Source organism: Phoenix dactylifera, chromosome 13 (assembly GCF_009389715.1).
Source record: "Phoenix dactylifera cultivar Barhee BC4 chromosome 13, palm_55x_up_171113_PBpolish2nd_filt_p, whole genome shotgun sequence".
Lineage (NCBI taxonomy): Eukaryota > Viridiplantae > Streptophyta > Magnoliopsida > Arecales > Arecaceae > Phoenix > Phoenix dactylifera.
Window position 1 is genome coordinate 11847382 of NC_052404.1, and position 71029 is coordinate 11918410.

General features: G+C 41.6%; 4 protein-coding genes across 4 annotated transcripts; 3 read left to right on the forward strand and 1 right to left on the reverse strand.

The window, feature by feature from the left end:
• Positions 1 to 14198: 14198 nt before the first annotated feature.
• On the forward strand, positions 14199 to 19016 carry LOC103721990 (receptor-like cytoplasmic kinase 176). The gene is made up of 6 exons (XM_039133112.1): positions 14199 to 14793; positions 15860 to 16182; positions 16409 to 16544; positions 16718 to 16860; positions 16944 to 17067; positions 18223 to 19016. The coding sequence occupies exons 1-6, from the start codon at positions 14730 to 14732 to the stop codon at positions 18678 to 18680; spliced, it is 1248 nt and encodes a 415-aa protein (XP_038989040.1). The 5' UTR covers positions 14199 to 14729; the 3' UTR covers positions 18681 to 19016.
• A 775-nt stretch (positions 19017 to 19791) lies between these two features.
• On the forward strand, positions 19792 to 25116 carry LOC103721994 (probable dual-specificity RNA methyltransferase RlmN). Its single transcript, XM_039133113.1, has 10 exons — positions 19792 to 20042; positions 20169 to 20244; positions 20467 to 20564; positions 21738 to 21839; positions 22041 to 22127; positions 22253 to 22369; positions 23112 to 23215; positions 23927 to 24066; positions 24168 to 24304; positions 24525 to 25116. The coding sequence occupies exons 1-10, from the start codon at positions 19869 to 19871 to the stop codon at positions 24687 to 24689; spliced, it is 1200 nt and encodes a 399-aa protein (XP_038989041.1). The 5' UTR covers positions 19792 to 19868; the 3' UTR covers positions 24690 to 25116.
• Positions 25117 to 27129: 2013 nt separating this feature from the next.
• Positions 27130 to 41737, reverse strand: LOC103721991 (AP3-complex subunit beta-A). The gene is made up of 11 exons (XM_039133111.1): positions 41354 to 41737; positions 41142 to 41218; positions 37482 to 37731; positions 36763 to 37386; positions 35201 to 35374; positions 34166 to 34292; positions 33974 to 34083; positions 32589 to 32789; positions 30153 to 31165; positions 29737 to 30003; positions 27130 to 27679 (listed from the first exon to the last, which is right to left on the reverse strand). The coding sequence occupies exons 1-11, from the start codon at positions 41567 to 41569 to the stop codon at positions 27331 to 27333; spliced, it is 3408 nt and encodes a 1135-aa protein (XP_038989039.1). The 5' UTR covers positions 41570 to 41737; the 3' UTR covers positions 27130 to 27330.
• Positions 41738 to 47293: 5556 nt separating this feature from the next.
• On the forward strand, positions 47294 to 58132 carry LOC103714399 (factor of DNA methylation 1-like). The gene is made up of 8 exons (XM_008801640.3): positions 47294 to 47430; positions 50604 to 51516; positions 52148 to 52329; positions 53450 to 53539; positions 53637 to 53924; positions 54068 to 54280; positions 56644 to 56898; positions 57816 to 58132. The coding sequence occupies exons 2-7, from the start codon at positions 50619 to 50621 to the stop codon at positions 56869 to 56871; spliced, it is 1899 nt and encodes a 632-aa protein (XP_008799862.2). The 5' UTR covers positions 47294 to 47430; positions 50604 to 50618; the 3' UTR covers positions 56872 to 56898; positions 57816 to 58132.
• Positions 58133 to 71029: the final 12897 nt, after the last annotated feature.

The following is a 71029-nucleotide window of genomic DNA, read 5'->3' on the forward strand; positions in this document are numbered from 1 at the left end:
ACAACGTTTTACCGAAATTATTAATGGTCTAAAAAAGCTTGGGCAAATCTTACACTAACCCCGAACTTGTGAGTAAAATTCTCAGGTCACTGCCAAAAGCATGGGAAGCAAAGGTCACGGCGATTGTAGAAGCCAAAGACCTCAACACCTTGGGGCTAGAACAACTCTTGGGCTCATTGATGACGCATGAGCTCACGATGAAGCAGCATGAAGAAGAGTTGCCAAAGAAAAAGACAATCGCACTCAAGGCTACCTCAAGTGTATGTGAAGAAGAGAGCAGTGAGAGTGAAGAAGAAAGTCAAGATGAGGACTTGGGTTTGATAGTAAGGAAATTTAAAAGTTCATGAGAAGAAAGAAACCATTCCCAAGAAAGAAATTTGGAGGGAGAAATGATTGGGAAAAAGAAAAAGAAAAAGAAAGAGACCCAATCGTATGCTATGACTGCAAGAGACCGGGACATATTCGTTCCGAATGCCCACAACAAAAGAGCATTTTGGAAAGAAGAAGAAAAAGGCATTGAAGGCAACATGGGATGACAGTGACACATCATCCTCCGAGGAAGAGAAGGAAGAGACCGCCAATCTATGCTTCATGGCGCTCGAAGATGACGAGGTATGTCAAAACCCAACTATAAATTTTACTTTAGAAGAATTATATGATGCTTTTTCAAGAACTTATGGGTGATTGTAGTATGTTAGGAGCAAAGAATAAAGAATTAAAAGCCTCAAATCAAAAACTAAAGAAAAATATTGAAAACCTATTAATTGAAAAGGAGAGCGTTAAAAATATGAACACTACTAACCTAAAAATCGAAAATTCAAGACTTAGCACTGAAAATGAAAAGGCAAAAACACTAATCAAGGAATTAAATCTAAAAGTAAATTCCCTACTCAATAGTAATACCTCACTTGCGCAAACTGTTGAATCTCTTAAAAAAGATATGAAAGAACTAGTTAAAGAAAATTTGAATCTTAAGAATGAGGTACATAAGTACAAGCCAATTGTTGAAAATTCACACAAAGCTCTGAAAAATTAATCTTATTCTTTCAAATCAAAGAGCTGTTTTTCAATAAAGCTGGATTAGGATATAAAACTAATAAGCAACAAAAGTATCTAAAGAATTTCTTTGTAAAAGCAAAAGACGTAAAAACTGAAAAACCAACATGCTTTCTTTGTGGAAAGAACGGACATAAAGCCTACTCTTGTATTCAAGAAAAATCCAAACTAACAAGGGTACATTTGTAAAAGCTAAAAACATAACTAAAGTATGGGTGCCTAAGGGAGTCAACTACACTAACCACGAAGGACCCAAGAAAACTTGGGTACCTAAGAGCTTCACATGATCATTTTGCAGATATGCCTTGCAGCCGGAAATAAAAAGAGAATGTGGTAATCTTGATAGTGGTTGCTCAAGGGCATATGACCGTGACAAGAGTCTTTTCGTCACCTTGGAATCAAAAGAAGGAGGAGTAGTACACATTTGGAGGACAATGGCTAAAGGTCGAATTATTGGTGTTGGTAAAAATCTCCATATCACCCCTCCTCATTTATAGATAATGTATTGTTAGTTAATGGACTAAAAACATAATTTATTAAGTATAAGTCAATTTGTGACAAGGGCTTTAAAGTGTCATTTGAATCATCACTATGCATAATTAATAGTCCAATTGATAATGAGATCATACTCACAGGACATAGGCATGGAAACGTTTACATGGGTAGATCTTGATGATCTCACCATGAGGGATGGCCAATGTCTTGTAGCCATGAATCCCAAAGTCCAATGAGACTAGTTGGTTATGGCATCGTAGGTTAGGGCATGCTAGCATGGATTTAAATCTCTAAATTGATCACAAAGGATCTAGTCAAAGGACTACCAAAAATAGACTTGAAAAGAATAAAATTTGTGCGGCATGTCCAATTAGGGAAACAAACAAGAAGTCTTTCAAGTCTAAGAACATAGTCTCAACATCAAAACCCTTAGAACTAATTCACATGGATTTGTTTGGACCCACTAGAACTGCTAGTCTAGGGGGTAAGAAATTTGGTCTTGTCATTGTTGATGATTTTCACGTTTTACATGGGTTTCATTTCTTGCACACAAAGATGAGTCCTTTCTCGCTTTTGTCAAGTTTCATAATAAGGTTTCGAATGAACTCAATCTTAAACTAAAAGCAATTAGGAGTGATATGGTACCGAGTTTGAAAATCAACACTTTGAAAAGTTTTGTGACGAAAATGGTATCAATCACAATTTCTCGGCACCTAGGACACCCAACAAAATGGGGTGGTAGAAAGGAAGAATCGCACACTAGCAGATATGGCTCGTACCATGTTGTGCGAATCGGATCTACCAAAGTACTCTGGCTGAAGCAATAAATACCTCATGTGTATATCTTAAATCGTGCTTTAGTTAGATCCATCTTAAAGAAAACACCGTATGAATTGATAAAAGGTAAGAAACCAAAATATAAGTTATTTTCATGTTTTTCGGTTGTCGATGCTTTATTTTGAATAATGGAAAGGACAATCTCAGTAAATTTAGTGCTAAATCAGATGAGGGGATCTTTCTTAGGTTATCCTCATCTAGTAGAGCATACAGGGTCTTCCAACAAGAGAACTCTTGTTGTTGAAGAATCCCATTCAATGTTGTTTTTGATGAAACTAATGGAGATTCTTCTAGAAAAGAAGAAGATGGTGATGCAGGTATACTTGAAGACCGAATAAAGGAATTCTCCATACAAGACAAGACAACGATGGAGGATGAGGTCAATGGAAGATACAAATCAGCAAGATGAAGAAGGTCAACCTCCATCAAAAATTCAAGATTTTCCTAAAGAATGGAGGTATGCACATGGTCATCCAAAGGGATCTAATCCTTGGTGATCCTTCACAAGGTATAAGAACTAGATCCTCTTTAAGAAACACTAGTAATTACCTTGCTTTTCGTATCACAAATAGAGCCTAAATCACTAGAAGAAGCTGAAAAAGATGATAATTGGATGAATGCTATGCAAGAGGAATTAAATCAATTCGAAAGAAATGAAGTTTGGACTCTAATGAAAAGACCCCCTAATGTTTCAATTATAGGTACCAAGTGGGTGTATAGAAATAAACTAGATGAAGGTGGAATAGTAATAAGAAACAAAGCTAGGCTAGTGGCCAAAGGATATAATCAGGAGGAAGGAATAGATTTTGACGAAACTTTTGCTCCTGTTGCTAGATTAGAGGCTATTAGACTACTTTTAGCATATGCATGCTTCATGGATTTTAAACTTTATCAAATGGATGTAAAAAGTGCATTTTTAAATGGCTATATAATGGAGGAAGTTTATGTAGGACAACCTCCAGGTTTTGAAAATCACTTACATCCAGATTATATTTATAAATTGCATAAAGCATTGTATGGACTTAAGCAAGCCCCTAGGGCATGGTATGAAAGGTTAAGTAATTTCCTAATTGAGAACAAATTCAAGAGAGGAAATGTAGACAAAACCCTCTTTATTAAAAGAAAAGGAAATGACTTATTGCTTGTACAAATTTATGTGGATGATATAATTTTTGGTGCTACTAATGATAGTCTGTGTCAAGAGTTTGCCAAGCTTATGCAGGGAGAATTTGAAATGAGCATGATGGGTGAGCTCAACTTCTTCCTTGGGTTACAAATAAAACAATCAGAGGAAGGCATCTTCATCAGTCAGTCCAAATACATCAAGGAAATGCTGGAAAAATTCAAGATGAAGGATGCAAAGGAAATCAGCACACCCATGGGCTCAAGTTGCAAGCTAGACAAAGATGAAAAAGGTAAAAGTATAGACTGCAAATTATACAGAGGTATGATAGGCTCTCTACTTTATCTTACTGCTAGTAGACCAGATATATTATTCAGTGTTTGTATGTGTGCTAGATACCAAGCATGTCCTAAGGAATCACACTTGCAAGCTGTTAAGAGAATTTTTAGATATCTAGTAGGGACATCTAATGTAGGCTTATGGTATTCTAAACAATCTGACATAAACTTAATTGCTTATTCCGATGCTGATTTTGCCGGGTGCAAACTCGACAGAAAAAGCACAAGTGGCACATGTCAATTCTTGGGTGCCAATTTGGTTTCTTGGTTTAGCAAGAAACAAAATTCAGTTGCTTTGTCCACAGCTGAGGCTGAGTACATTGCAGCTGGAAGCTGTTGTGCCCAAGTTCTTTGGATTAAGCAACAACTTGAAGACTTCGGTATCAAAATGGATAATATATCAATTAAATGTGATAATACAAGTGCAATTAATTTAACAAAAAATCCTGTCCAACACTCTAAGTCAAAGCATATAGAGATTAGGCATCATTTTATTAGGGATCATGTGCTGAAAAATGATGTGATGATTGAATATGTATGTACAGAGAATCAATTAGCTGATATCTTTACAAAGCCCCTTTGTAAAGAAAGATTCAATTTCTTAAGGAATGCCTTGAGCTTGTATGATCCTAGCAAATGAGTTGAATTTGTATTGGATTACTTTGCTACTCAAACTAGTAATCAACCTCAAGGTAGACATAAGTGAAAACATGAATTCATCTGAGCTAAATGACGAACTGTTTGACTTTCCGGAGGATGGTTACCCTCCCTTGGACTCTTCATGGAGATATTTTCAGAACCTATTTCATAGGTATTCGAAATTTGATCAAACATTCCTCATTTCAATATTAATAATTCAAAAAAATTATCAAATTATTATAGGTTGTATCATTAAGGGGGAGGATCACAAACAAATTCACTCTAAGTTTATCAAAAGAGATCATATTGATTAGGGTAATTAAACAAAATTGGGAGAAGATAGAATACAGTCTGAAATTTTTTCAGTGCCGGAGACGTCTCTGGCAAATCGCAGAGACGTCCCCCCAAGGGGAGACGTCTCGCCTTAGTCGCGGAGACGTCTCGGGGACCGAATGAGGGCTTTTTAAATAGGTCGAAATCGCTCGAGCCGACTCGAGCTTTCTCCCTCATTCCCGACCAAAACGGAAAACCCTAGCCTCCATTCGCTCTCCACCTCAAATCCCAGCCTCCGTTTGCTCTAAATCACAAACCCTAGCATCCATGGCACCAAAGAAAGCTAGGACAACCCGTGGGAGGCGACCTAGAGTAGCGGCCGACGGTGAGGAACGGCGGGAAGAACCCTCCGCGCCTTCTCCTCCGGTTGCTCCGCCGACCACGACGATTTCCTGTGCAAATCGCACAGTCACGACTGGTAGGTACATCGATTTCTCCTTTTTAGATCATGAGGAGTTTCTCTATTGGAGAGAGACTCCGAGCTCAAGGGTGGGAGCACCTTTGCACACTAAATACCTCGACCTATCCCGGCCTAGTTAGAGAGTTTTTTAGCAATATGGCATTAGGGGACCAAGGGTACACTGGATGTGTCCGGGGGACATTAGTGGAAGTAAATGAAGATGTCCTATCCACTGTCCTACAAATCCCTAAGGACGGTGAGGCTCCAACATCACTTCCCCAAAGGGAATTAGCCCTAAATCTGCTGTTAGGACAAGAGGACTGCGGCCCTCTTGATGTTATCAACTCCCAAGACCTAAACGCCGAAATGAGATTACTTTTAAGTATTGTCAACCGGGTCTTGTTTCCCAAAACCGGTCGCTTCGATTTTGTTTCGGAGCGAGACTTAGCTATTATGCATCATATCCTACAAGGGATCCCTCTAAACCTTCCTAGACTCATGCTAAATTACATTGCCCTATGTCATAGGTATTCTAGGTTTAGTATACCCTATGGCATGATCTTTACCTTAATCTTTAAACACTTCAAGGTTCCCATTCCAACAAATGAACCTGCAAAGGCCTTGAGAAACACCGACTACTATAATGAGGGCACAATGAGAAGAATGGAGTTTCATAAGATAGATGGGTCGTGGGTCAAGGTTCCAAAAAGAAAAGCACAAACCATAGAGCCTGAAATCCCACATCATGAGTCTGACCATCACTCTCCTCCACCTAGCCACATGAACATCCCTGATATTCCCTCCAGCTCAGCTGGACCTTCCACGTCCATGCCACCACCTCCTCCAGTCAGTGGGCCCTCCTTCCTATCAGAGGATCAGATGCACACCTTAGCATCTGCCATTTGCCAGCAGATAAGGGAGGAGATGAGATCCATGATCTCCACAGAGTTGGCCCCCATCAGAGCTTCACATGAAGGGCTTCTACAAGAGATGAAGGATATTAGAAGTCAAATTGAAGCTACAACACAAGAAATAATTGGTATGGGTGCCACCCAAACCATCAGATCATTAGAGCTCAAGGACAGCTTGAAGAGCATTTCCAAGAGTCTTAAAGAGCTAACAAAGCCAGATGGCAATGTGAGCACCTTAGTTGCCCAACTCAGAGGAAGAATTGAAATGGCAACTATAGAGTTTGAGGCACTTGTGGCAGGTTTCCACAAGTCACAGGGAGATCAATTTAAGACCCTCATGGATTCTATCAATGCATTCATAGATGCAGCTTGTAAGGCTTATGCACAAAGTACAACTAGTAGGCCCCATGAGCAACGTCGCCGATGATGGATATCTTGTAGGATCTTCTTTTTGTAAATCCTAGGCTATTTTTGAAACACCTTTTTGTATTAGAAATCAATACTTGTAATGATTTCTTCTTTTGACTATGTACTGACTTCAAAGGTTTATGATGACATATGAATGAATACAATCTCTTTTGAACACTTTGTGTACATTGCCAATTCTGCGTATGTGTTTCTGTGATTGTGTATGTGATTGTATGATATGCCATAAAAATCTTACCACATACCTTGAGTGTTCAAATTTGATACAAAGAAACAATGCACATAAAACAGGGGGAGCACATCTTGTGATAACTATGTTAAACTAAAAGATAAGTCTGAAATGAATTCCAAAACAAAGGGGGAGTGGATATGAATACATTAATAGAAATGACTTGGACAGGGGGAGCACAACTTGAATATCCTTGAGTAAAATGAATGCTGAATTCCCACTATAAATTGAGTCTTAAGCACCTAAGGATAATTTGTCCCCTTCATGTTGCTGACAAAAAGGGGGAGTAGATAGTATATGGAATGCAAAATTTATAATAGATATTGAATATGGAGATATTGAAAGGGGGAGTATGAAAGGGGGAGTAGACATGGATATTGAATATGGAATGCAAAATTTTTTAATCATACTCCAAAGTTGAATTAGGAAAGATAAAATTGAAGAATATTGATTTTAAGATAATTGCCCTTCTGGAAAAGAAAAGGGGAGTCAAAAAGAATCTAGCTTTCAATTATCTTCAGCATCAATATTTCATTTTAACTTGATTCAAACTCAGTTCATATGCCAAAATCATTTAAGAACTATAAAGATCAATCTTATGCACAAGGAAAGAACTGAATTGAGTGATGCACATTGTATCTAGGCCAAAATATTATACTTGTACATCCGATCAAATACTGTGTATATGTTTAAATTTCAAATTTTGCATATACTCAGTGTTTTGTCATCATCAAAAAGGGGGAGATTGTTGACCCCCTAATGGATTTTGATGAATACAAAACACTAGAGCATAATTCCATTATATCTTAACAATTTAATTAAGGAATTCATGTGTTTTATCTAGAATATTGTTGAGAAATGTCTAGGCAAGTTCCCATAATTTTTATGAATTCATTGAAGAACATTTTGAGTTAATGAAAAAGTTCAGGGACAGCCGAGACGTCTCCTGATAGTTTCAGAGACGTCTCTGGCACAAACAGGAAGAACTGGCACACTTGGAGACGTCCCCGGCACCTGCCAAGTCGTCCCCGCGTTAGCGGAGTCGACTCTCTCAGTAGCGGAGTCGACTCTCTCAGTGGCGGCAGAAAGGCAGTTTTCAAGAGATATGCGCGAGACGTCCCCTGAAAGAGCGGAGTCGACTCTCTCAGGGAATTCCAGAGGACATGTCTTTCGGAGATAAAGAAGCGGAGTCGTCCCCAAGGCAGCGGAGTCGTCCCCACTCAAAAAGTGCAGACAAGCCGAGACGTCCCCGTAAAGTGCCGAGTCGACCCCAGACAACATAAAAAGTAAGATCCTGTAGGCGAGACGTCCCTCGTTGTAGCGGAGACGTCCCCGGAGCGCCTGGGACGCGACTGACAGCTTTTCAGGTTTGGTTTGAATTTCAAATCCTTCTCTTTTTGTTTCTAACGGCTATATTTGCTTTTTGGGCTATAAAAAGGGACCTCTTAAGTGGTTCTCAACAACTCTTCACCAACCAAAAAGCTAGATCATTCAAGAGAGAAGTTAGAAAGAAAAGCTCAAGGGAGTGAGTGCATTCAAGGAAGGAAATCAAGAATTCTCAAGTCTCCCAAGCGATTTCAAGCTCAACCACTCTTGTGCGCTCGGGATTCGAAGCTCACACTCAACCCTACGCGCTCCACCTCGGAAGAATCAACATTTCCCACGCTTCCAACGGCAAAAGGATTCTTCCGGGTTACATTATTCATAATTGTTATATTTGCTTCTTAGAGCTTTTATTTCCTTTTGTAAACTCTTTTATTGTGGTGCTTGTTCCAGTCAAGGGACTTGGAACAAGGGAAAGGCGTCCCAAGCCTAAGAGAAATTGGGGGTTTTAGGGTTTGTTGTGAGCCCGGTGTAAAACAACGAGTTGGGTAGTGAACTCGCAAAACTACCGTACTGTAATCTTGGATTATAGTGGAAATTCCCAAAGGCGCTTTGGGGAGTGGATGTAGGAGCGGTGAAGGCTCCGAACCACTATAAAACCGTGTGTTTGTGGTTGTCTCTTCTTATCTCTTTATCTTTATTTTAGTTCATATATTTGTGTGTTTTATTTTTAATTAGGCAAAAAGTTTTTAAAACACCCAATTCACCCCCCTCTTGGGTGACCATCTCTGGGCAACATCCTTTATGATAATTTTGTCATACAAAAGTTCTTTCTCAGTTTGTTTACCAAACACATGTTAAAGTGCCCACTTTAGAAATATAGTTACCAAACAGCAAACAAGTTTTTATAAAAACTCTACTTCCAACTAGAGGTGCAAATGAGTCGGGTCGAGTCTTAAGTGTCTCCGACCTAATCCGGTTTTTTATTCGGGTTCTAATTTTGAATCCAAGTCCGATCTGGTTGGAGATCGGATTGAGTTCGAGTCGGATCGGGTTCGGGTCGGAATCGGTCTATTTTTTTTTTTGCGCTTTTGGGAAAGAATTTGGGCAAATCTAATTTGGTCATATCATAATTATGAGGTGCTGGGTGACCCATGGACTTGAAAGACTTGCAATTGACCTCCAGTCATAACAATGACCCATGACTTACTAACGGTCTACAAGCCAAATTTCATATCATACTATTTTTTATCTATATGACTTGATTGGACGGAACTTGGTGTCTCCCCGCTCCCCTCCCACGAGGACAAAAAAATTCCAGACCCTCCAAAATCCAATTCCATTGCAGAAAACTGGCACATGACCCATACTCAGTTCAGTGTTCCCTCACTTTCTCCCTTCAAAAGTTAAAAGAAACAAAAACCAAAAAACAGAAGGAAAAAGAAAACCCAGCTACCGAGACACCAGAGGTATCAACAGTGTAATAGATCGAGAGAGAATCCTGACGAGCCGAGGTTCTTTTGGATCCTGTGAACCTATGCTTGTTGCTATCCTTCCACGCTTGAATCCTACTCCTCTTAGGGTTTTTTCTATTTCTTCTTCTTCTTCTTCTTCTTTTTTGGTACAAAGCTTTTCCTCCATTTTCCATCCCTTAGGGAGCAAGCTAACAAGCTCCTAAGAAACCCATATATATCTCCTTATGTCTGCCTTGAAAACCCGCCATAAATTCACTTAAAAATGACCAATCGTACCACGACCCACACAAAAAAAAAAAAGAAAAGACTCTCTTTTGATTTTCCCCTCTCTCTCTCTCTCTTCGGATCCATTCAAATCGGATCGGCTCCGTTCGGTAAATTCAGATCCGACCATAAAATAATTCGAGTCCAATTTTAGGATTCGACCCGAACCCGCGGATTCTAAAATTTGGATCGGATCGGATCTACGTGGGTCAGATCGGATCGGGCCGTAATCCGACCCATTTGAAACTTCACTCGCAATAACTCTACTTCTAAAAGTTTTATTGCCAACAGGCAACAGTTCTCCCAAACACGGCCATAGTGTCCAAAGAATATTAAGATTGAATTGCCTTATTTAGTAGTTAATGATACCTGGTTTTTTAATAGAATAATGCTAGAGAGCAAGTCCTCAAGATATTGGCGTTTACTTTAATAACTACATTGTGAAGCAAGTTTCTACATTAGCGGACAACCACATTTGAAATGTTCACAAGTCTGCTTTCAGATTTTGGCATCATTCTAGGACTGGTATTTAAAAATCATTGTAGTTTTTTTCCCCTATTTTTGAAGGAGAGAATAAATAGCATCGTACATATAGTAACAAGACGGGCTTAACTAAGTTTCCCAATCAATTGTATTTTTGTGATACTAGAATGGGTTGTTAGTGTGTTTACCTCCCTGTAACGTTCATCTCAGAATCAAATCCCTGCGTGGCAGCTGAGAGGATCCAACTGCTCGTAGTCTGTAATGTAATTCATCAAAAGTATGAGGAGCTGATGATCAACCTTTCTTAGCAGAACTTTTTGGCTATGTTTTCTTTTCTTTAAAGTGGTGTTTTTCTGATCCATGGAATTCTCCAGGCACTTTATTTAATTACCTCTGAATCCTCTTCTTTTACCACCATTTTTTAGTTGTTCCGATGCTTATGCGATGTCACTGGGACTTTATCCCTAGCGTATAGGGCAGGCTATGCTGACTATAGTGTTGATTGATGCATCAGAGCAATTGCGACATTTAACTATTTAAACTTTTGGCTTATATAGCTCGTTTATAAGCGAGAATTATAAATGAGCAATGCTGCGACACGAAACTGGAGGAAGACCGTTGATGAAATTTTATCCATACCAGGGCCATCTCCTACGGACATGGTCCTTCTTGCTTGATGTGGATTATTTAGCTGTTAATGCAGTTCTATCACAGGGATTCACTAAATTAAGCTTGCTTGTGTTAGTACTATTTTAAAAAGTCGACCATCTCAAATCCAATGACAGCATCGCCGTGTGGTTGGGTGTATGAAACCATTTCATATTAGCAGTTTACACTGGGAGTCAAAACACATTATTCTAGCTGCACAGACAAATTTCATAAAAGTAATAAACAGCGCCATGATGAGCATCTGATGTCAAATGGTGATCTTTTTCTGAGCTGTGGATTGCAATGAGGAACTTCTGGCTTGGGTTTTGATTATATTACATCATGATGACTCAATCGGTGAGCAAGTGGCTGTTTTCTTGTGCTTTGGTTTATCATCTCCACCAACTTCCAGTATTTTTCTTAGATTCTTCTATTCAGTAGGTATAACAAAAATCGTGGTGATAAATTTTTATAATGTTCTTTAGCACATGCAAGAACCTATAATAATGTCATGCGGCAGACCAATATACTAGAATGCAATTCTGCATGGGTCTACGGTAGTTTGACATATGCCTCGCTCCATGCATCACCACTTTGATATATTAGTCAGTCGTTGGCCATTTTATTGTCAACGGAAAGACCGTGTCAGATAGCATAAAAAACAATCGACGACTGTTCCTTGCATCACACAGTACGACCTTCCCCATGGACCCAAGTACATCTGGATCCCCTCTCTATTTTCCAATCTAACCTTCCCAATGAAGTAATCCAATGGAGAGAGAGAGAGATGAGGAGGGGGAGGAGAAGGAGGGCAGAGTCAAAATGGAGTTACCTGCCTCAACCTAACGTAAAAAGATGGAGTCAAAGCATGTCATCTTGGTATGGAGCTCAGTATTAAAGTCATTTTATTACTACGTCGGTATATCCGATAAGGAAGCAGTTTGACATATCGAGTGTCGATACATCTCCATAATATATATGAACATCGAATAGATACAGTATGATATTATCTTGTACCGGCCGGTCGGATAAAGGCCGAGTGATTTCGCATGGGCAAAGAGCCAGCCAATTACAAGCTCCAAGCTCATCATTAAGCTGTGCACGCCAATACCATCCTATTATCACACTCCCTGTCCGATTGGGCCCCTTCAGCCACCCAATCTTCAGACAAAGGAATGAATGAATAAAGAGATGAAATTAAGATAGTCAAAAAAGAGAACATCAGAGGGCCAGCACCAATGAGGCTGCGGAAGAGGGCCACTGGTGTTCAGACGGTATTGGCATCTGACATGCGCACCACTGATCCACACAGTTTGAAAGATATCTTCAGGTCGAAAGCCCACAAGATCTGTTCAAAATTAAGCCCTTTGATCCACTCTGTGTAAGTAGGAAGTTTGTTTTCATACCAACCAACAAGAAGTTTCTGGTCGACTTGCATGCAGCTGTGAATATATTTCGGTCTAGTGAAACAAACAATGAATATTATGTGAAGATTTATATAGTTGGAATTAATTATGCAGCTGTGATGATTTATAGTGCTTTTGCCTCTTCTTTATAACTTATAGTGTGTTTGATTATGTAAAGATTTAGCCACAAAGTCGGAGCAATTATATATCTTAGCCTCAGTTCGTCTTCCAGACATGTAGCGTGAATCAGCACATATACTCTTATTTTATAAGGTATGTATTTTGGGGGCCATAGACTGGGTGGCTTTCTTCTTGGCAGACACTCAAGAGAAGCCCCATAGGTTTGAGGAGAGAGAGTTACCTTAAGCTCTTCATGATGTATTATTTTTTAATTTTTTTGGATGTAACCGTACTAGATTTGTATGAATTGTTCGTCTTAGCAGCAAAAAAAAAAAAAAAAAAAAAAAACCTTTCATGCACATTGGTAGAATATAAGAACTAGAAAATGATCATCCATACAAGAGTATTTGTGCCTACTAAACTTTTAGCTAATCTCAATTGTTTAAGTGTAAACCAGCATGTGCTTTATCTTCATTATAAATAATTTACTCTCTTGAGTAAGTCAACCAAAATTCCTACTTGTTCTTTTATATATCGAGGCTCTCAGGCAGTAAACTATGAAAAAAAAAAAAAACAAGAAGAAGGGATCAAGTCTTTTGTCCAATAATGCCAATTCACTCTCTTTGCCCAAATTGTCATTTTATACCATCACAATAATAACTTGGCCAGCTATTAACCATCATCAGCACATTTGTAATTAAAAAAAAATGATAGAAACCAACAAGCAGCTTATTAATGTCCCAAACTTACAGACATTACTGCTCACGGAACCATATCATCCATTTCAAGTGGACCAAGTACAACTGAGGCAAAAGCATTAAAGCAATGTATATAGCTATTTTGCTTTTCTTGGATAATATTGGGTTTCCTTTACCTTTTTTTTTTTTTTTGCCAAATTTCGTTTTAGAAATTCTGTGCTTGGTGCAAAGATCCCTCCCGGATCAGTCATTTCCCGTGAGTAAGCCTCCACTAGCGTGCACCTAAACTATTAATCCCACCAAACATTAGGCCACCCGCCAACTCCCGTGCCTCTCCCCCAAGTAGTACCTCTCTTTTTCTCCATCCCTCATGGTTACGTGAACCAACAAAAGTCCGAAGCCTAACCCTGTGTTCAAGCTTTCACCAACTGCTGCGGGCACGCGAGTACCCCTTTCCCACCGGAAGCTACGAGATAGACGTATTGCGTCACTGCTGCACGAATATTAACTCACGTTCCCGAGTACGGTTGTTGACGTCCACGTGGACGGTGCAGGTGTTGGCTAATCTGGAGTCAAATTAAGGCATGAGGCGGTCAGTGGGCCTTCCGGTACGCCGCCCGCCAGGGGGTCCCGGTCCATCCGATGCACATCCGACGGCCACGGCTTCACCGACCTGCTTCCCGGAAAGCCAGATACGGAGAGAAAACGCCCAGATGTGCACGCTACCAATAATCAAATGAGGAAAGACAAGAAAAAAAAGAAGGAAAATCCCAAGAAACAGTGGGGCGATCTTGTTTTATCTCTACATAACATGATGCTCCCCAAGTTGCATCCCCGATGGACAAAAACCGGCCTAAAAGCCTAAAATCCGGTGGTTCGATCTCCGTCGAACCGGTTTTGAGTGGTTCGGGGAACGAGATTTGAGGAGCGTTTTGAAGTATAATAAAGTATTATTAAGGTGATGAGCTTAGTCCCCAGCTGGGGACCGTCGCCCGCCATTAATGCTTCCCACCCTCCAACGTCTGTCTCGCCTTCTCTCTCTCTTTCTCGTTTTGGCTGCGGACAGAGACGCACAGAAAGAGAGAAAGAGAGAGAGGTGAGCCAGGTCAACCTTCGGGAAGGTGTCAAAGGGGAGCTCCAAGGGGGGAAAAAACGAGAGAGGGGAAAAAAAAGGGAACCACCTTTTAGGAGGCTTGGCTCTCCGCTCTTCTCATCTCCTCCATTCTCTCTCCCTCTTCGTGATTTCGATCATTTATTTGGTCGCCCAAACCTTTTTCTCGTGGAATCCGAGCCATCCTCTCGAATTCGGCAGCTGGAGACCTCCCCTGTGAGGTGGGTTTCGCGTGGTGGTCCTGCTTTCTCGCACGATCGGGGGGTTGCTTTCGTTCATTAAAAAGAACGTTTTTTGGCCCGATTCGCTGGTTTCCCCTCACGGATCTGGCCAAGGCTTTTGCTCGTCCTCTTGGTGTTGGTGGGGCTTATTACGGTCGGGCGAGGAGGGAGCTGGTATCGGGAGTTGTTCTTGATGGGGAATTGCTGCAGCGCGCAGGTCAAGGCGGAGAGCACCTCCTACAGTGCCTTTGCTTCAGGTACCACCAAAATTTATTGCTTTGCCGGTTTTCATGTTTTGTTAGAGCTCAGAGATCAACTACGACGACTGGCTTTTCCTGGAATGAAGTTTGGGATTCTTTCGGCCTCCACGGTGCACTGGCATAAGTTTTTTGGTGATGCCGATCGAGTTTTAGGTGGTCTAAATTGTAGTTATTGTTTTACGGTCACTCCAGACTCATCGGGCTACTGCTGAAAAGAATTCATTTTCTAGGCTTCTAAAAGGATAGTATTTTTGTTTCTTTTCTGAGTTGCGGGTTGCGATGAGGAACCTCTGGCCTGGGTTGTGATTACATCTCTCTGTTAGTAACTTTAGAAGCTGCCAGCCATTAGGATTAGGTGTGCCTCCTGTCTCTAGCAGTAGTTGGAAGTTCTGTGTGTGGATATATTTGTGGTGTTGCCCATAGGTTATGAGTGATTTAATGACATCTTTACTTTTTATCTTAACTTAGCATCCCCAACAATATTGTCGACATCTTTTTGAAATTTAATTGCTATTATTGTGATTTGCTTTACAATTTGTTGAGATTATTGTTAGGAAAGTGGACCCCATTACCTTTTCTTTAAATTCCATGAATTTGATTCACTGAATGTTTGTCGTGATCGAATCTGTGCCAGCCTAAATACGTTGGGAAAGATGGATTTGATTTGCTGAAATTTTGTTGTGATAGGAGTCTGTGTCAGTCTAAATACATCTGGAAAGATGCATTTGTTTTGCTGAAAATTTGTTGTGGTTGGAGTATGTCAGTCTAAATACATTTGGAAAGATGGATTTGATTTACTAAAAGTTTGTCATGGTTGGAGCCTCGTCAGTCTAAGTACATTTGAAAAGATGGAATTGTTTTAACTGAAGCTTTGCTGCAATTTGTCTAAACTTGAATGCCTTTCCAGTTAGTTGTATTCTGAGATTTTTAATACAGTCATTTGAGACTTCATTCGGAGTAGTGGACTTTGTTTTCTGAGTCAGTTTGCTGCAATGATATTTTTCTAAAATATACTTTTCACTTGAATCTGAATTAGTAGTTGATATCGTGTTTGGATGCATAGGCGTGAACTCTAAATACAGTAATAGAGATGGAAAGGGGAGTGGTTCTAGCAGCCGGGTTTCCGCAGCATCCGTGCCTCCAACCCCTCGGAGTGAGGGTGAGATCTTGCAGGCATCAAATGTGAAGAGCTTTGCATTCAACGAACTGAAAAGTGCCACCAGGAATTTCCGACCAGACAGTGTGTTGGGAGAGGGAGGATTTGGTTCAGTCTTCAAGGGATGGATTGATGAGCACTCATTTGCAGCAACCAAGCCTGGGACTGGAATTGTTATTGCCGTGAAGAAGCTCAACCAGGAAGGCTTTCAGGGTCACAGAGAATGGTTGGTGAGTATCCTGTTCTTGATAATTTAATCTTTTTTATAATTATTTTTCTGAAAGAAGTTTGCATAACCCTGTAGAATTGCTCTGTTTAGTTTCATGCATGCCTGCTGAAACATGGTATATTTGCTCTTATCAGTTGGCAAGTGTGGAGGTGTTCTGTGGTAAATCAGGTATTTTTTTTCTCGGTTCCTGTTAACTCTGACAAACAATTCCTTTTGGAATATTGCAGGCAGAAGTTAACTACCTGGGCCAGTTGTCTCATCCTAATCTTGTAAAGCTTATTGGGTACTGCTTAGAGGATGAACAGCGACTTCTTGTCTATGAGTTTATGCCTCGGGGGAGCTTGGAAAATCATCTTTTCAGGAGTAAGTTCTTTCTGGGCTATGTACTTGCCTTTTGATATGCACTCATAGTGGTTGTATGAAGCTCCATGGTTTACTGGATGCTATGTTATTCTCCTTGAGGAATTGTATGGTTTGCCGATATTTCCTTCATATGTTTTATGAATGCTAATTATTGTACTTGCCCGGGATGTAGGGGGTTTCATACTTTCAACCCCTCTCTTGGAACCTCCGGATGAAGGTTGCCCTTGGAGCTGCAAAAGGGCTTGCTTTTCTGCACAGTGACAAGGCAAAAGTTATTTATCGCGATTTTAAGACATCGAATGTCCTTCTTGATTCGGTACGTAACGTTCTGGATTTTCTCTTCTTTCAAATTCAACAATAATATCACCCTCAAAATTAATCTTTTTGGTGTATGTACAGAACTACAATGCAAAGCTTTCTGATTTTGGGCTGGCAAAAGATGGTCCAACTGGTGATAAAAGCCATGTCTCTACCAGGGTCATGGGAACATTTGGATATGCTGCTCCTGAATATCTTGCAACAGGTATATTTCTTGTATGTGGTGATTTAAGTGCCCTCAAGCTGTTTCTATCTGATGCTTTGGAGAACCTGTTCTTGTCATTTGGCTTGTATACATATCTGAATTCTTGTGATGCTTTTATCAAATTCTCAGTTCTCCAAATTAATGAAAATCATTTTAATTACTCAGCAATGTTTCATTGACCAAATGACTCAGCAAATCGTAATTGAACAAGTGAATATTTAGATCATGGACTTTATAAATTTTGGGCAGCTAACTCACAAAATAGTCAAATTATTGAGGACTATATTTGTGCTGCTGCTGTTTCTTGTGTCAGTTCCCCCGCTTTCTTCTTCATACAGGCACTTGTATGTGGATTTATTTATGCACTTTTATTTTTCCAAGACTTTTATGCGTACCAAAGTTATACCAAACTTTCGGTGAAATTTCCTTTTCCCTGAACTTGAATATTTTCCCTTGCTGAATTATTCCTGAAAGCCAGACCTATGACTTTGTACTTGTATAGATGCAGATATTTGGGGCCCTTTGCTTTGTAGTTGTTAGGTTTCTGAGTCAATGTGAAAGTCTGCATAACTTTGCGGTACCTTTGGAAAGAAAGGTATATGGCTGCTGGGTTGATTTCTACTCAATTCAGTTAATGCGCAGCCCTTATGAAAGGATACCATTATGGAAGCTGTAACTAGCATAAGTTATGCAGGCATCATGTGAGAATATTTGTTTATAAAAACCAGCAAGTTTATAAGTTTAAGCATCTAGATGTAAATAATGTTTTCAGATGCCAGAATGCAAGGCACTGTTGGACAGTTATGTAGTTCGACTTATGTAGGTTGTGCATCTTCAATAATTTCAGGTATCGGCATTGCTTATGGTTGGATTAAATATTAAATAGTACAGAATCTGAAGTATAGAATTGTTTTTTAGTTATCTGGTAATGAATCTGGTGGGTAAGTGAAGTTCCATAGCTATTATTATGGTTTCTGAGTGGTCAATGACTCAATGTGCATGGACTGGGCTGCTTCGGATATCCATTTCTTGCTCATATGAATTGGTGCCTTCTAATTACATAAGTGGCTAGTTATACTAGATTAAATGTGAAAGCATTCTCTATGACATTGAAGCATGAGGATATTTGTGAGTCTAACACTTGCATTTTCAAAGGTCATTTGACTGCCAAGAGCGATGTGTATAGCTTCGGGGTTGTTCTGCTAGAAATGTTATCTGGACGGCGAGCTGTGGACAAGAACCGCCCGGCCGGGGAACACAATTTGGTGGAGTGGGCAAGGCCTCATCTCGCAAACAAGAAAAGGATCTTCCGCATCTTGGATGCACGGCTGGGAGGGCAGTACTCACTAGGAGGAGCCCAGAAGGCTGCCGCCCTTGCACTGCAGTGCTTATCCATAGAAGCCAAATACAGGCCAAACATGGATGAAGTGGTACCGGAATTAGAACAGCTGCAGGATACCAAAGACACTGGGAGAAACCCTCAGAATGAACGGAAGGTGAGCAGCCAATATGTCGGCAGCAATCTGCAAAGGTATCGCCGCAGAAGCGTAGAAGAACCTGGAAGAGGAAAGGGTGCTTATGCTAGGCCCTCAGCTTCCCCTCTTTATGCTTAGCAGCCCAAGTTGAGGGGAAACTGTAATTTGATCTTCAGAGAAGGGTTGGGGGGGACAGAGAGAATAGAAGGGATCGATCTTGTATGTAACATGCTATGTGTGTCCCCTTCTGTTGCTGCTGTACAGCTTTTCTTGTTCTTGCTCGAGTATGGTGTGTGCATTTTGGCCTTTCCCAAAGTCATGGATGAGTGCTTTGGGTGTTCTTTTTGTAGCTTCTCATTTGCCGGAATTTGGAAGAGGCAATGGCGAGAGTAAATTTTTCGCCTCCTTTATTCCATGGGTAATGGACTTTACATTCCTTAATTTTTATCAGCTTCTGAGATCGCTCTCCTCCAATATTCATGGTTTTTGTAATGGCTTGTGGGGATGCGTCCATTCTTAGCGGCTTTCCTTTTCGGTATCGTTGGCGCAAAGCAGAACAACAGAGGTGCATTACTCGCATGTATCAAGCTACAAGCTTCAAGAAGCATCATCCCTCGGATGACTGTGAGACCACTGGCTCGGTTGGCAGCCGCATTTGGCCCGCCGAGGGGAAAGGTTGGCATATTGCGTGATGCTCTGTCTTTTGACTGCCTTTCATACTGGATGACATAGTTTTGTTGTCAATGTGCTTTTAGGAGAAAAAGGTGCTGTAATCATACCATACAATTAATTGGCTTACCAATCTTCGGGTGTTTGTTTTTGAATGATAGTAAAGTATCGCTAGTTTTTTTTAAAGCGCGATTCAATAGAGAAATTATATCTTACACAGCATGCACGGTGTGGCTGCGTATGCCGCCAATCACATCTGTTCATTTCTACAGGCTCCATTTATTAAGCACTCGTCTTGGTGCACCGCTGTGTAGGATATAAATTTCTCGATTGGATATTATAAACTATGCAGAAAGACTGCTCCTGCAGCAATTAGGCATGTGTGAGGGGGAAAAGCCAGGGTTCTTAGTTTGGAGTTTTCCCCCTGATGGGTCGAGTTCATTAAACAAATGTTGTGCTACGCTCGTCCTAAGGCCCGGCCCATTAGAAGCTCTCGATTTTGTGAGCTCCGCCTGCAAGAGAGCGTGGGCCGCGTGGCTGGGCCGCATTGCGGAGAGGCGAAGAAACAAAGGCATACTCGTTATCCCCTTGCTGCCGCCTCCTCGCTCCTCGCCGCTCGCCCGTTCTGGCCCTATCAAGAAGCCGCGGGGGTCTCCAATGGCGACGTTGCAGCACGTTTGCTCTGCCCCACTCGCACGTGCACTACGCTCCCGCGCCGCCTCCCTCGCCCCCTCGAGTCCCCCGGCTCGCTTGCCCCAACCGGACTCCTCTCGCGTGCTCCTCGGCTTGTCCGAGCCGGAGCTCCGGCAGCTCGCCCTCGACTTCGGACAGGTATCTAATCGAGGGGAAGTCCTACCCTAGCGTTTCTAAAAAGATTTCCCCTTTTTTTTTTTCCTTTGCCCGTAATTAGTTCACGGTGATGTACTTTTCTTGTTCTTGTTCATGTTCATGGGTCAGCAAAGCTATAGGGGGAAACAGCTCCACCATCTTTTATACAAGACCAAGGCTAAAGAAATCCCAGATTTCAGCCACTGTAAGTTCAATTAATTTTCATTCCGAAATTTAATGCTTGCGGTAGAGAAAAACGGATCGAATTCTCAAATAACTACTTTGTTTTTTTTTCTTCAAAAAACTGTTGTCTCTGTCTCAATTTCCTTTGCTTTCTCCCCTTCCTCTCCTTTTGATGGACGTGATTTTTGGTTGGGCTAGTATGTGTTGTGTGCTACATGGTCTCTTTTGGTAATTGGTAGGGCAGTGCCTCAGGCGTTCCGGAATGGTCTTCGCGAAGCTGGTTGGAGGGTAGGAAGATCCCCTGTTCATCGTGCTGTCTCTGCTGCAGATGGCACCGTAAAGGTAAAAAAGTATCACCCTTTTGGGAATGACCATTACATGCTCACCACATGCCGTATATGTTCTCGATGGAAGTTGTTCATGTAATAATTAGTTTACTAAGAGCCGGGAATCATATAACTAAGCTACAGGGGAAGGTGATAAAATAAAGATGGAAGCAGCTAGCATGGATTTGAACAATTAATATGGCTTTATAACAAGAAGGTCACTTATTAAGGAATTGATGTAAGACTGTAAAATGAAGAAGATGAGATTATCCATCACTTTTGCTGTTCCCAAACTGTGAAAACAACAAGAAAAGGGGATACAGCTAGTTTGCTGGGTGAGGTCAAGATGTATTGCCTACCTTAGAAGGAGGTTATGAGTGGCACTGATCGAGTACTGAAGGAAAGCTTTTTGATATAGATGTGTAATGTTGCTTGGGGGGGGGGGGGGCCTTTACTTTAGACTCGGGAGGTTCCTCAGATGTATATTGGAGGGTCAAGCAAGGGGGGTGGGGGCTTTACTTTAGAAGAAACCATTTTGAGGATGCTTATGGCATCTGAGGTTTTGACTCTGAAAACAGACCGATGGTAAAGGAAATTCCTGTAAAGCTGACTGCAAAATGACAGGATTGTCTTGTATGTTGCTAAAGGCAAACTTTCCTTGCATTTGCCATTAGTTATAAGTGCGTAGTGCTTCTGGATAATTGGTCGTATAAGGTTTGAATGTGGAGCATGTATGTGGAATTCTTCTTTCTTTCATATTTATGTACGAAATAAATATTGATACCAAATCGACAACCTAATGATTCTCGCTGTTTGTGATTTCTCATGTCTGATGTAGTGCTGTAAGCAAGGTACGCGGTACCGACTGTACCGACGTACCGGTGGGCATCAGTATCGGTACAGTACCGAACCAAACCGAGCCGAACCGGTATTGTACCGATGGGGCTAAAAGCCAAAAAAAAAATTGGAGCCGGTACAGACTGGTTCGGTACGGGCCGGTACGGGTCGGTACGATTAGGTACCGAAATATGTAGCTGTACCGTACCGGTAGGGTCCGGTACCGGTATGTACCGGCCGGTACCCGGCCCATTACAGCTTTAATCACATTACTCTAATATAGGATTTTTCTATTTATTGTATGTTGCAGTATATATTCTGCTCAATTGCCTCATTGAATCCAATCTTGCAGATACTTATAAAGTTGGAAGATAACAGATTAATCGAAACTGTAGGGATACCTGTTGAGGAAGATAAAGGTTCATTTCGCCTTACTGCATGCGTATCATCACAGGTATAATTGTAAGACTTGGATCACTATTGTTGACATGAGTTTCTCTATTGCTGCTGCTGCTGTTGTTATTTCCCATGGAAAATACTGCTTCTGCTTGCATACATATCATGTGCATTTTTCAGAATGTTCTTTTGAAAATTGACCCTCCTATATAAAAAAAAAAACCTTTTTTGATTCTCTAATCTTTGGTAAGATATGCAGGTAGGGTGTCCCTTGCGATGCTCATTTTGTGCTACTGGAAAGGGTGGTTACTCAAGGAACCTCAAACGACATGAGATTGTTGAGCAGGTTTTCTGTGGAACATTTAGAATTTTGCTTCTAATAATTTGTAAATTATAATTTTTGATATGAAAGTGTCTGTAAAATGTTGTTTATAATTTTTAGTTGCTTGTGTCGGTGCTTTGTGAATGTAGGTATTGGCTATAGAGGAGCTCTTCAGACATAGGGTGACAAATGTTGTCTTCATGGGCATGGGTGAACCAATGTTGAATCTGAAGTCAGTTTTGGAAGCACATAGGTGCTTGAATAAGGTTCTAAATTATTTTCCATTAAATATATCTCTGGTGAAAATACGATGTAATTAGAACCTGGATCTTGAATTAAAAGTATGATTTAGATTCTTTATCTGTTTGACAGATTTAGATTCTTTATCTGTTTGACATTGCTACAAAAAAATAATCTGATATATGTGTGATTATTGCTTGGTTTTACAAACGGTATCCCAGTTGCCAACAAAAAAAGATGCTAATAAAAATTTTTTTCCTGATAACTTTGCTAGAGAAAATAATGACCTATAGTGTTGCATTTGCAATATATATTATTCTTATGCATTTTTATATTTTCTATTATTTTTGTATAGCAATATACACTGTAATGCATCCCTTGACGTCCTTTTTTTAATGACTAAACTTGAATCATGCCTTATTTAAATTTTCATATCATAGCGGCATGACTTTCCCAGTGCATATAGTGGAATTTTCATATTATACTGGTGCTTACAGTATCCAGGACAGTTGCATTCGATTCTCTTCTCTTGTCTTCACAATAACTCTTCTCTCGATAGGATGTAGATTATGCTTGCAAAAATAATAAACATGCATTAAGTTTTAGGTACATGTTGAAACCTAGATTCTAACAAATACTTGGTGCATAAAATGGTCACAGTAGCTGAAGACACTCTTGGAATTTGGGTTCTGGAGTTTGTAAGTTTATTGTCATTATTATAATCAGTAAGGGCATTACACCATTTTTCTTTATGTATTTTGTTTTTAGGATGTGCAAATTGGGCAAAGGATGATGACAATATCCACAGTGGGTGTGCCCAACACAATCAAGTTGCTGGCGTCACACAAGCTTCAGTCAACATTGGCTGTCAGGTATCTAGCCTTTGCTAGTGCTCCTAAAGGTGCATCATATATCATTTTTCTGGTTCCTGCAAGTACCACTGGTTTCTGGAGTTATTATACTAGATTTAGAGCACCAATTATACTATACAATTTGAGGAAAGATGCTGCTTCGTGGTAGTTGTATATGCTTTCTTGATCATCTAATCACAGAAATTACTGATGGAACAAATATCAAACATTTGCTTGCACATGCTAACACATTTGTGTTGGTGGCCATCCACAGCTGCCCCATTCATAAGCATGGATGTATACTTTACTATCATAGTTTCTTGCTTGCTTTTATTAACAGTTGAAAATATTCCAATCTGATTTGCTAAAACCCAAATTATACATGCATGCTGCAAATGTAACCATGCACTGTCATGCACACTTCAATGTGCAGTAACAGTTAAACACTGAACTACTATTGCTTTGTGAGGAATTCTAGATCTGCAAGGCTGTGTGGATGATAACCATCTGCATGGGCCATGCGAACAACTCTTAGCTATCACATGAGGCCATTATCAAGTGCCATTAGGTAACTCTGTCTGTCAGGCAGGGCCTGCACCAATCTAAGTTACCTCAGTCTAGCATTCTCTTGCCCAGTGAGCTTTATCTGGATTTCAGCTCTATCTTCACGAATTTAAGTTTTTGTGTTCCTCCTGCTGATCTGTAGTTTTTTTGGCTTTTATGGGGCTCAAGCATACATGCTCCAAACCAGGAACTTCGACAAATGTTTGTTCCCAGTGCAAAGTCTTACCCCTTAGATGCGTTAATGGATGACTGCAAGGACTATTTCCTCCAAACTGGACGCAGAGTAACCTTTGAGTATACACTTTTAGGTAGTTGACCAGAATTTAACTTGTACCCTGTTTGATATTTTGTTTAGTAGTATGAATTTTGATGTGCTAACCATTTCTTTTCAAATCATGGATATGGGCAGCTGGTCTCAATGATAGAATAGAGCATGCAGTAGAACTTGCAGAAATGCTTCATTCGTGCGGTCGTGGTTATCATGTGAACCTGATACCTTTCAATCCTATAGAAGGTTCTGAATACCGAAGGCCATATAAGAAAGCGGTATCAACTTGATGGATTACACATTCAATTCTGTTTTTTGGTTCCTCTTAGTTGATTTTAATTAGTATCATTAGCCATTTTGCTGGTAAATTGGGGGTGACAGCTGCCATATTCTGTACCAAGTAGCAATATTTCTATGCAATCCACCTTTAGCATGTGGAAATGGTAATTACCTGAACGACAGAATTGACTTCTTCAGTTTGCTTTGCAAAATTGGCAGGTTTTAGCTTTTGCAGCAGCCTTGGAGTCTAAAAAGATAACTGTCAGTGTTAGACAAACACGCGGGCTTGATGCTAGTGCTGCCTGCGGGCAGCTCAGGAACAACTTCCAGAAAAGTCCGTTGCTTGAGTCAGCAGCAGCTGAACCTCAACCCTTGCCCATCTAATCGTGATGGTCCCTGGGACTGGTACCTGTCGGAATCTTAGTTGAGGATTTAAACGGGAAATAGCCATCTTTTAAATCTGAAGAGATAGAAGTAAGATTGCCATGCAATTCTGTTTACTCGCAACAAATGGCTTGAAGCCAAACTAATGGGAGACACAACTGAATTCTGCCAATAAATGAACATTGGCTTGTCTGGAGACTTGGTGGAAATGATGAAGCTAAGATTGGTCCAAGCAAAAGCTACTTAGGAGATTCTCAGAATTAGTGGGGCATGTTGCTTTGTTATCGAAGTTTTCTCACTAGCACATCCCTATTTCTGTAAGGTTCTTGTGTGACTTGAACGCTATATATCCAATAGAACCCAAAATTTGAGAATTGTAGTCTTTAACGTTTTAGTTTCTCCAAGCAATCATCTTAGTTTCATCAAATCATGAGCTTTTGCTAAATTTGTTGAACTTTGTTGTTGCAAAGTTTTATACAGGAAAATGCGACAACTGAGCTGGAACTAGATGACACTATTTTATAGCTTACCTATGAATTTAATTTATTGCTGTTAATGCTCCAGCCCCTCGAGCTGTAGTGCTCGTCTTTACAGCAAGCCCCTTCTCTTATTTGAACAAATAATATTCAAACATGTATAAGTTCAGCACGATTGCCAGGTCACTGCAGCGGCCATTATTTTGCTCTGGTGCTGTTACTTCTCTTGCACGAGAAAATAATACTCTATGGGGGCATTGGCAATGCAGAAAAACCTTGGTGGCATGTAAGGGCAGTCCCTGGATCGGAGAATTTATACGGTGTTAAATCTGCACAGCTTATTTTCATGATCTTACTTTCTATACGCATTTAATTTGTACCATTTTATAATTAAATAATACCTGCTTTAACCCCACTTCACTCGAGTGGAACCATGCCATATTGTTCATGGCTATGCATTTTTGACGTGAACCGATCTAGTGTTGATGTAGTGGTACTGAATGCTCTCGTTATTGAACATTCCATTCTCAGGCACTCTTCAGACACCAAAGCTTTAAATGAACCAAGCAGAGGACCCACGCGTGATTTTGTGCTATTTATCAGGTACTGATCCTCTTTCAATAATCCTCTCCTGCAAATAAATTGTTTTGTCGATGCATGAGGGAGTCATGGAAAAGAAGCAGAACTTCTGCGACATTCTTGTAGCCTTGGCTGCCCAGAACCAAATGCCACGTTCGCACTTTGGAGACTGCACCATGTCTTCAACTGTAGCAAGCAAGTCTCTCGTCTACTATCCACTATCCAGATCCATCTCACAAATTATTGTCAACGTAATTCCTAAATTGGCTTTTCTAAATGTACGAAACTGCCAGCGGATATAGCGCCTTTACATGACCCATTGGAAATCAAAATACTTTGCTTGATATTCAGAATTTTAAATACAACGGCTCCGGTTCATTTTTGAAAGGCAGGGTGCAGTTTGGTGCTTGTGTTGGGTCTTGCAGCTCCTTTCGTGTGGGTTTTTTTTATTGTTTGACATGTTCTGGTTGTTCGTACAGAAAAATGCTCTCTCTCGAAAGATTTGGCGACGTTTATTATACATAAGAATTCACCTCCAACTCAAAAGGACTCGATCGCTTCCTCAAGGCAGGTGGGTTATAAATTTTCCAAGTTTTATAGGCGTTGGACAATACTGAATTTCTTTCCAATCACATGGGGTATGCTTACAGTTGAGAGCCTACACCTGCAGAGAATGTGGTGAATGAACTGGAAAGAGCAAAAATAGAGTGCGCCTGGAAGGATAAGTGAGCGTTAACGGCAAAAAAATTCATCTTGCTCAGACCTCCAGATGATGTGGAGCCACCAGTCCTAGAGTGCATCTAAAGTTAACCGTCGAGATCTAGATCGCTAAAGAGAATGATCAAGGAATGCATGAGTGGAGATACCAGGATACCCAAAACAAAAAAAAATGGTGGAAATGGAGCCTTGTGAAGTGTTTGTCCGTTACTTGTTGCATTTTTATGAATTTTTTGTTATAATTTCACGTCATCCTCTGCAAAGCTAGAATGTAAAACAAATTTTGATGTTCAACATGATTCACAATCCAGATCCCAAATAAAAAACTATTGCACAAGAAGCCTTTTCACTCCAAAGCAAAAGCAAAAGCAAAAGCAGCAGCAGCAGACAAAAATGCCCTTAATAATCTGAGGAATGATAACTTTTCTCATTCTTAGGATAAAAACTTAATTTTTAAATCACAAGACACCCTATTAATGTTTAGAAAATTGACTGCAATGAGCGTGCACGACAGCATGAATATCAGAAAACTACCTTGACAAAATCTACTGCAAGAATTTTATCCGAGTCAAACAGTATCATACAGGTAATACATAGTCGAATTATGCAATGACAAACTAACTGAATTACAGCACAATTCAGGTTCCAACTAAAAGATTTGATCAGAATACTCCCAAAGTGAAAAGGTAATTCTTTAAGACCAACGAAATGATCAATAATCCTTTTCAACATTTACAAGCCAAAGTAGATATTCCTTTCATAAATTATAATATTGTCGTGAAGAGTTAATACAGCACTCTACACCTTCTAACACAGAACTAGTTGGATCCTTGATTCAGAAAGGGAAAAAATACAAAAAAAAAAAAAAATCAAAGTAGAAATGCCACTGCTCTGTTTAACAAATTAAGGCCAAATATCGTATCTTCACAATTTACTTTCACAGTGCCATTTAATGATTCTGAAAGTTTTCCTTCAGCAGTTATAGAAATCAGGCATGGTTTTGAGCTGTTCAATATTTCACCACTGAATCGCAAGCACAAACCCGATGCATCATCTGCATTGAAAGAAACTGGAATATCCACCGATACAAGGTGAACATTAGCATTACTGAGCACTTTTGATGCTAGACTCCGAGAGACTAAAAGAATAGTATCGGTGTGCAATGGCCTTTGGTCCTTCTCGTGGTCAATCTCTTTGACATGGTCCTTAAAGATACATCTGTTGCAAATGATTCCAGTATTGGAGTACATGTGAGTTTGTATCTATATCTTCATTCATCAGAAATAATTTCTGTGATACTTAGTAATGCAAATAAATGCTCGTTTTATACTCCTAAATATTCAATCATCACTTCCTCATTGGCAACCACGCTTCACAAAATTACCATTTTTTAAAATCATGCCAACACAGGTCATGTTCAAGAAATTAGGAGATGCTAAGCTATCACTAAGCTAGGATCAGCAGTCAAACAGGGCCATATATATTAGTCTAGAGTTTGAACAATTGATAAGCTATGATCATGATAAGAGGTCAGCAGGGGTTAAACATGAGTTACAATCAAAATGTATTAGGAATTTAGGACCAATTCAGGAATAAGTGTTAGGAACTAGTGACACCTGGAAAAGGCAAATTTAAGAAATTTTGCTGTCCCCACCTCAACACGACATGCATGTCTCACATATCCTTCCTGCTAGACACGTCGTGGCCCCCATCAAGTGACCCACAGACCAGGAGCTTGGCTCCGTCTCATCCTCTCTTTTTATTGCCTCGTCCTCTCTTTCTTACTTTCAAATTAAGGAACAATGCCCAATGCCCACAGGAGCTGGAGCGGCAACCTCTCCCTCCTCTCGGCATATCAGCCTCAACGGCCTCTTAGGGTGAGATCGGAATAGTTTAAAACCTTAGCAATGGGGCACAGAGAGAGAGAGGGAGGGAGGGAGGGGGTTTGCTAGGTGGGGCAAGGAGTGTGGGTTTAGTGGCTAGGAATCCAAAGGCCAACAGCTTTTTGTTTGATTATAAGGGGGCCTGCCACCGAAAGATGTGGCCCTTCGCATATTTAAGAGCCACAAGGTCCACCCGAAGAAACAGCCACATAACTCCTATTTTCAATATTATTGTTCTACTTTCATCTCAGCTTCACATTTTAAAGATCCTCCCAAATACATACATACAAATATAGAATATAAATCTTATATGCATAAGACTAGTTATATATATAAATATACTATTATATATGTTGCCATGTCTGCATTGTCCAAGTTTTGTAAGATTGTCACGTCAAATACTCTCAGGATACTTGGACACTTGACACCCATGTCTGATGTCCAGGTAGCATGGTTAGGAACTCCCTAGACAAATTTTATTAAATGATCATTGTAGGGAAGCAGGTTTATCTTCATGGTAAAACATAGAGTAGATGTAGAAGTGATTGTTAGAGCTTATTCAGTCATGATCCAAGTAGTGTTTTTAGTATGACATACTACCAATATCATTTAAAAAGCCACTTTCCATGTGATCTTGCTTCCTAAACTTTGTGAACATAGTAAATAATCTGCTTTAGCACATAGTTCATGCCATTGAGAGGCATTTGGTTCAAGGATTCAAGTCCTAATGGGACGTCATGTGGGATGTTGGGACAGGGCACCATCCCACCGACATCCTAGCATCCTATTTGGCACATCCCAGGATATCCCTTCCAAAGTCTCGAGATGGCGGTGCATCCTTTCCACAAAACTCAAGACAGCCCCATCCCATAGGATTTGGATCATTGATTTGGTTCAAGGTACAATTTTTCAGGATCAGGTGTTAATGGCCAATTTTCATTTATTATATATCAAATAAATCAAGCTTATTGACTATAATTACAAAACAAAAATATGCAATATGAACTCCAAAACAAAAATTTTGGAGTTCCTACTAATCTAGAGCTCAGGCTAATTTTTGTTTTAGTTGGCAAATAGTTAATTTTGTACTATTTTTTGAGGGTTGATGAAGTGAGGTAATTCTCAGGACACTTAATGGGGATGGCTATAATGACTATAAATTTCAAAAGAAGGAAAAATTGGATTGATAAAAGAAAGATTTCTTCACCATGCCCTACCAAAAAGGAAGTATGGTTACTTCCATTGTACATAATTAAAAAATATTAGATATTCTTGCTTTTTATTGTGCTTGATGCATATTGTACACTATGTTTTCTTACATAAATATACTCAATGATCAAATTCTTTTATCATAAATGAATAGATAAGCAATAAAGCCATTGATTTACTGACCTCTTAGAATACTCGAACATCCCTGGTAACTCGCGTTCCTTGGTAGTAAATACCTTCATATCCATGGGCAATGGTCTCATGAAATAACCAATATCAGGCCACAACTTTGTTATTTTCTTTTTCCCATTGCAGAACACAGCCAACTTGAGAGGTAACAAGTGATGATGAAAATGGACTTGGAGAACTTTCTTCACTGTCTGACCTGGATCTAGAGAAGCAAGCTCTTCCATAGGAAGTATAGTTGGCACATCATTAGCAGAAATCAGGCTGCACAAGCAACAAAAAATATGTGAATATAAGAAGAGACGCAGCATGGAATTAACAAGCTTAACATACTGTAACCTCTGCTTGATTACAAGATTAGAACAGCATAAACTTTTTTCACATTTGTGGACAAAAAAGGAACATGAAAGCACCTTTTAGGTTCTTCAAACACTTGGTCTGCAGATTCCAGACTTCCACTAGACTCTCCATCTTCCACAGTTATATTCATTAATGGTTCGGTAGAAAGGTTCTCAAAAAACATGTCCACACATACCAGCAATGGGGATATAGTTGAAACCTCAGATGAAAAGGAATATTCCACCCTCAAGCCATTTCCATTTGCAGGATCTAGAAGTGTGTGAAGTTTAGGCTTAACAGTAAAATCAAGATCATTGATAGAAATTTTGGCACCGGATGGTGGTTCAGATTTTTGCAAAGATGGCAAACTAGGTTGCTCATCCAACCATGACTCCAACGCTGACTTAGACAGCACCTCTGCCAAATCTTTAGAGAAAAATGTAGATATATTTTCCTTGGCACTTTGACTTGTTTGACCATAATCAACACTAGCATCAGAAAGATGAACTAGAGGGATTTCTTTGCCATCTTCAGCACCATGGCTAACCACTAAAGTATGGCCATTGTCATTTGAATCACTTGCAAATCCAGTCCCAACGCTGTCAGCTGAACTAATGATAGAATGCTGAGAATCATAAGCAGAGCCACTTTCCTCCGTAGAAGATCCAGAAGATATGTCAGGATCATTCATTTCAAATGAATTGCTCCTACCACTTATTTCAGCTGGCTCTTCTGGCTCATGAACCACCCCAAAGCCGAGATTGAAGTCACCGTCAAGTAAACTGCAAGGCTTAGGAAGAGGTCTGTAACCAGGAGCTGCATGAACAACAATCTGTGAGAGAGATCCAGGAAGATAAATTCGGAAGTTCTTGGCCATATATGCTTTTGATGGTGTATTTCCACTAAATATGCTTTCCACAAATTCATGATATATGCCTCCATTCTGCATTGTGCAGGAAGTGATCTCCCCCATAACACGAGAACGATCACGGACATCATAATTCATGTCATATCTTGCCAATTCAATAATATAGCTTAGGATCTTTCTGAATGTGTATAACTCTTCTCCTTGGGCACGCAATACAATCTGGGAGAGAAATTTAACGAGAGTAATATGCAAATAGCTTTCCAAACGATGGCTAGAGATGGCATGTGTAGCATTAAAAAATTTTCGAGCATAGGCGCCCAATCTTATTGTAGCCAACTCATCAGAAAGATTATAATTTGTATGCTTTTCAGCATCTCTGCTGTAATAAGTGCTAGTAAGTTGACTGTAACTAGCATTTATATAAAGAATGAGTTCAGTGTTGCTATAAAACAACTAATACAGCAGTGACTCAAAGTTGTTGCATTAGTTTCACTAAAGCAGTCCATGAGATATATCTTTGCAACTATGTTACACGGCATCACAAGAGAAATGAATGATTTTTAAAGTATAAAACTGCTGATAGAAAATATTCTAATAACAAGATATTTAATTGTTTGCTTACCCAAAAAGTTCTAATGGAAAAGCTGGTACGTTCTGTGATGTATAACGAAAAAGGTTTGGTTCATCAATTTTCTTAAGAAAGTTAGTAATGACATGTCTCTTATATTACCACTCTTATCTAAAATGTTGCAATCTTCTGTCATGGTACATATACCGCCACTCTAAATCTTGCACACCATGCCATGCCTGGGGAAGCAACGATCAACAGGCATCCAGCTAGGTAATCTTGGATAAAACCTTACAAACATACTAAACTAAGAAACATCATCTCAGCAACTAAATTATATTTATATGCCAATTAAAAACAATGATTAAAAAGCTAAAGTTGGCTACAGACGAAAAGCTGTATGCCAGATCTCAAAGCTCGTAATGTATGTTTGACCCTTGAAAGGAAGGATTCAAATGTTGATCACCAACATGTGAACAAGGTTTGTCAAAAATGTTCACAATACTTGCCTTATGATTAACATATTAACAAGATAGAGATGATTTCGCATGCATCTTTCTTAATGCTGATTATAAAGAACAGCAAATATAGTATCAGATAGCATGACATAACATGCAGCAGTCATAATAAAGCGATGGCTATTGTATCTTTTATGGGGAAGGACTGTGATGTGTATTTCAGTCAGATAAAATATGGATCAAACTCTGGATCAGACAGTAAATATACCAGACGCATACTATCAGCATGGGACTAGTCATGCTATGTTAAGATTTGAGGGATGCTATAGTGTTACAATGGAAGCTTGTCTCATTCACAAGACAATTCCTGCTCTAAGAAAATGATATCCTTGCTGAGCCACTGATGGTTCAACATGGTGAAAAGTTTTGAGAACTCAACTTCAAATTCTCAAGCCAAGAAGCGCATGATAGTTAGGAATTCAATTCTTTATTGGTACATATTTATTTTATTGAGCATCAGAGCAGCAAATGCACATAATTTTCAACAAAAAGCAATGTAGCTAAGTAAAAGCCAAATCATTTAGGAAGAAAACAACCATCCTGATAATAAAAATACCTTGCAGGTAGAATTTAAAATCTGAAGTTTTGTCTCGAGCTCTTCTGAAGTAAAGGACCATGCAAGATACTTCAAAACAGTTGGTACTATTTTAGGAATAAGCTGTCCAACAGAGCTATACTCTCCGATAATCCAAATAATCAATGCACGTGCTGCAGGCTCCTTAACTATATCCAAATTGCGAGCCAAATGGACAATAACCTTTAGAAAATACACATTAAGAGTAAGAAATTGCAATTGTGACTAATATATGCAACACACAGTGCCAGACATTACAAAGACTTTATTTCCATCAAAAAAATATATTAAAAAGAAAGTAAAAAATATAGCACTCAAGATAAAAAAGATTAAAAATATCCAGAACGAGGAAAGAAGAAACCCAGTCATCTGTTAAAAGCTGATTAATAGAAATATATAAACAGAAAGATTTGATTAATACATTTTCATACCACGATCATTATCTAATCAGAAAAAACAATTATCAAATAATACATGCTGCTTTTAAAGGTAAGAACTGGGGAACATACAGAATGAGCAAAGAAGACGTTTGATTATTTTAGAAAGCCAAAAGCTTTCTAAGTTACCCAAAGCTTTTAATAAGTTATATCCAAATAATACAGATACATGTCTAACTGGAACCACCAAATCAAAATAATTGGGTGGCCAAGTCAAGGATGCTTGCTATAATGGAGTTTTGATAGAATCAGTATATCATCTTTCAACGAAACAAACTGATTATGACAGAGAAAACCGCTTGATTATAGGAATAGTTTTTTAGAAAGCCAAATTGAATAGATCACAAAATGCTGTACACGCCTGGATTTGAAGGCAGTCTTGTGCAATTTGAGCCTAATGTCGCTACTATTAACCTATTCGATGTCACAATTTCAGGCATGTCCAGTCACTCTACAGCTTTCCAACAGCATAGAACTGAGTATCCTCTTTCTCATGGTGACTGATTATTAGGTTTCCAGTAACAAATCTGGAAAAATTTATATAAACTTATACTTTTCTATGACAAAATCTGTGTATATGACTGCACAGGCATGTGCAATTATTTGTGAGTGAATCATGCCTAAAGTCTTTGATCAAGGTTTTAAAAGAAAAAGTACAGTTAAGCCCAGAACAAATTAGCCCCAATTGATTTGGACCATTCATAAAGATAAGCATTTCTTCACTTTGAAATTTAGAACATAAAACCAAGAAATAAACCTTTATTTGATTTGACTTGTTTCTTAGCTATTCTCCCCAGTCTCTCAGCAAATAAGGTTGTTATATTGCAAATTTTAGAAATTCAATTCATAAAGCAATAATCAGAGAAAGCAGAATCATGTGAAGCAATGGATTATGGTTATGGGTCCATACATGTGCCAAAGAAGAGATACCTTCTCATGATTAGCTGGGTTTTCCTTTATTATTGCTTTAATCGACATGATTGCTTGAACCAAAACATTTGCTTCACCATTAATGTTGCCTGATATGCTAATAGACGATTCTGCAATATAATATTTGTTACCATAAACAAAATCCATAATAAAATAAGAGAAAGGTGCCACATACATGAACTGGTAATTTACCATGTATTATAAGTGCCAAAAGCCCTTTTAGGCAAGTAGCAGCCACAGTAGGCAGTCTTTGAGCACATAACCCAATTGCAGCAACTGTATCAGCAACAAATCTCCTATCTGGATCTTTAATGTAATCCTAGCAGCACGGCTAGAAAGATAAGCATCAGCCAATTGTTCATCATAACAAACTTAGTAAATCACAACAGCATTGTCACTATTCTGATAATCAACACGCATAAACACATCCACTCGCATGTCCACTTCAGGAACTGAAACTAGTCCAGAAAAATAGAGGGGAATTTCTGCCACGAGACTAACAGGAAAATGAGATGCCATAATGATTTGGAGGGAAAAACAACGTTTGGAAATAGAAGGTGCACAAAACACTGGATTGAATTCTATGGTATGAGCAGTAAAGCTTCTTCATACTGTTTTGTTATTAAGAAAATTCTCCTCAAAAAACATATGACAATAGTTATTTTAAATTAATCATGATCATTCAAATATTTCTTAGCTAGAATTCCTAACATAGGCAAGTCTGAAATTTCTAAGGGCAGTTGATTACCCCAAGGCAACCAGCAAGGTACGAAACTTATGATCTTCAAATATTTTCAAGCAAACCTCACATACTACATTTCCAGATTGCATTGAAAAGAACAAGAAATCAAACCAATGCTTAAAGCCATTCAAAGAGATGGTTTTGCTTCTGCCTGTGAACAAATTATTTAATTCAAATAAAAGCAATATATCTAGTCCATAAAAAGCCAAGTCAGTTTGAAGATCACCCATACAAAACACAACAAACTAACAGTCAGGAAATAGGGAACATCTCAATGGCCAATATATTTCTCATGCCACTAAGTCGATTTCAGCTTCACCTTCTAATGATTATTTGTTTCAAATTGAGTACATATCAATAATAAATTAAATACACCACAAGAATAGCCCATTTCTGTTTCTTGTGGTCTATTGACGCAACCAACAGAAATGGGCTATATTGTTTCTATTGACACAAAACATCTGACCGTGCAACTAAGTAAATACCTGGAACTCCTCAAAAATTATTGGGGCAGATGACTCTGTGGCAATGGTGGATAAAATTTCAAGCTTCAAAGCTCTGATATGGTATGGATCTGAGCTACATATGAAAAAATCTTCAAAGTAAGGTGCAAAAAGTGAAGGAACTGTTTTGGCAAACACCAGTATGTTACAGAGCATCTGAAATAAAAACATAAAAAAAGGTCAGCTGTAGTCAAATTTTCCAGCGTTACTCACTAAAACAATAGGCTAAGAAATATATTTAAAAAGGAAACAAGAGATGGGAGGAATAATAATCAATAAAAGAGCAATGGCCCTTGAATGCAACTGAAAGGCATGCATATGTGCTCACATACTTGTAATTATCTAACATAATTGTACATCTCAATGAATGAAAAGGGGTAAAAGATGTTTAACAACATCTTCTGCTCTTGGTACTCAAGCAGCTTTACCAGAATTTATCAAGTACTGAGCAAAGCAGCTGTCTCATGTTTAGTTACAATCCAATACAAGATCTATCTATCTTCAATTACAATCAGCAATATTTATAGTCTAGCTTGAGGTCAGGCCTGCCCTTTGGCACAGACCTCTAACCTATAAAATGGTCAGATTTTATATACACATACTTGTGGCGTGCCACTGCCAAGCCAAATTTACCAGCAAGCAATATGCCCCTTTGCCAAACCTTCTCATTTAGCATGCTGAAAAGTTGCTGGATTGCAGCAACTATTAACTGAAACAATGATCCACAAGGTGATGACCAATGTCAACTTTCATTCGACTTAGAAATCGTCAAATAGCAAAGAAGTTTGTGAGGGATATTGCATACATAGTAGTTTGATTTGATAAGAATGGGTAGGTTCTTCGTGCTCCCACTAGTTGAAGTTCATAGACTGGATTGTCTACCGCAGCTAAAAGGATGAATCGCTATTTTCTTATATACTTATTATTTAGATACAAGTTACCTATAGATTAGGCCTAAGTGCTACTAAAGCTGGAATCTGTACAGCTCTTGCCCAGCATAATGATGCAAGAAACAATCTGTAGCCACATTTCAAGCAAATTGTTACTTCTGCATCATGATTACTGATCTCAAAAAAATATATATTTTTCTCATGTAACCTTTCATTAAAATGTTTCTATTTGGTTGCATTCTCTATCTTGAAATCCTATCCTTTGGCCTCTTTTGTTCAGTAACGTTCCAGTTAATCTCGGCTATTAGGCTAGTGATCCCCCGAGGTGGTCTCTCTTCATCACTAATCAGCTTCACAAAGATTTATGGATCTGCTTCGACCTGGAAATCTTTTGATGCATAAACTATCAATCAAACATTATTTGGTAAAAGATGCACGCTATGTTCAATGGCTTAAGCATATAATAGTCACCAACAGTGAACTGAAGCTAGATCACAAATAGGATGAACATGAGAAGACCTTGGTACTTATGCAAAGTACACAACTTAACAGAAGAGAGTCTATATGTAAACACAAACCTAAAAAAAGCAAAAAGGTGAAAAACCCTTAATGATAATTAAACATTTTGAAAGGTATAAAACTTTTCCAACTTACCACATATTTGGAGGCATAAGACGATCTTAGAATAAAGAGAACCGGTTTAACAATCCTCTCAAGTTGCACCCTTGGGGCCATAATCCAGTACACTCCAGCAGCTGCAAGTACAACAGCACTATTTTGGCTCCATAATAGAGGTGATGTACACTGCAACAAAATCTTCACATCATCATTTTGGCTGGAAGTGACGACCAAGCAGCCAAAATTATTGTCATCTTCATTCATACATCCAGACTGAGCTAAATACTCCTTTGTTTCTTCTATGTAGTATCTACACATTAACGAGTTCAATTTAAACTCACATGCCTCACCCCCCTCAGAACCACAATGACCATCAGACATATTGCCAACGGCTGCAGAATCCTTGTCAGATTGGGAACTTGTAGCGGAATTTAATACCATAATGGACTCTTTTACAAGACCATGCCTAGCCACAACATATCGTAAGAGAATCTCAATCAAAAGAATTTGACCCCACTCTTCAACATCAGGAAGCATCTCACATAGCCTTCTAAAGTGTTTGGCAATCAACGAAAGATTACTTGGGCAAACAGCATTAAAGGCTGCAGCAGCAGCTCCAATTACTCCAGGGGAATGGTCACTTAACAAGATATCTACAAGCTGCAGAATATAATTTATTTCAGCTAGAGAAAAAAATGCATTCATATATAAAGAGAGCCTCGAAGGGGAAAACAATGGGGAAAAAACATAACAACCTCTTCAAGGGCAGAAGTATTTTCATCCTGATGTAAGTCATATATCTTTGGAAGTGCATGGGCAGCACATTTTCTCACATATGCAGATGGATCTCTAGCGCATTTACTAACAGCAACTAACACAAGCGGGGCTACTACATGTAATCGGATTCCTGCCATAGCACGTAGAGCCCATGCTCGCACTAAAGGATTTGTATCTGATAGGTCCTTCTGGAAACAGTTAATAGAGAGGAGAGCTTCATTTGGGCGCCTAGGTTAGCAAGGAAAAAGAGAAAAGCCCAAAATGTTAAGAGTTGTCAAAAGAATCATCCATCAGCTTCATGTGCAATCCTTCAATTTTAAATTTAAAGGAAGAGCAGATGCCACACAACTAAGAAATAAAAGCACTTTCAACAAGCTGCCATCCAATTCAGGTATATACACTAAAAGTATCTGTTCAAGTAAACAGCATTCAAAGAGTAAAAAATACTTTCAGCAAGCTACCATCTGATTTAGGTATATATGCTAAAAATTATTTGTCCAAGTAAACAGCCTTTATGCAATTATTACGAAAGGGCATGAGATGACATATTTTTTAAGTTGGCAACATTTGCACAATCCACAGCAAAATCTAACAGAAAATTTAATAAGGCAGGCCCGTCAATCCTGCAAAACCCTTGACAATGATTTTAGACATTTTTCTTGTAAAGTAATTCTTTTCAAGGACAGAAAAAATTCAATTTATGATATAAGAATACCAAAATCATGTTAAAGAATAACAATCATAAAAAACAAGATATATCAGAAATCTGATGATAATTCTATAATCTAACATGGAATGAGTAGTCATCCCTCCATTGAAGTTGCTTAAAAAAAAAACAGGATAGCAGATATCCAATTTCTTTCTGAAAGCACATCTATACAAATTTTCATAGTATGATTTTTTTTTTCTCTAAACATGAGGTGTCTACGATAGTTTTCCAGTCAGCAACAAGATGAAATATTTTTGCAAGCAATGACAAATTTAAACAGCTAGTTCCGAAGTAAGATGAATTTAAAGTGCATCTGATCTTGTCGGTTTCCCTAACCATAACCTGATCTCCTAACTTTCATGCAAAACCCCTCTTGCCTGATATCAACTCCACCAGAAACTCAGTAATAATTATCATGTGGCTGTTGACCCGCTGGAAGAATCTGATTAATCCTTTCATGGAGCCTTTATTCCAATTGGGGAGAAGGAAAAAATTCCTTCAACCTGTTGAACTCAACTCTCTCAAATAAAATAACAAGCAATAAGAATTTTAAAAAGTGAGGCAATAAACCCTTTTACTTTTGTTAATTTTTCATAATCCACAAATCATGGTACATAACATGGGTAAAAAGTAGAGTCCATAGTCTCTGCTCTCACTCTCATTCCTGTTCCCCAAAATCATGGCATTTTTCCTCTATTTATACTAATAAGGTCCTGCTTATTTGAGTAGGATTCTTCTTTTAGCTAAAAGAGGAGAAGTTACAAGCTCTGCTACTATAGAGGTCCGCTCTGCTTATTTGAGTCAGATTATCCTCATAATTAGAAGAGGATGAACATTTTCTTTCAGCCAACTCAAATTAGATTGGATTCTTCTTCTAATTAGAAGAGGATAAAAAAAAATATAAAAATAAGAAATATTTTTAAATTTTTTAAATTTGGATAGAAAGCTAGATCTTGACTTCTATATCAACTTTATCTTAGCCACATCACCAAATTCTCCCTGGATTAGAATTTATGGCTTCTTGAAGTTTCAGTATCAAGTCTTGGATGTGGTGGATTTTGCTCCAGAAGCTTTTTCAAGCCTACTCGAGTGGCCAAATTGATCTATGATGGGTCAAATAATCCACCTGGATCAGCTTTACCTATTTCATTTCCCATAGTCAATTTCCTTAGAGGTAAAAGGCTTAAACATTCATGATGTATTATAAACCTTAAATGTGAGGAAATCTTAGCTCGGTATTGTATAACCATCTAGACAGGTATGTCCTTCACCACGTTTTGAGGTAAGAAAATCATCAACGTCTTAGAACCAAAAAGCCAAAATAATAATGGATGAAGAAAGTTATTAGTGATTTCATAGTTGAAGAAATTACATTCTATAGATCATTATTCATTTAAAAAAAGTAGGATTTGTATCCAATTTGACACTTTGGACTACAGTTTGTTTTACACGTATATTTTTCTTTACCTTAAATTGTTGCCTTCTCTCTTCTTCTAGACTTCATCGAGTTCTATTACTCATGTAGGAGCTTGAGATGTTACTTTCTAATTGTGTGAGATTAACTGAGCAAACAATTATTCTACCTACTACATCCCTAACAGCTCTCTTAATTTCAGGGCAGGCCCTTCCATTCCCAATGTTCCCTTGCCTAGGACTTTGGTACCATATTAGAAGTTCGGCATCGGGTTAAGTGTTGGATGTAAAATGTTTTTGGACCATATCTCAATTCAAAAGGTCGGTTGCATATAGATTCAGGCACAAATTCAAAAACAAGACGAGCAATATCCTCCATTTGTGCCCTCACATCATTCCCTTATAAATGGAAAACTAATCCGGCTTTAATTTCTCCACTCACAAATTAATGTAAGCCTTCTTAAGTTCTTTGACAGCAAGTTTTTTTTCTAACTTTGACCACCTTTTTGCAGCAAGCTCATTGAATACAATTATCTGGTCCATTCACCTCCTTCCCTCCTTAGAGGAAGTCTTTCCTTCACTGGGTTTCTTTTTGTCAAAATGCGATAACTCAATTAGACTATCAAACACATTAGCAATATTTATTGCAAAAATGAACAAATAGATAGAGCCATATCAATTCACCTCAAAAACATGGCCCTCTAAAACCTGCTTAAAAAAAATCCTTTAAATTTACCACAGGCTCCATCTTTCAAAATTATCTCCCAGCCATATAAATAGAGCCACATGCACGTGCATGTGCCATGCCCACACATAGATGTAACAATATGATAGGCTAAGTTTTGTCCACCAGTGTCAGCCCACTAGAGTAAGTTTTGCATGCCAAGATCGGTCCTTCATTTGCCTTGCAGAAATATCAAGATTCTATATAGTCTCTGTGATAGCTAAGGAGAAAAATCCACTGCCTACTTTATCCAGCTTCTAAAATATCAAGACAAGCCACCCAGTTAAAGTTTTCATCTCCCAACATCCAAGTATTGTAATTACTACGTTAAATGAAACTAGTTCTCTATAACTGGTATATCATCTACCTTATTTTTTTTTTACTATTCTTAATTTCATTTTATGGTTTCTTTTCCTGTCCTGCCACCAATGACGGGGGCAAATTCCAAGAAGAAACACACGACGAATTGCGAGGAAAAATATTAAGAAAATGCTTTTGTGGTTCTAATCATCAAGAACCCCCAGAAATAAAGAACCCGGCGAGCTGGAAGTCTTTTACCTCCGATCTAATAAGCCAGTTCGGTACATAATTCCCGTCCATGATTATTTATAAAGCAAATTTAAAACTATTCGTAAATCATAACACAATAAAGCAGGATAGCCATAGGCAAAAATCAGCTATAACAGGTGAGGACTGAATTCGTATCATTTGTCCCAAGGCTTATAAGATAATAATCTTGAAGAAAAATATTGAGATCATGGTGAAGCACGTAGAGGGTCGTAAAAATCATACTTTTCAGCATAATGAAGCAGGTAGAGGTATACAAGTTTCTTGACTTCCAGCGACGGCGACGCTACATTTTTCACGACCTGAAGGCCCACAAGAAAAGAAAGAAAGAAAGAATCGAGATCAGTTCACCGTTGGCATGCGAATCCATCAAAAAGGAAAAGAGATCCACGGTCGCACCAAGAAAACCTCAAATCTTGGGGAATTAGAGAGGAAACCTGAGGGAAGAAGTGGGAGACGTCGCCGCCCTGGGCGATGAGAGCGAGGAGGCGCTTGAGGGCCTCGGATCTCTCGGAGTCGAACCGGCTATCGAGGAGAGGGGCGATGTTAACGTCGTCGGGATCGTCGTAGAGGTGGGCATCGGTGCCGATCCGGAGCACCAGCGACGACGCCTTACTCAGGCTGTCCGCCGTTGCCCCGAATTGAGGGAACATCGCCGCCGCCGCCCTAGAATTAGGGTTTCACCGCCTCCGAGCGGCCGCTCGGATTCCGGCTAGGTGGAGGAAGAGAGAGATCGCGTTCTTGGAGATCGTCGAAATAAGCAAGCGGGCCGGTTCTACGTCTAGGGATCAAGTAACGTCACAGGTGAGTCGTTGAGTCGGTGCGCGGTGTGAAACCTTGAGTCGGCCGGGGCAACGGGTTAAAAGGCATTAGCCCGCGCGCGGTGTTACGGTTTCATAAGGCCGATCAAGCGGCTAAGCGGCAGTCGCGATGAGCTGGTCTTGAAATTTTCACTATCCATATTGCCACTAATTTTGAATAATTGGATTTTCCTGGATTATTTGCATTTCATGCATTCATCAAACGTTGTGACCTTAGCTTGGACGATCTTGGACATTGCTAAACTATGATGATGCCACTTTTTCTTTTGTCGTTGTTGTTCCATGCTATGTTTGACAGGAGACTATTATCTTGACATGGCATTGGATTTGTGAAATATATAATACTTTTCGAACTATTTGATGAAAATCTTATGCTTTTTAATCATGGACATATTCCTCCAGGTCGAATCACATCTATATACCAAAATTCTAGTTATTCTTGATTTCTTGATAAATATCTGGATATGTGCATCATCATCAACTTATTTGCTCGTTCAGGACTGTCCATCTTGTTGTTTACTAAAATAACTCATTCATTATGTTCACTTTTGGTGTTATATAGTGTAGAATTGGTGATATATTAACAACATCATGTCGTCGTAGGTTGCAAAGGAATTTTCATGAATATGCATTAAAGAAGCATAAGTTATGTGTGACAACTCATAACTTCACCTAAAATGGCTAGCTTGGCGAATAACCAATGCAGAATTAAATATATGCTCGCACGGATCCTCACATACTCCCATCGTTCAAGCCCTGATATCAAAATAGCTAGCCGGAAAGTATTATTCGAGTTTCTTGATCCTGTATAAGTATCTAAGATTTACCCAGCGAATAACCTATATATGACTAAATATACATCTATACGGGACTTCACATACTCTCCTCGTTTGAGCTCTGACGTCCTCGTTGGGCTAAGGATTCAAACCTATTCAAATATAATCACAAGTACCACGATCGGCTCGTGGTCAGCCCTAATAAATATGCGCTGCAGTGTCCCTTAGTTCACATAGGCTATGGGTCAAGTTTGCTCTGATATCATTGGTCACAATTCAGGACCTCACCCAAAAAAACTAGCCGAAAGATTTTTTTTTTTTTAGGTTCTTTAGTTCTATATAAGTACCCAAAATTTTCAATAACTGATGTAGGACTAAACACACTTCCGCACGGATCCTCATGCACTCCTTTCGTTCAAGTTCTGACATCCTCGTTTAGCTAAGAGTTCTAATCTATTCAAATCCAATCAAAAGCACCATGATCGGCCCGTGATCAGCCTTCGTAAATCCATACTATAGTATCCCCTAGTTCACATAGGCTATGGGCTAAGTTCACTGTGATACCATTTGTAACAACTCAGGACCTCATCCAAAATAAAGATATCATGGTCATCCTCCATGAACCCATATTGCAGTGTCTCCTAGTTAACATAGGCTATGGGCTAAGTTTACTCTGATACCATTTGTAATAACTCAGGACATCACCTAAAATGTTTAGCAGGAATGTATTTTTTTGGGGTTCTTTAATCTTATATAAGTACCTAAAATTTGCTCGACGAATAACTGATGTATGATTAAACACATGCCCGCACGAGTCCTCATATACTTCCCTCATTCAAGCTCCGACATCCTCATCAGGCTAAGGGTTCAAATCTAATTACAAGCACCATGATTGGCCCGTGGTCAGTCTCCATAAACCCGTGCTGCAATATCCTCTAATCTACATAGGCTGTAGATTGAGTTCACTCTGATATCATTTGACACAACTTAGGATCTTACTCAAAATTGTTAGCCGGAAGATATTATTTAGGCTCCTTGATCTTGTATAAGTACCCAAGATTTACCCAACGAATAACTAATGTGGGACTAAATACATACCCGCACAGGTCATCGCATTATGTCATGAAATTCTGCATGGATTTTTTTCATTGTTGGCACATTGATTCACGATAAATACCATGGTAGCAAAATGGACCAAGATGAATTTAGATGTTACATTGATTCACGGTAAATTCCAAGATAGCAAAATTGGCCAAACTGAATTTAGTTGAACTCCTTTGCTATATCACATGAAGAGGATAGGATAAAAAGCAATGGCAATCTGCTATAGTCCCCTGCCAATTTGGGAAAGCAACGTGGTTTCCTCTTGCATTTTTTTTTTATAAAAAGATAAAGTTTGCCTTTTGATAAGAATTTGAACCTTTGACCCTCCGTCATGCTTAGACTCTAAAATAAACTTCCAGCAATCTCTACTTATGTCCTAAGTTCTCACACCAATCTTTAAGGTACGAGAGATTTGCATGTGCAATTTTTTTATTTTTTTTTCCTTGACACAACCACATATGCAAACAAATATTTGAGTGGCTTCAAGACGGTGACAAGAACAGAATATCGTTTATCCTCACAAGGAAAAGATGTATTATAGAAAACAAAATCTCCTCTATTAGTCAAATCCATCAAAGAAGATGTGAAGGAAAATGAATTTAGCAAGTCAAGAGATGGAAGAAATCAATGCTATATACAGGACAATAACTAAGGTCCAGAGAAGCTATCAACAACCACAGTTTGCAGAGTTTAAGAACTCGTGTTGATGAACTATTTTAGATAGCCACCAAAAGGATGAATGCATTTGACGATCCATGCGATAAAAACGATGTCAAAACATCCACGTCCAAATACTTAATCATTAGTTAGATCACAACATCCAAACAAATATATTTGTTTCTTGGCTAACTAATTCATAAATTTTATAAATTAGCAGAGTCATAGATGTCAATAGAATGCCTTTTTTTTTTTCCTTCAAACCTCTTTTTTGTTTCATGGTGTTATAATTCTAAAAAGATCATTATATATATGATCTCATCCAAACAAGCTAGCTCGAAGATATTATTTGAGTTCATTGTTTTTCCATAAGTACCTATGAGCCCACATGGGCCATCATATACTTCTTCTGTTTAAGTCCTGACGTTCTTGCTAAGCAAAGGATCCAAATTCATTCGAATCCAATTACAAATACCATGATCAACTCATATATAACTGTGTTGTAGTGTTATTTAGTCCACATAGATCATTAGTCGGGTCGCTTTGATATTATTTGACTTCATCCAAAAAATCTAGCCAGAAGGTATTATTCGGAATTCTTGATACTGTATAAGTACTGAAAACCTATCCAGTGAATAATCGCTGTGGAATTAAATACATATTTGCATAGATCATCGCAATATAAGCTACGATTCTTGTCACTATCTTAATTGCTGTCATTTGATCTCACTGTGATCCGCATAATTATTATAAAAGGAAAGATTTGTTATATCATCCTCTTTGTTTGTCATGGATGAAGGACCCGAGTCATGGATGGAGGACCCCCACTATCTGTTAACAAAACTATACTTAAGTATAGAAAAATGATTGCATTGTTGGATGTTGCAAAGAGATTTAAGTAATGATAGCAGTTAAATGTTAATGCACAGCAAAAATTAATTTTTAAATCAACAAAATTATCTTTTCTAATGTTAGATCAAAAATCCGGAGTATCATTTGTGAGGTACCGCATGAGATCCATCGTTATCATGGATGATTTTAAAAAATTATTTCAAATTTTATAAATAAGCGGCAAAAAATTATATTCTACGCACCACGCCGGTTGCATTAATTTTTTTTTTTATAAGTCTTATCCATATCACTCGCGATCTATCCAAAGAATATGAACTGATCGGTATGGTGCTCGATTATGGCGTTGCATATAGTGTAAGATTTTTTTTTTTTTGGTAAAAAATAGGAGGGGAGGAGGAGAGACCAGTCCACCCACGTAGCAGTCCTCACTGGGCCTCTCTTCCACTAGAAAATGTTCGATACAGGTCGCAGGTTTTGCGTGCCTTCTCCGACCCATAGGCTCATCCTACTGAGCTTACCATCTTACGTATAGGTACGTCATCCCAGCGCCATCTTGATACAAATAAAAAAAAAGCATAACTGCCAATAAGTTATTCGGATATGAAATATCCGATCCCCTAATTTAGTCGATGCTCGCGCGTTTCGAATCTAGATAGCTTCCCTGTCACTAGATTGCCATCTCGGTGGCTAACATATAATTTTTCCCTGAGCAATCCTGGTCATGGTAAGCTGTCTCTCACTGTATGAGGTGACAAGCCACTGGGAAGATACTCTTCCCTGCCGCAAACGGACAAAGCACTCGGCCACTCTTTGAAACAAGAGAAGGCTGCCGCCACCTGGTTCCCACTGGTGCCGCAGGCATCCCAACTCCCCGCTTCAAGGCTTGGTTAATCGATCGTGACGGGAAATGCTCCCGCAACGCCCGTCCCCAGATATTTTTCCCGACTAGCACGGGCATTGAAACAGGAGCCGACATGGTTTCCAAACCCAATACCGCGTCACGGGCACGACAGTTCAGTTCAAATTAGCTATTTTGTAAAATATCGGTAGATAATCTTATTGCTTCTCATTTTAATAAAAAATAAAATATTCTAAACAACTGTCATACAGAATCTTATCTAGTCGAAGAATATTATTTAAATTTCTTAATTCTGTATAAGTACTTAAAATATGCCCTGCAAATAACCGATGTGGAACTAAACATACATCCGCATAGATCCTCACATATTCTCTCCATTCAAGTCCTGACGTCTTGTCAGACTAAGAGTTCAAATTCATTCAAATCTAATCACAAATATCATGATTAGCCCGTAGTCAGCCCTAATAGATTTGTGCTGCAGTGTCCCTAGTTCACATAAATTATGAGCTGGATTTGCTCTGATACAATTTGTAACAATTCAGAACTTCATCTAAAATGGCTAGCCGGAAAATATTATTTGAGTTTCTTAGTTTTGTATAAGTATTTAAAATCTATCTAGTGAATATTTGATGTAAAACTAAAAACACGCTTGGTCCTCGTAGGCACTCCATGGGCATTTGGTGTTAACAATCCCCGAAGCCTGTGTGCGGTGACTTGATAGGAAGCACCACCAGTTGATCAAGCAATTGGTTACCGACAATTAGTATCTATTTGTTCGTATACAGATAAAGTGGTGCTGGTGTATGGCTCATACTTGAATTTACGCATTATTCATCGTACAAGATATGAACTTTGAGCAGGATTGAAATATTATTTAAGAATTTTTCTACATGAATTGCTCATATTTGACGATTTTTTTTTTCCCTTTCTTTGATCATAGCAAATTAGGCAAAGAATGTATTGCAAATAAAAGGTACCGTTATCCAGTAGCAATCATTGTTTTCCAGTACCGCATCGTCCACAGGCGATGAATGCTGATATGATCTTTCGTATCTGGATTAGCTCGTTCTAGTCTAATCATTAAAACTTAAGAGTAATTTAGCTGTAAGATATCATTATCACACGAAGTTTGCATTCCACCAAAAAAATAACGACACAAAACCATTCCCCCGTCTCTGATGACTAGTCATTGATGAGTACTTTCGAGAAGTCGGCGAGTTTATCAGAAGTGGAGCCGGGGTCGGAAGTAAAAAAGGAGCGTGTAAGTGGGCCCCGTCGTGGACCCATCAAAAAGGCGCCAGCTCATCCGCTCTTTCCGGGGTTTCCGACGGATGTCCATAAGAAGGGGGTAGAGAAAAGGCTCGCTTTCCCGTTTCCTTTTTTCGGCAATGCCGCTTTGCCTCCTTTCGAGCTCTCACCGTCGTCTGCTGCTGCACCCACAGTAGGTAAAATAAAAAAAACCTTCCGAAGTTTTCTGCTTAAAAGTCTCTTCGTCGAAGAAGATACGACTTCAAAATCCTGGAAGTTTTTAGTGAATCTCTCGTGTTTCTGTTTGAATAGCTGTTCTGTCTCGCTGTTTCTTCCGTAGCGATCGATTACACCGGTGATTGTGTTTTCCGGATTAGGGTTTTAGTTGTGACTCGATCTTTTATTTGGTTTTGTTTTCTGACTAAATGTTCTGATTTTTAGATGTTTATTGAATGCCGAGATTATATTTGATGAAATATTTTACTTGGAGGCGATTTAGTGGTGTTTTGGTTTTGCATTTTAGATCTAGTCGCAGATGGGATGTTATATACAGTGCTTGCTTTGGAGGAGCGAGTGAACTTTTAATCTCTCAATAAAATTTAGCTAAAAATGAAAAAAATAAGGAAATTCATAGAAAAGGAGGGGAAAATGGAAAAGCCTAAGATTCTTATTTTTTTTAATTGTTAGGTATCAGATTTCGTTGATGAAAACAGAGTACATGGAATCTAAGTTTAATGGAAGTATGGTGATAGAATAAGCTCCCATCCAGTAAATATTTTGTAACAACCCAGGACCTCACCCAAAATGGTTAGTCGGAAAGTATTATTTGGATTCCTTGATCTTGTATAAGTACCTAAGATATACCTAGCGAATAACCGATGTGGGACTAAATACATGTCCGCACGGGTCCTCACATACTCCCCCCGTTCAAGCTCTGACGTCCTCGTCAGGCTAAGGGTTCAAATCCATTCAAATCTAATCACAAACAGGACGATCGGTCTGTGGTCAGTTCCAATAGAACCATATTGCAGTGCCCCCTAATCCATGTTGGTTATAGACTGGATCCGCTCTGATACCATTTGCAACAACCCAGGACCTAATCCAAAATGGCTAGCCGGAAGGTATTATTTGAGTTCCTTGATCCTGTATAAGTACCCAAAATCTACCCAGCGAATAACCGATGTGGGACTAAACACACGCTCGCATGGGTTCTCACATACTCCCCCTGTTCAAGCCCTGACGTCCGTTAGACTAAGGGTTCAAATCTATTCAAATCTAATCACAAACATCATGATCAACCCATGGTCAGCCCTAATGGATCCGTGCTGCAGTGTCTCCTAATCCACATAGATTATCGGTCGGGTCGACTCTGATACCATTTGTAACAACCCAGGACCTCGCCCAAAATGGCTAGCCGAAAGGTATTATTTGGGTTCCTTGATCTTGTATAAGTATCCAAGATCTATCCAACGAATAACCGATGTAGAACTAAACACACGCCTGTACGGATCCTTACATACTTCTTCCGTTCAAGCCCTGACGTCCTCGTTAGATTAAGGGTTCAAATCTATTCACAAACACCACGATCGGCTCGTGGTCATCCCTAATGGATCCGTGCTGCAGTGTCTCTTAGTCCACATAGATTATGAGCCGGGTTCACTTTGATACCATTTATAACAATCCAGGACCTCGCCCAAAATGGCTAACCGAAAGGTATTATTTGGGTTCCTTGATCTTGTATAAGTACCCAAAATCTACCCAACGAATAACCGATGTAGGACTAAACACACGCCCGCACGGGTTCTCACATATTTAATGAACTGTAAAGTGGTTATTTTGCAAGAGGAATGCAGTATATACACATGCTGCATGAACTGCAGCATTAGCCCCTAATCACATTGCAGATCCTGCATCAGTTGCTAGTGGGATTCGCACAATGAGAGAGGCAATATAGTTTACGACTCCACTAGTGTGAGGCTATTGATTTTTACATGTATCAATTGCTCGTAGCACTCCTCTTTCTGTCATTTTTTGTTCTGAGATGTATGTTATTGCAAATGGATGGGGAAATTTCTATATTATTGAAAAATTGAAGAGGGATAATGATGTGAAGGGGTTTTTTGATGATTAAAATATTGAATTGAGGAGAGGAAAAGTTTAATGATGCTACATATGTTTTATTGATTGGAGTGTGAGGCAATGAATACAATGTTTACTCATGACATGACTAGGAGTTTAAGCTTGGGTCTCGTAAAGCAATTAGAAGAATGATTGAAAGTTTATAAAAGAGCAGCTCTTGTGAGGACATCCATCTCATATTCCTTTCAAAGGAACAGGACTGATTTTGGCAGCAATATTTAAGCTGTAACCAAACTGTATGTGTGATGTACCTTGTGTAGCAGGCAATGTGCTCTGGAAGGGTATTGCATGTCATGAAAACCTCAAGTGACTATTTTTAGAATATTCTGTGTTGCATGGGACCCTCATCGCTTGACAACTATGGTTTCAACCACTCTTTATCTCCCACAGACTATGATAAAGTTCAATATGCCATCATTTAAATTTCTCCTTTTTTTCTTAATAGTAAGGACCTAGTCATTTCAAAAGCTTTGTTAACTGTTCACATAACAGCCAGATGGTTCGAAGGCTTGCAATTCGTAACGCATCAAAATCTAATTCTTATCAACATGATAAGATTAACTTATTTAGCATCCTTAGATGTATTAGTATTAGGTGTTTGTTTTATATTTAAAATCCTGAATCATCTTCGAGCATGAAAGGTTGCTTGATAACATGATATAAGTGTGTTAAGAATGAGTGAGTTGTTTTTTCTTCTTCACTAGCCCATCATCATAGTGTTTTTTTTTGGCAACTTATTAATTGCAAATTTAGATTATTCTATTACCACTACCTTGCAAGTCCACAAGTCCAAATATTACTCTCTGGGTTAATTATTGGTGAAAAGAATTCTTCAGCATGCTTTACTGGACTCGATGACTATTGCCAAGAAATATCTTTTTTTGGTTTTGGTTATGAATCACCAATAGTCAGCAACATGCAAGCCAAGTGAATCATCCTGACAGTGTTTCTTTATATCTTGCACTCCTCAAAGTGATGAATTTGAAATTTGATTGTTGATTGCATTTCTACAGCTTATGACTTCTGTCTTAGGATATGGCATGTAAAATACAAACTAATCTTCATAGTTACCTGGGTCCAGCAAATTTACTTTGTAACATAGTTCCGTCTAACCTGCCATAGTTATACGTATGTCTTATTGATGTAGGTGTTACACGCTAATTATGCTGTTGCAACTGAAATTTTTGACATCTTACTAAATTATTTTGTTTTTTTCTTTTTTCGGCTTCAGGTTGCCTCCATTTCAATGGATTACAGCTCTGAAGAGGCTCCAGAGATAAGCTATTCCAATATAGATGACTATGAGACCAAATTATACGAACTTTTAAAGTCAGGGAAGTTTAAAGTAAAAAATGAAGACAACACTTTCAGATGTCCTTTCTGTGTGGGAAGAAAGAAACAAGACTACCGTCACAATGAACTGCTTCAACATGCAACAGGATTGGGTGCATCTAATCGAGAAGCAATAGTGAAGGCAAATCACCGAGCATTAGCAAAACTCTTGAAAGACGACCTTGCTGATGAAGCAGGCCCACCGAAGCAACTAATCTCGATAGAGCAGAACTCTACTTCAAAGCCCAAGCAAGATGATCAGTTTGTTTGGCCCTGGATGGGTATCCTTGTCAATGTTCCAACTGAATGGAAAGATGGCAGACAAGTTGGTGAGAGTGGAAACAGGTTAAAAGAGCAGTTATCTAGATTTAATCCATTAAAAGTCATTCCTTTATGGAATTACAGAGGTCATACAGGAAATGCAATAGTGGATTTCAGCAAGGACTGGGGTGGGTTGAAGGATGCTATGTCATTTGAAAATCATTTTGATGCTAACCATTTTGGTAAAAAGGATTGGTATGAAAGGAAAGATCCTGGATCTGATATTTATGGATGGGTTGCACGGGCCGATGACTATAATTCGAAGGGTCCAGTTGGAGAGTATTTGCGCAAAAATGGAGATATAAAAACTGTAACTGATCTTTCAAAGGAAGAGTCACGTAAAACAGATAAACTTGTGGCAAATCTGGCAAACCAGATTGAAGTCAAGAACAAACATTTACAAGAACTGGAATGCAAGTACAATGAGAGTAATATGTCCCTTGATAAGATGATGGAAGAGAGAGATCAATTACTTCAATTTTATAATGAAGGTACATATGGAGATCGAGTTTTCATTCATTTCCTCCAATTCCCTTCCTGATAGTAAAATAGTGTTTATGAAATTATTGCATTTATCAAACTGTCTAAATCACATTAGCTAGGGAATTCAAGTTTCATACTCTCAAACAGGGTCCTGTCTACAATTGTTCCCTAATATCATCATGGTATAAAGATGGACATTCTGCACTCTAACATTGGCTCTTTTAATGGGATATCTTGTTATTAAAAGATTTAGCCATGCTTCTACCAGAAAATTAAAAACAGACTTAGCCATGCAATTTTTCAATTGATAAAAATGTAAATTGTGGTTTTTGAACTTCAGTCTGAAATGCACCTTGGCTCAATTGGTTCTGACATTGCCTAAACTTGTTTTCTTGCTTTGTGTATAAGACATTGGCTAAACATGGTTGTGAAAGGTACTAAGATTCAAGTACAAACTTTAAGCCCGAAATGGGTTTTATGGACATCTTTCGTTTTGCACATTTTTATGTTTTTGTTTGAAACTGTACTCTTAAAACAATGATCTTGATGAAACTTTCATACAGCATTATCCTCTTTTTATTTCCTAGCATATATAATCAGGAACTCTGCAGATTTTGTATTTTTTTGTCCTTTCTTCAGAAATACGAAAGATGCAGTGTCTTGCTCGGGAACATTCACGCAAGATATTTGAGGAGAATGCAATGCTGAAGGCACAATTGGATGCCAAACAAAGCGAGCTTGATTTGAGATCGAATCAACTAGATAAACTAGTCGCTCAAAATGACATTGAGAGGATGAAACTGAATGATGAGAGACAAAAGGTAGAGATACTCTTGATCTTGTTTGCCAGACATACGATTTAATGGAATATCATGTGTGTGAACTAGAAGGCAGCTAAAAAGTAAAATTTCTTCGTTAGATTTCTACTTTCATGTTATTGGCCTTATACTTGATAATCTGGCAAAATAGTGTGAACTGTGATTTATAGTATGCTTTTTATAGCAAGTAGCACTCGAGTATTAAATCTTGATAAAATCAAATAATGATTCAGCCAAATCTAATCAGTAAGTTTCCTCTTGCTGTTCCATGGTTATCACTTCAAGATAAGTAGACTTATTTGGACCTCTGTCTGATTGTTCTTCTGTACTCAGAAGAAATTGAAATACACTGATTTTGTGGCTGATGTCTCTTCAAGAGTTGCCCATGTTACTGATCAATGGTTTGACTGTACTGCCCAGTTATGATGAAGGGCAATTTTACATGGTTTCACCCTGGGTAATATACTCATATCGTGGGCTTCTCTCATCAAATTGGTACCTCACTTCAATGGAGAGGTCATCAGTTCAACCCAGATGGTGGCATGCCTGCTGTTTTTTTTTATTTATAAATATTCAAATCATCGCATAAAAGCACATTGCTCATATTAACTCATGCATGTGTTCAGATATTATGCATTTCAGTGTCATATATCCATGTAAAAACATGTGCTAAAGAATATCTCAGTTTTTGAAATTGTACAATTATATTAAAGATTAATTTGACATAATTATCTCTATATGACAGAAATAGTGATTGGCATGTTCAACTTGAATTGTTTGTAGCATCAAAACTGTACTAATTAGACTATTCTAATCGATTTTATAGTTTCTTGTTATAGCCACTGTATATCTAGAGTCTTTCTTCAGTAATCTGTCAAAACATGATAAGTATGGATTCACGGCCATGTAGGCTGCTGTTGCCTGTTAGTTAGAATTAATGCTATAAGTTAATAGGATGTCTAATGAATGCCGGGGAAAAAAAAATTACACATGTACTATTGATTTCCAAGTCCCTTTGCCATTCGCTTAACCACTTAAATATATTGCTGTCACAGGCTCCCAGCAAGTGCTCCACACTAGCTTGTGAAGACGCCTAATGTGAATTTTCTTGTTTTTCCTGCAGAATGCAATGAAGAACAGCTCGCTTCAAATGGCATCCATGGAGCAGAAAAAGGCTGATGAAAATGTCCTTAGGCTTATTGAAGAACAGAAGGTTTCTTGCTCTCAACCTGATGCTCTCTGTATGAAGTATCATTTACCAAGCCTATATCTGGTGAAATATATCATCTGACTATGAAACAACTGGACAGAGAGAACAAGAGGCTGCTCTCAAGAAAATTCTTCAATTGGAAAAGCAGCTGGATGCGAAACAAAAACTGGAATTGGAAATACAACAATTGAAAGGTAAACTACAGGTGATGAAGCATATGGGAGGTGAAGATGATTCAGCAGTCAAGAAAAAGATGGAAGAAATGAGTGAAGAGTTGAAAGAGAAAATCGAAGAAATGGAAAGTCTGGAAGCTCTTAACCAAACTCTTGTGGTCAAAGAACGAATGAGCAATGATGAACTGCAGGAAGCTCGGAATGAATTGATTAAAGTATGAGACTTTTCCCTTTCTTGCTGTGGATAGAACTTTCTTTTAGAATCTGTAGCTGTTCAGTGAAATTCTCAAAAGTTGCCAGCTATTTAATAATGCTGCATACACTGTCTTAATGTACTGAAATCATTTGCATGATACAGGGCTTAAAGGAAATATTGGGGAAGAAATTTGATATTGGAATCAAGAGAATGGGTGAACTTGATGGTAAGGCATTTCAAAGTGCATGTAAGCGAAAATTTGCAGAAGATGATGCTGATATCAAAGCTGCAGAGTTTTGCTCTGAGTGGCAAGAGTACCTGAAAGACCCAAATTGGCATCCTTATAAAATTGTTACCATTGATGGAAAGTCTAAGGTATGATTATATCTCCGACCAAGACTGCAAGAACTGCATATGCTGACTTTATGCAACCATCACATGACAATTGTCACAGATGACTTTATTTAGATGGAAACTACTCTTTCAAGCAGTTTGGTATATTTAGTTTATGATTTTTTTTTTTTTTTTTTGAGTGAAGAAGGAGGTAGCAAGACATTTCCCCCAAATTTATTAATCAAAGTTTGTGAAATTATGTACAGATAGAGGTGAGGAATATAAAAAACGGGAATAAGGAGGGACAGGTAGGAGTACAATTCAGATTAGTGAGGGGTGAGCATCAGTGGGGAATTGATGGAGAGAAGCTTTCTATTCCTTTCCAGTGACTTGTCAGTGCACAGGTTTTCCCAAAGTTTGAAGGTGTGCAGGATTTTGCATAATACTGCATGCACCGATTTGGCAATTTCTTTCGTGCCAAATGTGCTGGCAAAGTGCAATCACCAATTGAGCCCAAGGTCTTCTGATGGATAGATTTTCTTTTTCCTCCAAGACATCCATAGTGTCTGCAGATTCGGAGGCCACCCTTTTAAATTGAATTATATCTTAAGAGCACACCAGATACTTTTTGTGAAAGGGCATTTGATGAATAGATGAGTGGAGGCTTCGGTACTAGCGCCACAGAGGGGACATCCTGCACCAACTGCTGAACCCTTTTTTGCGAGTATTTCTCCTGCATGTAGTTTGTTTTCAGGGCCAACTGGATTAAAACTTTTGTCTTCTCCAGTACTGCTGCTTTCCAGATAGCATTGTAAAAAGGATATAGTGTTCCACTGTTTTTTCTTTAGTTTATAAGTTATTGTTGTTTTCTGAAGTCATGCCGGAGTCATTAGCTAATGTAGTTGTCAAAGACCTGATGCAATCTCATTTTTACCGTGCAATACCATATTGTCACAGTGGCAGTTTTACCTCTGTGATTGGAAACATGCAAGCATATAAAGCTTAGGACGTAATGTTTTTCCTGAAGCATGAGGAGATGGAAGATCTATGGATGCAAAATGATAATGCTATGGATTTTCAGAGCTCTAGAGGATTTCAAATTGTTTCAAAGTACTCTAGGAAGCTTTATGACTTGTGAAATCCTACAGCTTATATAAACTCGTATACGCTGTCTAGTTTATTCTTTTTCTCTTTTTTTTTTTTGAAGAAGAAGGGGACTAATGAAGCAATGCTTTCATTAGTCACTGAATTTTATTAGCTGAAAGAAAGAATAAAATAAATCTAACAGAAAAGAGAAATTAAAGTCTAGTTTATTTTTGGTGATTAGTTTTTGCTGCTTTCCTTGTGATGCACTTGGTGTGGGGTAGTTCTATATAACCAAGCTTGTTTGATGTAAGTGAAACTTTTCAAAAGAATTTGACCTTTTCAAAAGAAATTTTCATTCTCAGTTGTCACCTGGAGTCTTTCTTGTAACCGTGAGTGCTACAGTACCTCGGGGCAAGTGTTGTTTTATGACTTGGAAAATCCTACATCTTATATAAAATAGTATTGGCCATTTAGTTTATTCTTGGCCATCAGTTTTTGGTGCCTGATTTCCTTGTCAGGCACCTAGTGCAGTGTAGCTTTATATAACCAAGCTTGTTCGATGTAAATTAAGGGAACTTTCTAAAAGAAATTGTCATTCTCATTTGTCACATATAGACTTGCATGTAACTGGGAGTGCTATAATCCTCAAAATCGATTATTCTAAAATAACATCATCATTTAGCACCATCAATTTCAGCAGTTAGTTGTTGAAACCTCTTTCATAGGGAGCTGAACAAGCTCCAAAGCCTCAATCTTGCTGCTGCACCTTTGTTCCTAGTTCTTCCTGCCCGTTCCATTGTTAAACTGCTTATATTGTTGACTATTTGATCATGACTAACCTTTGTTCAGGTGATGTTTTCTGAGAGAATCTGTTCAGATGGTGCTATTGCGTATTTAATAAATTCATCAGTTGTTTGAAAAACAAAATAATAGTAATAATAACAACAGCAGAATTGGTTTGTAGAAAAGACAACATCCATATTTTATTTTGATGACCTTATTGTGTATTTCTTTTTAATTTTAAAGTCTACGAGGTGCTCATATTCCATTGATTTTGCAAGAATGTCTTCCTTTCTTTCACACCTCCTCTTGGTTTCAACTTTTAGCTTGTGGACAAGGGAGTGTCGCATGAGCCACATGAGCTCAAATCTAAGAACATGCTCAACATTCAGCAGGAAGTTCTATAATTTCCTGTTTTATGGTTTACATACTGATATATGCTTCTAAACTTTCCTTGGCAATTGGGAGAAAAAAATGCTACTGTTCCTCTGTGGTATATTATATCAGATGTGATTTGTAAATTGATGTTTGTGGTATAGGAAGTGATAAATGAGGATGACGAGAAACTGATAGTCTTGAAGGAGCTGCTGGGTAATGAAGCCTATGAGGCTGTTACAACTGCCTTGTTGGAAATAAATGAGTACAATCCTAGTGGTAGATATGCCATTCCAGAGCTCTGGAACTATATCGAGGGACGAAAAGCAACATTGAAAGAGGTTGTACAATATGTATTGAATAAATGGAAGACTCAAAAGCGCAAGCGGTGAAAGCCCAAGGGGAAGGTATTAAGAAAGGTACATATTCACCTTTTAGCATTCTCCATGTGATAAACTTGTATGGATTTGTATCTTTAGTTGACAACCGATTTGTTTTCATAATTATTCTACAAATGCCAGTGTTCCACTTTTTAAAACTTCTGAAATGTTCCACTTTTTATCACGATGCCTTTAACTATTATATAGAAATTCATGACCAACAAGCCATATCCACTTAGCTTGGATGTCCTTGAGAATTGTTTTTTGTCATCCATTTACATAAAGAGCTACAAACCAAAACATTTACGGTTTTCTCTTTATTTTAGCATTTCATGAGTCTGCTGAATATCTCAATAAGCATACCTTTGTTGATCTGGCGAGAGATTACCAATTTTCCTGTTTTAAGGAACAGATGATATGCCTGTCTGTTTATGCATTAGAAGATGAAAGGTCAGCTATCTAAAGGATCTAAATGACCAGTCTGCTAAATCATGTTGGCAATATTAAATACAAAGATACTATTCCATTTTCTTTTGCACCAACAATTAATTAAAACAAAAATTATAGAATAACACTACTAAAATTGCAGTGACAACAGATTGATTTTATTAGTCATATTATATTGAGGTTTGCATATTAAAATTATTTGTTAAAACTTCTCGAGCTGTAATCATTTTTTGTAAAATCTCAGAAGATATCACATTTTTTGAAAAAAAAAAAAAAAGATACTAAAGAGAATCTTTCTCCATAGGCGACAATGGTTTCATATGGTTTCATACTAAAAACAGATGATAGAATGATAAACTTGCATGAATAACAAAATGCTCATGGTTGTATGTCAAATTCTTGAATTGGAGAATTTGTACCTAGTTCCAGTATAGTGGAGCTATCTTCCTGTGTAATGTTTGTATTGGTGTACAGAATGGACGTTTTATTAAAGTCAATTAGTTGTGTAGGTTTGTGCTGCAATTGAGGATGGAGAGCTTCTACGATTTCCCATGATGCAGGCATGTGACCTTGCTGCTTTTGTTCCCAGATCGATGACTCATTGAATCTTGCACGGAGGTAACAAGGTGGAAAACTTTGTCGTCCTCACTGGTACTGGCACCCCGTTTCGTCTCCTGAAACTCTTTTTTTTTTTTTTCCTTCCAGTCATGCTTAATAAACTCTCCTTTTCACCAGAAGCAGACATTGCTGATGGAATAAAAATTGCAGGAGATAATTTGTGACAAACAATTTGAGATCTGCTAATCTTTTCACATTATTATTTTCATTTGATTTTCGTCCTTGTCTGTGAACTATCCATGTCGCTCGATTACAGCAGATCTCTCTATTTTTCGCCCTTCAGCTATATATACTGCAGGACAAGGGTGTTTTAGTCATTTCGTGAAGCTATTAGGGTTATATAAGATGAGAATTGGGGCTGGGATTTCGGGGAGGCCGACGCTGGGGAATAGAAGAAGAAAACCTAGGTTCTGTATTCTTTGTACTGTGTTTTCTTTCCCCTTCTTTTATGTTTGCAGCGGGGCTGTGATTAGAAAGAGAGAGGGCTGGAGTGGGGTTCCGGAAACCCTATGGCTTTCATCTATTGTGGTAGCGTTCGGGAGGGAGGAAGAGAGAAAAGGAGCCGCTCTTTTGGCTTGGCATCTTCTCTCTCTTCATAAAATTTCTTCTCTGTAATCTCCGCAATAAATGGAATGGGTTTCTGCCACGATGACGGGTTTCTCCATTCGATACACTTGATATGAGCTCCTTTCTCTTCCTGTTTCCTTCACTATTTTCACTCTTTTCTAGGAATCTATCCATCATGATTCCGCCCTTCTATGGATTTCCCTTTTTTTCGCCCTTTTCAAAGTACATGGAAATGGTTTTTTGCATCCCTTATCAGAGTTTTTTTTTTTAAAGAAAAAAGAAATATCATTTGTCATAGTTGACAAGAGGAAGAGGGTTCTGTATCCCTTGACCTCTTATATTTTGTTTTGATCTATGGAAAAAGAATGTAGCCGCTTGAAGTTGGTATACCGCATCTTTCTATCGGTTTTATTTTCTGTTGTTTGTTTTCACGCAAATGATTGATTTTAGCTCCTGTTATTCGTACGGTCTTCATGTTTTTTCCATTATACCGTTTTTTCCTTTCAGAATTTCCATTTCTAAGTTCAATCTTTTTTATTCTTTTTCGATACACGGGTTCCCAACCCGCTTTTCTCCCGACGCGCGGCCATGGTCGCCTCGCTGCTTACGTATTTTTCTACGTTCGTATATTTCTTTCCTTTTTCTAAGGTTTTTGCTTCATAAAAATTTTAATACCGTCTGCCAAATTTTTTACAGCGCCCTCCATCAACGAGAAAATGATGCGGTAGAATGGATGCCACAAAATTTTTCCAATTTGCTCGATCTGATCGGATTAAACTCTACGACTGTTTTCTGCAGGCTAATGTAAAGAAAATTATCAAATCTTTTTATTACTAGCTTATTGGCTATCCATCTAATCCTAGCTAAAGACCGCATTGCTAAGTTTTCCATGTGGGACGCCGCTGAAAAGGGGTTCGGCGGGATGGATGGTCGGTGGCATCACGAGTTGGTGGTGGCGGGCCTGTACAATTGGCGGTGGAGATGGCCGGTGATGGACGAGATGGCAACCAGAGGTGTTGGAAGAAGAGGAAAAGTAGTGTCTCGATAAAGTGGCAGGCCGGCGTTGTTGCTTGCAGTCGACCAGGTGGCTGGAGGTGGCATTGGTCGGAGGTGATGGCGGTTGTCACGCTTTCGCCGGTGCCTATTTTAAAAAAGAAATCTAAAAGTTAAGAATACAAGATCATTAGTTACACTACAAGGTTAGGTGACATATACCAAGCAAAGTAAAACTATCAAGTTAGTACCCGAGCGAGCAGGTTCTTAGAAACATCTCATCTCGTTTTTCAAGATTTGGGCCAAGCCAAAAATTTGAACAGAGCAGAGACTAACCATGGACTGATCGTATATTTGTCTCAATTTTGGCGGTCAAGTTTCGCTGGTTGCTAGGTCTCAACACGGGTTCGGCTTAACTTCCATTTGCTTCTTAGCGTCTCCCAAGGAGTTCAGTCTTTTCCATATTCAAATTTTCCCTCTTTCCCAGAATTAGAGCGGTAAACACTCATTAAAAAAAGGAATAGATACCAGCACATACGTTAATGATATTAAATTTACTAATCTCTGTTGAAAATTTTTAACAAGTTTGCGTCGTTGTTCCTCGAGTGCTCCACTGGTACTCTGATTAACCTATCTCTCTCTCTCTCTCTCGCTGTAAGAGGGGATTACTGCTGGATGGTAAATGATGCGAATGCAGTGGGAGCAAGTGGGAGCATTCTTTTAGAAAATCATTAAAATTTTTGAACGAATTTGAGGACAAAGGGAGTACCAGATCTCATCCCGTGTTTGTGCCTCCTCTCTTTATGTAGTGGTTCCACATGGATGGGCCCTCTGGCATCATAGTTGCCTGACTTCCTGAATGTTGGTGGGGACCTCCAAGGTGAATCCTCTCAGCGGAGCCACTCCAAGATTTCTCTATTCAAGGGATGATTTGTATCGATAAAAACTATCCAGGTCCCATGGGTCGCCGGCTAACTTCCGTCGCTGAATGTTAATTACCTGCTGAGAGAAGAGGGACGCTCAATTGAATTACTTGTTTGCGAACTGAATGATTGCGTGCAGCACAAGACTTCGTCCTCTGAATTGGAATATCTGCGATGCTCGCTGATCGCTTACAACTACTTGATTGAACTTTGCAATGGTTGGTTTGAGCATATAGAGAAGGCTTTTCAAAGTGCAGCATGCAGTAGGAAATGCCAATGCCGGTGTTGCTGGAAATTGGACCCGGGGGCAATCTTCGGTCGAGGAGAGGGAGCGACTGTTAGTCCTCACGGCGGGGCGGCGGGCGGCGTCCTCCGTCCGGGGCGGTCGGAGAGAAGGAACAGCAGGTCCTCGCAGCGGGGCGGCGATCCGTTGGCTGGCGGCGTCCTCCGTCCGGGTGCCTGCACACGAACCGGTGGCCGGGTTCTCCGGCGCCGGCCCTCCGACGCTCAAGTCAGGGAGGGGGCAAATAGTGGGGAGAAGGAGATAAACAGTGATTTTTGGGTGTATGAATGTTCCAATTCCCTCTTGAGAGGCCAAGGCTCCCTTTTATATGCGGGGGTCGGTTTACCTGTGATGTAACAGGGCGAGGCCGTAGTACGGCTTGGCATGTTGTTCAGGTCGGCGCTCGGTCAGGCGAATCATTGCACTGATGTCGGCGGTATGGCCGAGATCAGAGACTTATCATAGTCGACTAGACCCTGCTGGGTCGATTTGCCGTGGAGAGTTGGGGATCCGTAGATGTCAGGAGCCATGCACATTTATTGTGGAGTAAGTCGGAGATCCGCATTTATTATGGAGTAAGCCGGAGATCCGCATTAATGGTGGAGTAAGCCGGAGATCCGCATTTATTGTTGAGTGTGCCGGAAGATTACAGCGGCCATGCGCAATAAATGCCGGAGGGGTGTTAGAGTACGGTCCTCGGACATCGGGGTTTCTCTTAGGTCGGAGGTTTCGGGGTCGGTCGTCTTGTGGCCGAGCGTTCCGAGGTCGGACGCTGACTTCGGCTGTCCGGGGTCGGAGGTTGTACGGCTTCTTAGGGGCATTTATGTCATTTGGGGGGAAACTTTATTCCCCCCAACACTACCCCCCGACTTCCGAGTTCGAGCGGCTTGTGGGGCTCGGACGTGGGAAGTAAAGTCTGTCACTAAGGTTGGGGGGAAGGTCTCGCCCGCCCCCTTGTGCTTTCCGGAGCTTTCATGGTGAGATATGTGCCCTTTAGCGTCTCGAGACTGCTTTATTCGGTGAGCTAATGATGGAGCTCGTATCATCATGCTTCTTGAATCGCCAGGATCATTTTACGGCGGATTAATGATGGGGGACCTCGAGCTCGTCGAGGCGGTGTCTCGATTTCGTAATCGACGTTTCTGGCTCATTAATGAGTGTGCCGTTACGGGGTTTGAAACAGACACGCGGTGCGACCCGAGGTCGGACGCTTTCGATTTCATGTTACTGGATCATAATTCCGAAGAAGTGGAGGCCTCATCGGGGCTCCACGTGTCCCAGATCTTATTAAACGAGGGGAGCGGGGGTTACGTCCGCTCGTTCCTCAAGACGATTTGATTCTGTGGACCCATGATGAGGCCCCGAGATCCGATGGGACAACGCTTCGATTTCGTATCCGATTTATTAAACCGGAGTGAATACGGTGCCTCGGCTTCCGAGGTCGACACGTGGCACAACCCGGTCGGGGGGATGGGAACCGACCCCGTCGATCTGGGCCGTCAGGGGGGTCTATATAAACCCCACGAGTCTGCCCTAAAGGTCTTGTTTGGCTGCCTCTTATTTTTGTCGTCTTTCCCCCCTGCTTCCTCCCTCAGCTGAATCTTGCTGGTGGTGCCCGGAGCGATTTCCGGCAATGTCCAGTAGGTTTTCTTCCTGTTTTCACTAGGGTTTCCTCTTTTCTCCTCCTCGTCAACTTCCATTTTCTACTCTTAACTTTTGCTCCACTCTTCCGTGAGAATGGGTTCCGGTCCCGAAGAGGTTGGGTCGAGTCTGTCGGAAGAGGAGCTGGAGTTAATCCGCTCCCGTTTCTTCTTCCAGCCCGGGTTTCGCCTTGAAACCGCAGGGCCGGAAGACAGGGTGACGCAGCCGCCCCTAGGTCGGATCGCGGTTTACCGCGAGACACTTTGGGCGGGCCTGCGTTTTTCCGCCCATGAGTTCGTGAGCAACTTGCTGGCCGAGTACCAGCTCGTCCCGGCGCAGTTGGCTTCGAACTCATGGAGGACCATAATCGGGTTTTTATCCCTGTGCCTCGGGCACGGGATCCCGATTTCGGTAGGCCTTTTTCGCCGGTGTTTTCTGTTAAAGAAAAATCCGGCGGACGTAGGGTGGTTATATTTCGCCTTTCGGGGCGGTATGTCACTCTTCCGGGGCGCCCCTTCCTCGATTCACGAGTGGAAGAGGAAGTTTTTCTTTCTGGCGTCTGCGGCGCCTTGGGGGTTCGAGCCAAGGTGGGGACACCCTCGGCTGAAGGCCCTCAACAAACTCTCCGAGCCCACGGGGAGGGAGCTGAGGACCCTGGACTCTTTGCGAGCCCTCGGGAGGGGTAACGACCTGACCGAGCTCCTGCGGGAGGACGCCCTGGCGAGCGTGGGTCTGAGCTCGGCGCGCCCCGAGGGTAAGGGCGGTTGCATTATTCTATTTATTTATTTCTTGTTCTTCGTCTTTACGGTCACTGGTCTGACTCTTAACAAAATTCTTGATTTCAGATATTCCACGCATGCCGACCAGCAACACATCACTTTTCTCTCGCCTGAGGAGGCGGGAGGCCGAGGCCGGGGGTGCTGCGCCCCAGCCTCGGAAGAGGGCGAGGACGGACGGCGCTTCTTCGTCGGCCGGGACGAGTGGCCCCGAGGCGGGGGCCCCTGCAGCCGACCCGAGGCGGGAGCGGGTTGTTGGTGATGCGGGCCCGTCGGCCCCTCCTTGCCCTACCCCCCTTGCCCAGCGGGGGGAGCCGTCCGTGGTCCGGCCGCAGCAGCCAGGACCCGGGCTTACCCGAGGCACCGAGGCGAGCGGCTCCGGGACCTCGGGTTCGATCGTGCCGAGCTCTTCCCGGGCTTTCCGAGAAGAGTCGGTCGAGCCGGACTCTTCTATTCCCGAGGGGCGCTCGGCCTTTCAAGATGCCGAGGTCGCACGCTCCATGTTGCGGCGTGCGGTGCTTCCAGCGGACCGGGCCGTGTTCCGGGGTATTTCGCTGGAGGAGGTCGTCGGCAGTGCTTACTGCAACACCGCCCGGGTAAGCTTCCTTCTTAATTTCCCCGAGTTTTTAGCGTACATATGTGCTTTTCAACTCACAATACCCTCGTTTCTTTCTTTTCAGCATATTCTCGAGCTCGACACCGTGGCGTTCATCGCCCATGGGTATCGAGAAGAAGTTCAACAGCTCGGCTAGCAACTGGAGCCGGCCAAGAAAGAGTCGCCGAGCTGGAGGCGGCGTTGGCCGCGGCCGAGGCTCGGTGGACAGCCACCGAGGCGGAGCGCCTTGCCATGGTGGGGGCGCTCGAGGAGGAGAAGGCGGCTCATGCCCTGACCAGGGCAACCATGCGCGGCTCGGAGGCGCGCTTAGGGGAGGTCCAGGCCAGGGTCGCGGCCCTCGAGTATGAGGAGGGGGTCTTCCGCCTCCGACTCGGGCAACTTGAGGCCCGGGAGAGGAGGGCCCTCGAACGAGCCGAGCATGCTGTGGAACTCTTCAAAGAGTCGCAAGAGTTCCGCGACATGTTGGAGGAGGAGACGGTCGACGGTTTCCTTCGAGGCTTCGAGAACTTCCGGGAGCAGGTGCGCCGGTACTGCCCTCAGTACGACTTCTCGACGGTCCGTCCGAGGGAGGACCGGGGCTGGGGGTCCGACGTGCAAGCCCTTCCTGCCATCCTGACGTCCGAGGCGGGAATATACGAGCAGGACCCCGCCGAGCCTTCGACGGGGGTAGCGACGGGGGTAGCCGAGGCGGACGGTGTCATGGAGGCGGCTCCGGCGGCCGAGATCGACGCTGTCCCGGAGGCGGCGCCCGAAGCTCCTGCTCCCGGCCCCGAGCCTGTTCCGGAGGAAGATCATGAGGTCATCAATGTGCCGGATGACCCCCCGGATGTGGCTCCCGCCGCTTAGGACTTGGCATATTTTTCTTTTCTTTTTCATTGTATCCGGGGTCGGCCCTTGAGTGGCCGACTTCCAATTTTGTAATTGGCCTTCCGGCCCTTTGTTAATGAAGAAATGTTTTTGTCATTCTGTGTTCATCTTTCCCTCTGTTGTCGTGGATGAGGCTAGAACCTTAGCTAACCGCCTCGACGACCTCTAACTTCGTATTTTAATCTTTGGGCTGCTTAACGAAGCTGCCCCTTTTCCCTGGCTATATCTTAGCCTTCTCGGATTCCAGTCGTCTCGACCAAAGGGAGCTCCGAGCTTAGGTTTCTAGAAAATTTCTCTAAGTCCTATAACTCGGATCTTAGAGTCGTGGGAGTTGCCACGTTTGGCCTTTAGGAAAATCTTAAGGCACCGAGGTCGGGCCTTAGCCCTTCAAGTGGGACCGGAATAGGTCTATTCGTGCCGCTATTCGGGGAGTTTAGTCGGATTTCCGAACTCAACTCCGAACCTCTCATAGGGAGCGCGGGCTAATAAACAAGTTATTGCCGAAGGTTTTCATAGTTATCGTTCTCGGACCCTGCCGAGATTTCGGTGAACAAGGCTGGGATTCCCAAAGATTGCCTTGGTACCGGTGCTTGGCTGGTACATTCGTGGCCGGGACCACTTTCTCAGCTGGACGTCGGAGTTTACTTAGAAGAGCCGAGTTGGGCCCTACTTTATGAAGCCTTAGTACGGATTGCGGAGACTTGACGAACAGAGCAGGCATAATGAAGTTGGGAGGTCGGTCTTAAGCCGACCCAGCGAAGAAGCCCGGCTTTGTGGCAAAATAAGACTCCAACATTGGACGAGATCCCGCTCGGCAATATGTAGATAAAATTTGACAAGGAGGGCGTCTAGTTGGGTGTACCTCTTGCATTCTCGGGGTCATGCTTCGCATGGTGGAGTAGGTCGCTTTCCTTCCTCGTCGACCTCCGGAGTCATTTTTGACTTGTAAAAGGGGCTCGGGCTTCCCATGGACCCGGCGACTCCTGCCGGAGTTGAGAGGATCTGGGGAGGCTCTGTTGATTTGTAGCCCTTTTTGAGATCGAGGGGGCTTAAGACCCTATGGTCGGACCTCGGAGCGCCTCAACCTTGGTCGAGGAATCTCACGTCAGGTCGGCGGGTTCGTGGACGCTTTGCTGACCTGTGATACCTCCCGAGGTCGAGGGAGTCTGGTTCTCTACGGTCGACTCTCGGGGCATCCCGACCTTAGTCGAGGGATCGTTCGTCAGGTCGGCTGGTCTGGGCACGCTCTACCGACCGACGACGCTTCCCGAGATCGAGGGAGTCTGGTTCTCTACGGTCGACCCTCGGGGCATCCCGACCTTAGTCGAGGGATCGTTCGCTTCGGGGATCGGGGATCGGGGATCGTCGACCGCTCCCGGGGGTCTACTTTGCGGCGCCCCGGGTGGAGCCACCCTTTCCACCCCTCACGGCGCCTTCCCGAGGTCGAGGAAGTCTGGTTCTCTACGGTCGACCCTCGGGGCATTCCGACCTTAGTCGAGGGATCGTTCGTCAGGTCGGCTGGTCTGGGCACGCTCTACCGATCGGCGACGCTTTCCGAGGTCGAGGGAGTCTGGTTCTCTACGGTCGACCCTCGGGGCATCCCGACCTTAGTCGAGGGATCGCTCGCTTCGGGGATCGGGGATCGTCGACCGCTCCCGGGGGTCCACTTTGTGGCGCCCCGGGTGGAGCCACCCTTTCCACCCCTCACGGCGCCTTCCCGAGGTCGAGGGAGTCTGGTTCTCTACGGTCGACCCTCGGGGCATCCCGACCTTAGTCGAGGGATCGTTCGTCAGGTCGGCTGGTCTGGGCACGCTCTACCGACCGGCGACGCTTCCCGAGGTCGAGGGAGTCTGGTTCTCTACGGTCGACCCTCGGGGCATCCCGACCTTAGTCGAGGGATCGCTCGCTTCGGGGATCGGGGATCGTCGACCGCTCCCGGGGGTCCACTTTGTGGCGCCCCGGGTGGAGCCACCCTTTCCACCCCTCACGGCGCCTTCCCGAGGTCGAGGGAGTCTGGTTCTCTACGGTCGACCCTCGGGGCATCCCGACCTTAGTCGAGGAGGCGCTACGGGGGGCCGCGAAGGTACTACCCCGTTGCTGGTGTTGAGCGCCACGGGGGACTGCGAAGGTACTACCCCGTCTTCCCGAAGTGTCGAGGGGTCTGGGCACGCACTGTCGACACTCGGGGCATCTCGACCTTAGTCGAGGAATCTTGCACCAGTCGACGTTTCACCGTCCTGCGATTCTTCCCGAGGTCGAGGGAGTTTGGGACTCTACGGTCGAGCCTCGAGGCATCCCGATTTTGGCCGGGGAATCTGAGGATCACAGACGACCCAATATTAGAAGAGGATTACAGTCATCAAAATGAGAGAAATATTTGCAGAAAAAGGAGCTGAGTCCATTATCCTGATTATCTTGAACCCCTTGGGGTTTCACTGGTAGTACATTCGTAAATTCTCGGAGTTCCAGCTTCGTGGGATCAGAGTCCCTTCCAGGGACTTCAATTTGTACGCCCCTGGCTGTTGTACTCGGGCGATTTGATACGGTCCTTCCCAGTTTGGGGCGAGCTTTCCTTGTTCGGTTGGTTGAGAAGCCTCGGCTTTCCTGAGGACGAGGTCCCCTACTTTGAAGAGCTTGGGCTTAACTCTGGAGTTGTAGTATTGGGCCGTTCGCTGTTGATATCTCGCCATGCGCACCCGGGCGACCTCTCTTGTCTCTTCGACGAGGTCCAAATTGCTCCTGAGCTGGGAGGAATTAGTATCCGGGTCGTAATGCTCCACCCTCGGAGAAGGCAAGCCGATCTCCAATGGGATGACGGCCTCAGTGCCGTATGCTAGGTTGAAGGGGGTCTCTCCCGTGGGCAGTCGGAACGTGGTCCGGTACGCCCAAAGGACATTGTACAAGTCCTCGACCCACTGTCCTTTGGACCGATCAAGCCTAGCTTTGAGTCCCTGCAAAATAGTTCGGTTAGTTACCTCAGTTTCTCCGTTTGTCTGGGGATGGGCAACCGAGGTGAAGCGATGATCAATGCCGAGCTCAGAGCAAAACTTCCTGAAATGAACATTGTCAAATTGTCGACCATTGTCAGATATAAGGATACGGGGTAGTCCGAATCGGCAGATTATAGACTTCCACATGAAGTCCCGCATCATTTGCTCGGTGATCCGGGCAACAGGTTCGGCCTCGACCCATTTGGTGAAGTAGTCGATGGAGACGACCAGGAACTTTCTCTGTCCGGTGGCCAGGGGAAAGGGCCCCAGGATGTCGATCCCCCATTGGGCAAACGGCCAGGGGGCGATGATGGAGGTCAGCAGAGCTGAAGGTTGGCGCTGGATATTAGCGTTTCGTTGGCACCGATCGCACTTGCGGACGAAATCTGTTGCGTCCTTCTGGAGTGTGGGCCAGTAGTATCCCTGCCGCAGGATCTTATGGGCCAAGGCTCGACCCCCCAGGTGATTTCCGCAGATCCCTTCATGGACCTCTCGGAGGGCGTAGTCCGCCTCGGAGGGGCGGAGGCATCTGAGAAGGGGAGAAGTAAATGATCGTCGATAGAGTTTATTCTCGTACAAGACATACCGGGGAGCCTGGCGCTTGATTCGGCGAGCCTCCGTCTCGTCACGAGGTAGAGTTCCGTCCTGAAGATAGCAGACGAGCCCGTCGATCCAGCTTGGCTCGGAGTCGACGCACATAGTGGGCTCGGGTTCCTCCATGCTGGGGACCCGAAGATACTCGAGCGCTTTTCCCTTGGGAAGCTCGCTCATGCGGGAGGTGGCCAGTTTGGATAGCTGGTCTGCCCTGAGGTTTTCCGCTCTGGGAATATACTGAATATTGAAAGAATTCAGGGCAGATGTGAGTTTCCGCACCTTTTGGAGATACTTTTGCATGGATGGCTCTTTAGCTTCAAAATCTCCTTGGACCTGGTTCACCACCAGCTGGGAGTCGCTGAAGGCCGTCAGGTCTCCCACTTTTAGTTCTTTCGCCAGCTTGAGCCCGGCGATGAGAGCCTCATACTCGGCCTCATTGTTCGAGGCCGGGAACTCGAGGCGCAGAGCTTGCTCGGCCACCACTCCATCTGGACTGGTGAGGATAAGTCCGGCCCCGCTGCCCCCCGGGGTCGAAGACCCATCCGAGTGCAGGACCCATGGCTGCTTCGGGGTCTCCTCCACGGACTCAGATGGCGGCTCGGGGTCGTCCGGAAGGGTGCACTCCACGATGAAGTCGGCGAGTATCTGAGCTTTGATAGCCGGCCTGGGCCGATATTCTAGGTCGAATTCCCCGAGCTCGACCGCCCATTTGGCGATCCTCCCCGCACGATCCGACCTCTGCAATATCTGCTACATAGGCTGGTCGGTTAATATAGCTATCATGTGGGCTTGGAAGTAAGGCCTGAGTCTCCGAGCCGAGATGATGAGAGCGAAGATGGTCTTCTCAAGTTTAGAATATCGGGTCTCAGCATCCCTGAGAACCCGGCTGGTGTAATAGACCGGCTTTTGGAGCTTGTCTTCTTCCCGGACGAGGACCGAGCTTACTGCAGCTGGGGAGACGGCCAGATATAAGTAAAGAATTTCGCCCTTCTGGGGTTTGGTGAGCAGCGGGGGAGAGGCCAGAAGGCTCCGAAGCTCTTCAAAGGCTTGCTGGCATTCTTCTGTCCACCGGAAGTCTTTCGGCCGTTTGAGGCTCTTGAAGAAGGGGAGGCAACGCTCGGCTGATCGAGAAACAAACCTTCCCAGGGCAGCTACCCGCCCCGCGAGCCGCTGCACCTCCTTAACTGTCTTTGGAGGCGACATCTCTTGCAGTGCCCGGATTTTCTCCGGGTTGGCTTCAATTCCGCGTTGGGTCACTATGAAACCCAGGAACTTGCCCGAGGTGACCCCGAACGCGCACTTCGCCGGATTGAGTTTCATTTGGTATTTTCTGAGCTTGGCGAATGTCTCGTTGAGATCGGCTATGTGGTGTTCCGCCGCTTGGCTCTTTACCAGCATGTCGTCCACATAGACTTCCATGTTCCGGCCGATCTGGTCTTTAAAGATTTGGCTGACCAGTCTCTGATAGGTGGCCCCAGCGTTTTTCAGGCCAAAGGGCATCACCTTGTAGCAGTAGGTGCCCTTGTCGGTGATGAAGGCCGTCTTCTCCTCGTCTTCTGGCGCCATTCGGATTTGGTTGTATCCTGAAAAGGCGTCCATAAAAGTTAGCAGTTGGTGTCCTGAAGTGGAGTCGACGAGCTGGTCGATGCTCGGGAGAGGGAAGCTGTCTTTTGGGCAGGCCTTGTTCAGGTCGGTGTAGTCCACACACATACGCCATTTTCCGTTGGCCTTCTTTACGAGGACTACGTTGGCGAGCCAATCCGGGTAGGAGACCTCCCGGATGAAGCCGGCTCCGAGGAGTTTGTCCACCTCCTCGGCCGCAGCTCGTTGTCGCTCAGGGGCGGAGCCTCTTTTCTTCTGCTTTACAGGCCTGCTGGTTGGCCTCACCTGGAGTCGGTGGACCATGACCTCGGGGTCAATTCCTGGCACGTCCGCGGGCGACCAGGCGAAGACGTCAGCGTTGTCCCGCAGGAAGCTGACGAGGCGATTCCTCTCATGGGCGCCGAGGCCGGAGCCAACCTGCACGGTTAGCTCGAGAAAATTTTCTTGTAGTGGGATTTGAATAAGGAGCTCACCGGGCTCTACTTGCTTCTTCCAGAGAGTGTCCCTCGCATCGAGGGTTTCTATGGGCAGTGAAGGGCCCATCGAGCGGTCTGGTGCCTCGGCTGGTAGCTTTACTGTGTGGGCCGCCATGTAGCATTGCTTGGCGACCAGTTGGTCTCCGCGGACCTCGCCCACTCCTTGGCCGGTGGGGAACCGCATGAGCAAATGGCGAGTTGAAACCACGGCTCGAAGGGCGTTTAACCCTGGGCGCCCAAGGATGGCGTTGTAGACCGAGGGCAGATGGACCACCAGGAAGTCCATCCTCACAGTGCTCTCCCGGGGGACGAGGCCAACTGTGACAAGGAAGCTAGCCTCACCTTCAACCGGGACCGCATCTCCGGTAAACCCGACCAGCGGGGCATTGATTCTCCGGAGGTGTCCTTCTGTCAACCCCATTTTTTGGTAGGCATGGTAGTACAAAATGTTGGCTGAGCTTCCATTGTCAACTAGGACACGCTTTACATCAAACCTATTTACAATCATTGAGATGACCACAGCGTCATCGTGAGGGGTCTCGACCCCTTCTAAGTCTTCGTCCGAGAACGAGATGACTTCATCAGTGCGTGGGCGCTTCGGGGGTGCTCCCTGGGCGGCTATTCCTGCCGAGGTCCGCCCAATCATGTTGATGGTGCCGGCGATAGGCCTGTTGCCGCCAGGATTTTTGGTTGGTGCGACATTCTCCGCCGGCCTCCTTTCCTCATGTCGGTTCCTCACGAACCGGTTGAGTACTCCCCGTCTGATGAGCGCTTCTA

Excerpts from the sequence above, each read along its gene's own strand:
- LOC103721994 (XM_039133113.1), top strand. The coding sequence starts at position 19,869 with ATGGCGACGTTGCAGCACGTTTGCTCTGCCCCACTCGCACGTGCACTA. Across the intron at positions 23,216-23,926 it reads CAGTCAACATTGGCTGTCAG|CATACATGCTCCAAACCAGG; the intron begins GTATCTAGCCTT and ends ATGGGGCTCAAG. Across the intron at positions 24,305-24,524 it reads GAAGGCCATATAAGAAAGCG|GTTTTAGCTTTTGCAGCAGC; the intron begins GTATCAACTTGA and ends CAAAATTGGCAG.
- LOC103721991 (XM_039133111.1), bottom strand. The coding sequence starts at position 41,569 with ATGTTCCCTCAATTCGGGGCAACGGCGGACAGCCTGAGTAAGGCGTCG. Across the intron at positions 35,375-36,762 it reads CTTATGCCTCCAAATATGTG|ATGCTCTGTAACATACTGGT; the intron begins GTAAGTTGGAAA and ends TTTTTATTTCAG. Across the intron at positions 27,680-29,736 it reads ATGTTCGAGTATTCTAAGAG|ATGTATCTTTAAGGACCATG; the intron begins GTCAGTAAATCA and ends CATTTGCAACAG.
- LOC103714399 (XM_008801640.3), top strand. The coding sequence starts at position 50,619 with ATGGATTACAGCTCTGAAGAGGCTCCAGAGATAAGCTATTCCAATATA. Across the intron at positions 52,330-53,449 it reads TGAATGATGAGAGACAAAAG|AATGCAATGAAGAACAGCTC; the intron begins GTAGAGATACTC and ends TTTTTCCTGCAG. Across the intron at positions 53,925-54,067 it reads CTCGGAATGAATTGATTAAA|GGCTTAAAGGAAATATTGGG; the intron begins GTATGAGACTTT and ends TGCATGATACAG.
- LOC103721990 (XM_039133112.1), top strand. The coding sequence starts at position 14,730 with ATGGGGAATTGCTGCAGCGCGCAGGTCAAGGCGGAGAGCACCTCCTAC. Across the intron at positions 14,794-15,859 it reads CTACAGTGCCTTTGCTTCAG|GCGTGAACTCTAAATACAGT; the intron begins GTACCACCAAAA and ends TTGGATGCATAG. Across the intron at positions 17,068-18,222 it reads TCCTGAATATCTTGCAACAG|GTCATTTGACTGCCAAGAGC; the intron begins GTATATTTCTTG and ends GCATTTTCAAAG.